At 45.2% G+C, this 60,948-nt stretch overlaps 4 protein-coding genes and 1 long non-coding RNA gene across 5 annotated transcripts in view; 4 read left to right on the top strand and 1 right to left on the bottom strand.

Annotated features, from left to right (window-relative positions):
• The first annotated feature begins 245 nt into the window (after window positions 1-245).
• LOC113011372 (protein disulfide-isomerase TMX3-like) lies at window positions 246-6,586 on the top strand. Its single transcript, XM_026150898.1, has 16 exons — window positions 246-393; window positions 914-962; window positions 1,048-1,090; window positions 1,790-1,913; window positions 2,016-2,061; window positions 2,269-2,349; window positions 2,448-2,547; window positions 2,653-2,730; window positions 3,500-3,566; window positions 4,851-4,949; window positions 5,193-5,250; window positions 5,617-5,670; window positions 5,774-5,830; window positions 5,903-6,032; window positions 6,108-6,176; window positions 6,252-6,586. The coding sequence occupies exons 1-16, from the start codon at window positions 360-362 to the stop codon at window positions 6,429-6,431; spliced, it is 1,269 nt and encodes a 422-aa protein (XP_026006683.1). The 5' UTR covers window positions 246-359; the 3' UTR covers window positions 6,432-6,586.
• A 4,655-nt stretch (window positions 6,587-11,241) lies between these two features.
• Window positions 11,242-20,326, top strand: cdyl (chromodomain protein, Y-like). Its single transcript, XM_026150164.1, has 7 exons — window positions 11,242-11,509; window positions 11,886-12,597; window positions 12,925-13,178; window positions 13,250-13,422; window positions 18,110-18,320; window positions 18,404-18,547; window positions 18,981-20,326. Exons 1-7 carry the CDS (start codon window positions 11,486-11,488, stop codon window positions 19,137-19,139), a joined length of 1,677 nt encoding a protein of 558 aa, XP_026005949.1. The 5' UTR covers window positions 11,242-11,485; the 3' UTR covers window positions 19,140-20,326.
• Window positions 20,327-22,729: 2,403 nt separating this feature from the next.
• On the top strand, window positions 22,730-23,457 carry LOC113011219 (uncharacterized). Its single transcript, XR_003270489.1, has 2 exons — window positions 22,730-23,213; window positions 23,294-23,457. It is a non-coding gene; the product is annotated as an uncharacterized LOC113011219 (long non-coding RNA).
• A 618-nt stretch (window positions 23,458-24,075) lies between these two features.
• rpp40 (ribonuclease P/MRP 40 subunit) lies at window positions 24,076-32,373 on the bottom strand. Its single transcript, XM_026150658.1, has 8 exons — window positions 32,196-32,373; window positions 29,219-29,363; window positions 28,793-28,861; window positions 26,505-26,600; window positions 24,964-25,086; window positions 24,722-24,887; window positions 24,506-24,640; window positions 24,076-24,428 (listed from the first exon to the last, which is right to left on the bottom strand). Exons 1-8 carry the CDS (start codon window positions 32,313-32,315, stop codon window positions 24,230-24,232), a joined length of 1,053 nt encoding a protein of 350 aa, XP_026006443.1. The 5' UTR covers window positions 32,316-32,373; the 3' UTR covers window positions 24,076-24,229.
• A 12,905-nt stretch (window positions 32,374-45,278) lies between these two features.
• riok1 (RIO kinase 1 (yeast)) overlaps window positions 45,279-60,948 on the top strand; it is a 15,723-nt gene continuing 53 nt past the window's right edge. The window contains exons 1-17 of the mRNA XM_026150018.1: window positions 45,279-45,444; window positions 46,022-46,187; window positions 54,046-54,151; window positions 54,489-54,558; window positions 54,643-54,685; window positions 54,856-54,948; window positions 55,025-55,137; window positions 56,839-56,919; window positions 57,129-57,215; window positions 58,449-58,586; window positions 58,659-58,762; window positions 58,861-58,967; window positions 59,056-59,121; window positions 59,199-59,315; window positions 59,393-59,446; window positions 59,636-59,746; window positions 60,755-60,948. The exon at window positions 60,755-60,948 is cut by the window's right edge and continues 53 nt beyond it. Of these exons, the coding sequence (XP_026005803.1) occupies window positions 45,392-45,444; window positions 46,022-46,187; window positions 54,046-54,151; window positions 54,489-54,558; window positions 54,643-54,685; window positions 54,856-54,948; window positions 55,025-55,137; window positions 56,839-56,919; window positions 57,129-57,215; window positions 58,449-58,586; window positions 58,659-58,762; window positions 58,861-58,967; window positions 59,056-59,121; window positions 59,199-59,315; window positions 59,393-59,446; window positions 59,636-59,746; window positions 60,755-60,865 (1,620 nt within the window). The 5' untranslated portion in view covers window positions 45,279-45,391 and the 3' untranslated portion in view covers window positions 60,866-60,948. The remainder of the gene's footprint in view (window positions 45,445-46,021; window positions 46,188-54,045; window positions 54,152-54,488; window positions 54,559-54,642; window positions 54,686-54,855; window positions 54,949-55,024; window positions 55,138-56,838; window positions 56,920-57,128; window positions 57,216-58,448; window positions 58,587-58,658; window positions 58,763-58,860; window positions 58,968-59,055; window positions 59,122-59,198; window positions 59,316-59,392; window positions 59,447-59,635; window positions 59,747-60,754) is intronic.

Here is a 60,948-nt window from a genome sequence, read left to right as displayed (position 1 = left end):
CTATCTAGATAGATAGATAGATAGATAGATAGATAGATAGATAGATAGATAGATAGATCAGAGCAGAAAACATTAAACCGCTTGTCCATTTTCTCCTCCTTTCTTCTTCATCACTTCCTTTTCTCCAAATCTCTTTCCTCTTCTGTCCTTCTTTCCTGTCTCCCTCTGGTGCAGTGGTGCCCCCTGCTGGTCTCCCCTGGCCTCCTGCAGCTTTAATGTCAGCTGTGCATTTGTTGTTGATGTGAAGCAGCTGTGAATAAAGTTTGAGTGGATTGAATGCAGCCTGCTAATCTGTAAGATTAGCAGTGTGTTCTGTGTTAGCAGATTAGTTCTGTGCTGTTAATCCAGTTTCAGCCATTATGGCGGACAGGAGGACCACAGTCCTGCTCTCAGGTACGTCCAAACTTTCTTCCTCTTTATCGTAGCTTCAGAGTGTGAGGAAAGGGCAGCTCGAGACTCGAGAACCTACAGATGGATTACAGTCAGATTACTGAGCTGTTAATCTGAAAACAGTCTGAATCTGTTTCTGGTTTCAGCTGAAATCAATTCAATTTTATTGATCTATATAGCTCCAAATCATAACAGCAGTCGCCTCAAGGTGCTTTATATTGTAAGGTAGACCCTACAATAACACATACAGTCCATTTTTAAGAATCAGCTTCCCCCTGAGCCGGCCCCAAATCATCTGATCACAGATTGATGTTTGTGAGATTAAACTTTAATCTGAAAGTTTTAATTGGAGGTATTGATACTCCACGTCTGATGGAGTCATGTGACTCAATGTATCAGGTGAACGAAGGCCTGAAGTATCAGAGCATGATCAGTGGGATCGGGGTCAAATGGCCTGGAGACTAAGTTAATGGACCTTTGTTTGTGTGTGTGTGTGTGTGTGTGTGTGTGTGTGTGTGGTCAGTGCTGCTGTTTGCGTCTGCGGCGGCGTTCGTGGAGGAGCTCGATGATTCGTGAGTTCAAACTGAATGTTGAATTTAACTGACTTTAGGTTGATGATCAGTAATCACTAATCAGGCTGATTGATCGTCTTTTCAGCTTCATGGAGACAAAAGGAGACGATGAAATCTGGCTCATCAAGGTACAGATGAGTTTACTCTGTGTAATGTGTGTACTTATTTTTATTTGTACTTATTAATAATAATACTAAACACTACGTGTCTGCAGCAGCAACACAGAATGCAGCAGCGTTAAAACACAACCGAACAAGAAGAACCAAGAACACGAAAAGCACTGCATGGTCTCGGCGGGGTGGGGGGTGATCAATGATCACTGATTAAGAGGTTGTACAGATTGGTAATTGTTTGCCCAGGGTAAAAAAAAATATGATCAGGATCAAGAACAAAGACTTAATCCAAGTTCAGTTCAAAGACAGTAGAAATCTGAGGCCACCTGAGCATACCTGCAGATTAAGTAACTGAGGGGAAACAGATGCAAGCTGAACAAGTCTGAGGATGGAGCCGAGCGGTACTCCACGTGATAAAGAACACGTCCGCACTGACTCTGTTTGATAAAAGCACAAAAAACACAGGTGACGTTCCACCTGCATCACAGTCGGGTCCAATCAGAGCAGAGCGATTACCTGATCCTACAGTCGGGTCCAATCAGAGCAGAGCGATTTTGCTTTGAAAGCAGAGAGAAATCTGATATTGGACGTTAGTAACATCCTCTGAGACTGTATTGCGGTTCATTTCAGAGTACTTGTCATGCAATTGTGTATCTTCTGAGTACTTCTTGAGTGTTTCTGAGTGTCGTCTGCCCCTGTCGTGTCTCGCTGCAGTTTTACGCCCCCTGGTGTACGTTCTGTAAACAACTGGATCCGGTTTGGCATCAGATTGGATCAGAATATAGGAGTCTCGGCTCTCCGGTCCACGTCGGCAAATCAGATGCAACTGCCAACACCGGTCAGTCACTGTAAAAATTAAAGCACTGATTTACCAGCAAATTGTTGTCTGTGACTGTCAAAATAAAAGCCCAGAGGTCAGATGTGTTCTCTCTGTCTGAAGGTTTGGCCAAAGAGTTTCGCGTCAGAACGTATCCAGCCATCCTTATGTAAGTCCTCACTGTGACGTCACACACACATCAGATCCACTGACTGAAACCGCAGCTCCAAACACCACAAGGTGTTTCATTTTACACCATCAGATGCACCTCAGTCAGGTGGTATAACAGGCAGAGATACACCATGGTCAGGTGTGACAGGTGTGACAGTGATGCAGGCATGCTGCAGATCTTTAACCAGCTGTTTCCTGTTTCCAGGTTAAAGAAGAATATAAAATATAATTATTCAGGCGTGAGAACCAAAGATGGAATAATGGACTTTGCTAATCGGATTGCTGGGTGAGTTTAGACAGCCGACACAAAATAAGGGAAAATGATGTTTAACATGACGGTGATGTCACAATGATATCACATTGGGAATCTGTCTTATTGCTCAGGCCGCTGGTTCGATCACTTAGTAGTGTGCAGCTCTTCCAGCACGCCATGAGCCGCCATGATGTCATGTTTGTTTATGTAGGAGCCACGTCACCGCTAAAGGTACACACACACACACACACACACACACACACACACACACACACACACACACACACACACACACACACACACACACACACACAACTGACCTGTGGTGTGTTTCAGGGAAACTACACGTCAGTCGCTGAGCAGCTGATTGTCCACACTTACTTCTTCTCAACCAGCAGAGACGTCCTACCGAAGGTCAGAAAACTCTTTCGTCTGTTGGTCAAACGTGTCCATCACCTGATCGAGCTGACCTTATCCACATGCTGAGACAAAACTTTTTAAAACACTTTAAAAATCCCCCCTATGTCCACAAGGTTTCAAAATGTGGTGGACATCCAGCAGCAGGTGTAATATTTTCCTGGAACGTCAGTGTGTTCCTTTAAAAAGACACGTTTATACTCATCATTCCCACCCTGGAGGAACATGTCTGCGTCCAAGTCTGTAGATAATCTGTGTCCGTAGATAATCTGTGTCCGTAGATAATCTGTGTCCGTAGATAATCTGTGTCCGTAGATAATCTGTGTCTGTAGATAATACGGAGCCCCGCAAGGGACATGGGAGAAAAAAAAATTACAATGAACTTTTGCGAGAGCTCTCAAAACTAACTCTAATAATCTGTGTCCGTAGATAATCTGTGTCCGTAGATAATCTGTGTCCGTAGATAATCTGTGTCCGTAGATAATCTGTGTCCGTAGATAATCTGCGTCTGTAGATAATCTGTAGATAATCTGCGTCTGTAGATAATCTGTAGATAATCTGCGTCTGTAGATAATCTGCGTCTGTAGATAATCTGCGTCCGAGTCTGTAGATAATCTGTAGATAATCTGCGTCTGTAGATAATCTGCGTCTGTAGATAATCTGCGTCCGTAGATAATCTGTGTCTGTAGATAATCTGTGTCTGTAGATAATCTGTGTCTGTAGATAATCTGCGTCCGAGTCTGTAGATAATCTGTCTTTATTTCAGGCGGTGTCTCTGTCCACTCTGCCTGCTGTGGTGGTATTTAAAGATGGGACTTACTTCACCTACAGCGGTGAGTTAATTTTGATGAACGGGCCAACAGAACTCTTTCTCGTGGAATATTAAATAACAGCAAAAAAGCTACAGCTCTGCACAAATGTCTTCAGCCACCAAAACTTGTTTTTACAAAAAAAATTGAAAATCGTGTTGTACAGCTACAACACAGTAACTTCACACAATAAAGTCAAAGGAGCTTGCAAAGAAAAGCGTCTGGACTTCTTTAAGTTGCTTGAAGACGTTTCACCTCTCATCCGAGAATTTTCTTCAGTTCTAAGGTCAAATGGTGGAGAGTCCCAGATTTAAACCTAGTGGGAGTTTCCCCCCAAAGAGGGACAAAAGGACCCCTGATGATCCTCTACCTGATCACATGAGCCGGGGTGTGGGTCACAATCAGCCAGGGTGAGAGGTGAAACGTCTTCAAGCAACTCAAAGAAGTCCAGACGCTTTTCTTTCCAAGCTCCTTAGACTACGATGACCTGGATGACTGAGAACCTTCACAGACATACTTCACACATTAAAACATACATGGTCCTGCACACACTTTAGCTCTGAACTGTAAATATTAACTATAAAAACAATGCAATTTTAAAATGAAGACAGCAAAGGGAAACAAGAATTGTTTAGTCAGTCCTGCCTGCTGAGTTCTGGACCAGATAGATAAAATAACACCAATATTTAATATTGTTGATGAGGGAACCGATATAACCTCCTCAGAGAAGCTATCAGGACCACAAACAAGAAGCTCAGTTTACCAGGACTGAGAACGAAGAAGTCTGAAGATCCATTAAAGTGTTCACTCAGGTTTAACAGAAATACAGCTGAGCATCACCAGCGTAGCAGAGCTGTGTCAGTGCTGAATCTCACTGTGCACCCAGCTGAAGGACACTGACTGATAGTAGGGAGAATCTGTAGGAGGAGTAATGTCAGCAGGAAGAAGTGCAGGTGTGTGACAATGAGATCCATCATGGAAGTCAGGTTAAACTAGGCTAAAAGGATCCAGGCTTGAACTTTGAACTGATCACAGTCATTGGAAGTTGTGGCAGTAAAAGCAGACTGAGGAATCCTTTGAAATAAGATGTCTCACATCTTGAGGAATCCTTTGAAATAAGATGTCTCACATCTTGTGTGGTTGATGTGGTTAGTAACTCCGTCATGTGCACATGGAGCTTTGTGGTTTGTATCTGCTGTCAGCTCTTCTGAGAAAACGCTTCTGTTACAAATCAGACTGACATGGGGAATTCATGCATTTGCTGTGTGCATTTCACCTGACTTAAACAAGCTGCTTACTGTCTTTCAGAGGAACGTGACGGGGACCTGAAGTTGTGGATTAACAGAGAACGATTCCCAAACTTCTCCCAGATCGACAGCTACACTCTGTATGCCATGGGAGAGACAGGTACCACAGAACACCTGAGTGCACTGTGATGTCATCAGGTACCTTCAGCCAAAGCACTGAGCAACTTTGACTTTGGAAACAGACCCATCTGTTCATGGAGTTTCCTGTCAGGGAGACGTTCACCTGAACAATAATGAAACTGGAAGCAGGCGGGTCTGTTTGGGACAAAGCACTGAAATGCCTGGATTTCACTCACTGGTTGCTGATTGGCTCAGGTGCAGTGACTCCGCCTCTGTCCTGCAGGTAAGCTGGTGCTGTTGGCGTTGGTGGAGGAGAAGCACCTGTGTGAAGAAAGTCTCAGGTAACCCCATCTGCTCTCTCTCTGTTCCCTCTGTGCAATATTCTGGTGGTTGTGCAGTTACTGTCCCATCCTTAGTGACCATAGCCCCTCCACCCTTATTTATTTATGATTTTATATTATTGTCCTTGTACACACCCCCTCAATGTTTCTGTAACTCATATACCATGAATATAGTGTACTTATATTACTTATATTGTTTTTTTCCTTTGTATGTTGTTTTCTTTACTTTTGCATCTTTGTGGTCTTGCATTCGAATTGTGCTGTGCAAGCAACTGCACAATGATAATAAAAAGTATCTAAGTACTCATCTTCAGGGTAAAATTTACCTGCAACTGTGCTCTGAAGCACTTCCTGTCACCTGTTCAGGTATAAGAGTCTGTTGGAAAGTGTGGCTGCAGAGCACAGAGAGATCTACAGCAGGTCAGACTTTTATTCTGAAAAGTACAGGAAACAGGGTGCGAACTCCGATCTCATTCCCTCTCTACCTTTCTCCGCCCACTCTTGTCTGACCCCGCCCCTTCAGGGAGATGTACTTCGGCTTCATGGCCGGCTCTGATTACATCAGCGGCCTGGTGATGGGGTGAGTTTTCACCTCTGACATCAGCTTCACTCCTCTGATTGGACGCCTCTGACTTGTCATTGTTTTCAACAGTGAGATCATTGTGCCCACATTCATCGTGGTGAATCTGTCCAATGATGGCTACTTCCTGCCCCCTGGCACTGTGCAAACGGAGCAGAACCTGCTGGACTTCCTGGACGGCGTGCTGAATGGCAGCATGCAGGTGAGTCAGGTGAGGCTCACCTCCAGACAGGAAGCAGCTGCTGGATTCTGAACATCTGTCTGCTCTTTGCCTTAGGGTCACGGAGGAAACGGCGCCCTTCAACGAGTCCGACGCCTCGTTTATGATACCAGAGTCACGCTGGCAGTAAGTCACATCATCATCATCATCATCATCCTGCTTCCTGTTTAATCAGTCTGACTGTATGTTTCTCGTACACAGCCCGTCTTCAGCCACGCGCCGCTGCTCGGCTGCTTTCTGGTCGCCTTTCCACTTACCATCGGCGCCTGCTTCTGCTACCTGTGCTTTAAGGCCCGCCCCACTGTGGTTGATGAAGATGGCACGCCACTGTTAGCGCCTCCGCTGGGAGGCCACAAAAAAAGCAAGAAGAAGTCAGACTGATGGCAAGGACTACCGAGAGGACCTGAGATCAATCCAGAATCACGGCCTAGCCGAGGACGTTTTCCTCTGATCTGTGACAACTCGGCCTGAATCCCACAGTCATCGATGGAAAAAGTTCTGTTAGAACAGCTGCAATAAAACAAAAGCAAAGAAAAGGTGTTCTATGAAAGTTTGTTTCATTCAGAGTGCAAACACAAACCAGCCTGTGTCCCGCTACAACACAGGTACGCACAGGAAGTACTCGGTGTTACAGGTTGGCGGTAAGATGGTGGGCACGTGTGTGTTTGTCGCCTCACCTTTACTCGCCCCGAATGTTGTTTTCTTTTGTTGAACGCATCCCCAGAACCAGAAGTCTGACATGCCGACCGAGAAAAGAAGACAAACCTGGTATAGCCTCTTCCACATGTGAACACGACTACACGGAGGTTGCAGGCAGCAGTAGCATCCAGTCCACAGCTCCTGCCTTGAAGCTTAAGAGCCATGACAAAGATCCGACTCTGCTCTTGTTGAGGCTATACAAAAGTTAACTACTAAGGTAGACCGTTTTGATGAACAGCTGAGAGGAACTCAGTTATCGCTAAGCTTTTTGAAATGAATGCTGCCGCAAAAGTAAAATTCAAGCACAGGAGAAAGAAGTATCCGGACTTATCAAGTAAAATGATTTGATGCTGAGGTCGGTTTTATCAGACTGCAGAACTCGAGAACACCAAACTGAGGTTTGTAGCATAAACCTATTCGCTGGAATGTTCAAGACTATTCAACTACACAGCAAAAAGCATTGAACACCGAGCAGGCGAAGTTTCGAGTTTCTCGTGCACGGGAGAGAACCGGACAAACGCCGTTCCTTCGCTTGACCCCAGTCGCTCTCGTCCGCTCCCTCGTAACACTGCTCTTTATTGAGGTCACATGAATATGCATAGGTTCATTAACATATGACGTCTACACACACACAAAGAGTACCGTGTGTGTGTGTGTGTGTGTGTGTGTGTGTGTGTGTGTGTGTGTGTGTGTGTGTGTGTGTGTGGTCAGAGTGTGACCCCATAAAGACTTCCCTAAACCTGCTGCTCATCTAAACAAAGGCACTTAGACTTAAACAGATATACGTGTGTTTGCTATACCATATATCAGAAGAGAAGATACGACCTTGCTCATGATCCAGAGGGGTGCGTGATCTATGCCAGAACACTCTGGAGAGGAGTGAACGCACCCCCCTCTTCATGCTACACAGTTGTTACAGACCTCCTAGGATGAGACAAACAATTATATACTTCTAAGCATATACAAATATATATTTCTAGGCATAAATGACAATCCAGCAATACAAATCTGACACAAACATTTCACTCTTCTGATCAGCCAAACGCTTCTCTACAGATAACTGCATGATGTTAAAGTTATTCCATGTCACTACGCTTCCTGTAAACTGTAATAACTTGTGTTTATTTAGCTTCATATCTAAGACAGAGACAGACTCCACCCTGGGCTGGGAAACCTTGAGCTCAGGTGTTAGATCCTCGGTGCTGCAGGTAAAAACATGAAGGAAACATGAGGCTGCCATGTTATATCAGGACGCCCCCTGTATGCAGAGGTGGGTAGTAACGAGTTACATTTACTCCGTTACATTTACTTGAGTACGTTTTTGAAAAAAATGTACTTTTAAAGTACCTTTTTTGCACGATACTTTTTACTTTTACTTGAGTACATTTATGAAGAAGAAACGGTACTTTTACTCTGCTACATTTGCAAAATTCAACTCGTTACTTTTTAAAAAAAATAATTAGTTTAACACATGCGGCCAGTGACGTTTCTGGTAACTTTTTTACCAATCAGATGTGGCCATGCAGTCACATGACCAATTTGAAACTGTGGCGGGCAGAGCGGCCCGAGCGTTTCAACGTAGCGGACACTAGTGATGGGATTTCCGGCTCTTTTTAGAGAACCGGCTCTTCAGGTTGTTTTGTTGCTTTAATTAATTAATTAATTATCAGCAACAATATAAAATTATGCACAAAAGGAATTAGTAATGTAAAAAAACATGGTTTTCTTTATGTATGTTTATATATAAATATTTATGGGGGCCCCTACAGACGAAGCACGTACAAACTCCAAAACACATTTCTAGTGTTAACTTCCAAAACAGAGCTACTAGATCACTCAAATTACACAATCGAATTCATATGTCTATTGTTTTTGTATTAATACACAAACACTTATTTATTTATATTTATATATATATATATATATATATATATTATTTCATATTCAAATAATTAAAAACAAAACTTCATTTACCTGTTACTACCACACACCCAATCCGATTGCTGGTACTTCCTGGCTTGCCTCTAGGTAACAAAAGCTCAACACGGCCCCTGGCATCCTGGAGCACTTCCGTTGCGTTTTAGTTTGTATGTGCTTTGTCTCTAGGGGCCACTGTAAATATACTTTTATTTATTCACTCCACATAAAATACACATAAAAAGAATGTAGCCTCGTGGGCAGTGTAGTCCAGCTGTAAGTAAGCTGTTAAGACTCGACTGTACACTGTGTTCGTGTTTCCTCTGAAACAATAAGTTCTGTTGGAGCAGCCTTTCATCACCTCTCTCTGTCTCTCGCTAGCAAAGTGACCCAGACAACAAAGTAAAGCTAGTGTTTGGCTACGAGCCCGACACGAACCCGACGTATCAGCCAGAGGTCCCTTTACTACGGTTCGGCGCCGCGGACCTGATTTATATACGCGCGGAATAGTTTTCTATACGAGATCGCTGCAAAAAGTGCAGCCTTACCTAATGTCCACATACTGTTACTCATTATATTAAGATTTAAACATCTAGTTGGTGTTGGTGTGGAGAGTAACCTTCAGTAATAGTAATAAATCACACAGCAATAGTTCATTCATGTAGTTGTAAAAAGCTTGATAATATATGAAGTAATCCAAAGTATTCAAAATAGTTACTCTCATTGAGTAACGTAACAGAATACGTTACAAAATACATTTTGGTTCAAGTTTCAAGGTTCTTTATTTGTCACATGCATAGTTATACAAGTATAACACACAGTGAAATGTAGCCTGACACGCTCCTCGACATGTGCAAAAAAATTGGGGGGGGGGTGTAGAGGAAAAACATTATATATATATATATATATATATATATATATATATATATATATATATATATATATATATATATATATATATACATACATATAGTATATACACTGGGTGAATGTGCAGTAGTAGCAGCAAGCAGGTGAATTCTGTACATTAATATGAATAGACATCTGACTATTTTACAGGATAGACAATATAAACATATTTAAAATTAAAGGAATTGAAATGTACATTGTGCCTTGGTTTAGTGTCTGGAAGAGTCCTGACTCAGTCAATTATAGATAATGTGAGAGGGCGGGTGTGTGTGTTTAGGGCACGGATGGCTTGGGGATAGAAGCTCCTCTTGAGTCTCTCTGTCCTTGCCCGGATGATGAGGAACCTTCTACCAGATTGCAGAAGTTGGAACAGTTTGTTGCCAGGATGGGACGGGTCCTTCAGTATCTGCTCTAGTCCGGCATCTCCTGGTGTAGGTGTCCTGAAGCGGGGGGAGAGCAATCCTGCAGCAGCGTTCTGCTGTACGGATCACTCTCTGGAGAGCTTTTTGGTCCTTCACACAGCTGTTCCCAAACCACGATGTCATGTTCTGTGTGAGGATGCTCTCCACAGCGCCTGTATAGAAAATCCTGAGGATCTTTGGAGAGACCCTGAACTTCCTCAGTTGTCGTAGGTGATACAGGCGCTGCCTAGCCTTTTTGGTCTGGACCTGAATGTGGGCAGCCCATGTCAGGTCTGAGGAGATGTGGACACCAAGATACTTGAAGGACTGCACCCTCTCCACTGGAGCTCCATTGATGATGATGGGCTTGTAGTCTCTGTGCTGACCCCTTCTGAAGTCCACCACCAGCTCCTTGGTCTTGCCGACGTTCAGCTGGAGGTGGTTGTCCTGGCACCACGATGCCAGATTCTTCACTTCATCCATGTAGGCCACCTCATCGTTGTTGGAGATGGCACCCAACACCACTGTGTCGTCAGCAAACTTCACAATGGTGTTGGAGCCGTGGGTGGCCACACAGTCTGAAGTGTAGAGGGAGTAGAGCAGCGGTGCATGTAATCTGTAGTGGAATACATTTTTAAAGTAACCTTCCCAACACTGGACATTACTAACGATCACTGATCATACAAGCACACTTTGATCAGTTCGTATAGATCATAATGTTGCGCTCATACAGCGTTCTGTGTTCTTCATGTGACGCTCAGGGTTCAGCTGTGAGTTTCACTGCTGCTGATAAAAGCTGTAAATAAATATATATACAGGTTCTGAATGAAAACAAAAAACACTTAGAATGGACATTTACATGATCTGCTCCGCTTTGGCTACTGCGATTATGTTTTCATGAATGGTCGGATGGACAACGAATTATGGGACGCCATTTTCTCCTCCCTTTTCATAAAGATGGTCCAGTGTCTCCTCTACTAAAGGAGGTCATAAAGGAAGCATTGAAGCTTCTTCCCCTAGTGTATGGACAACTGAAAACAGCTCTGACTATGGCTGCAAAACTAAGGAAAACTGACCTTTGGAATCCCAGAGTGGAAAAAAAAACGTGAAACACACACAGGAAGTACCAAATACTGCACTTCCTCTAGGGTCAGCAGAGGCCCCAGCTGGTTAAATTTTATAGCAGAAATAAACATGTTTCCATTTTTAATTATTTAAATTAGAAACAAATAAAAAGAAAATTACACATCAGTGCATAAAACTGCAATACGTCACTTCCTGTCGTGGTGGGGCTTTTATTTTGAAGGTCATGGTCAGAGTCAGAGCGGAAGCTTGTGAGACGCCACCGTGCTAACAGCTAACACCGGGGTATAGTTACCTGAGCCAACAGGAGCACACACACCTGCAGCTCCGCGCGGATCGACACTCACACATACACACACACCGTCCCTCATGTTGCTGCGCCCCTGAAGTAGCTTCTTGAAGCTGCCCGTGCACGCGGACATCTCCATGGCGACCGAGGAGCTCTACGAGGTAATGTGAGCTAATGCTAACATGCTAAGCGGCGGAGTTTATGAAGTTAGGAAAGTCGAACAAATTAGGCAGTTATCGACTGATCGAGTCCGAGGCAGACGGTTGGAGAGAAGTCCAGAGAAAAACTACAGCTAGTCGCTAGAGGGGCCGCACGTGAGCACAGTTAGCGCAATGGTAGCTGTCTGTTAGCCTTCCGGTCTCTCCCTGTAACTGTCCTCGCGAGCCTGCTGGGAGCTCACACTTGAAGTGGTCCGTGCCCTCCGGCGGAGGAAGTTTTGATCTGATTAGTGAACAATACCTGTAATACGTCACAATGTGACGTCACCAAAGTAGTGGCGTGATGCTTATTGTGGGCTCCGCCCTCTGTGTCCTCCAGGTGGAGCGGATTGTGGACCGGCGCAGGAACAGGAAAGGTCGGGTCGAGTACCTGGTCAGGTGGCGAGGGTACGGCGCTGAGGGCGACACCTGGGAGCCCGAGAGTCACCTGTCCACGTGCATGGCGTATGTCCACCAGTTCAACCGCCAGCACGCCGAGCGCCACAGAGACGGCGCCTTGCTGCGCTCCACACGCAGCACGCCTAACCTTCACTGGGGCCCCGTCCACAAAGCGCCCTGCAAGCCACATGCCTCTCGCGGCGACGTCGATGCGGACATCCGAAGCGGTTCGGGCGACCGTAACCAGGCGAGATCTACTCCGAGCCCAACTCAGTTGCTCCCTGCCAACCCGCCCCGCCCCCTACAGCAGCCGCTGCCGGCTGACAGCTTTGGGCTGATGTCGGCGTCTCCGGCCGGCCCCGCCCGCCGTAGCGTGGACTTGTCAAAAACAGGCATCAAGATCCTGGTCCCAAAGAGCCCAATGAATGGCCGCCCAGACGCCGAGGAGTCGCCCAGCGAGGCGGCACACAGCCTGGAGGCAGGCGAGGCTCAGCTGGTCCCACCAGAGGTCGCTCTGCTGGAGAAACCGCCGTCAGGGATCCAGCTGGGGCCTGGAGAGGAGCGAGCGCGCATGGGGACCCGACCCCGCAGTCAGAACCCACCGCCTCGAGCCCCCATCACACCAGCTGCCATGCGCTCGCTCAGTGGCAGAGGTGAGTCCCGCCCAGGGGGGGGGGGGGAAGCATGCTACTGATCAATCAGCCATTACCAAATGGTGTAATCAGTCAGCCGGACCACCAGATCGATCCTTAGACTGATTGATCGGTTACGAGGCGGCGTCACGCTCAGGTGAGAGCAGCTGTGTTTCTAACAGCCAGTAGGAGAGCTCCTTACAGCCTCAGCCTGATAGTGATATATGAGAACCATATTCATTTTACAGTAAACTCCGCCTCCTTCCTGGTGATTGGTCGTTGTCCCATGACCTGCTGTTTTGTCTGTGGACAGGAAGTGGGCGTTCTGATGTTCTGCATTCTCTCTAGGAAATTCGCCACTGATTGAGGGCGTCGCCGTTGGTGGGATGTCGGGTCTGCAGAGTGCTGTTGCCGGGGCGACCACGGTGACAGGGAAGCGGCGCCTGGAGGAGCGCTCAGCGTTCGATAAACGGCTTCGCTTCAGCGTGCGTCAGACGGAGAGTGCGTACCGTTACCGTGACATCGTGGTGAAGAAACAAGATGGCTTCACCCACATCTTGCTGTCCACCAAAAGCTCTGACAACAACACGCTCAACCCGGAGGTGAGGCCCCGCCCCTGCGGTCAGACTGCCCCCACATGCCCAGAAATTCACCTCTGTCTCGTCCCTGTCAGGTGATGAAGGAGATCCAGAGCGCCATGGCAACAGCGGCGTCGGACGACAGTAAGCTGGTGCTGCTCGGCGCCGTTGGCAGCGTTTTTTGCTGCGGACTGGACTTCCTGTACTTCATCAGACGCCTGACGGACGACAGGAAGAAGGAGAGCATCAAAATGGCCGAAACCATCAGGTAACACGCGGCAACGCTGAGCGGCGTCTAAGGCTGCAGCCGTTATACAGTAACGCCAACGTTTGCTTCGTTTAAACTCTGTAGCGCTCTGTCGTCGGCATGGAAACGTGGCCAAAACCAGACCTGCAGTAGAAACGTATCTGCGAGCAGCTTGAGGGTAAAAGCTATGACATCATTCAGTGGGCTGAATGATGTCATAGCTCGCGCCCGTGTTGTTGTCCAGTCCTCCTGGTTATATCGATTACAGAGCCGAGTGTTTGTGTGCGAGGCAGAAATGATCCGTCTGCAGGTTTCCTCTGACAACAGCCTCGTGTGTAAATACAGATGTTTTTACAGAAACGCAGTAGGCTGCCTTCCTTCATGGTCTCACGTAAAGCTGCAGCTCTTTAGGCCTTAACTGTGGCCCCACCCTCCTCTTCCCTCAGCCTGCCGGATATATTTGGACAACACTCTGTCCCAGTCATGGGTAGGGATGGGTACCGGTATCCGGTGCCATGATGGCACTGGTTCTGACATAAATGGTAGTGACCAGACCGAAAAGCAGCGCACATTTCGGTGCTTTATTTCGGTGCTTTTTTTTCCTGAGCTGTGATACACTTTAGATTCCAGCCAATCATTTTACGTTTCCGAGGATAGTAGGCGGGGCCAGGTACGTAAGTTCTTTTATGCAGAGCTACAGATAAAAAGGCCCAAGGCGAAGCGGTCAAAAGTCTGGCTGTACTTCACAGCAAAAGATGCAAACTCAGCAGCAACAAGTGCTTTAAGCTGATACTGTGATGCTGTCAAAGGAGGTAACACCTCGAATCTGATGAAACACCTGGCGACGCATAGCGTTTTGTTAAAAGCCGAGAAATGCGCCGTATTTGATAGCTTGCTGCGAGACCTCGCACCGAGTGCATCTACTGCGGGTGTGGTGCCTGTTATCAGACCCGGAGTTAGCAACATCCCCCACAAACCCGAAGAGGAGAGTCCTGGCCCCTAGCCCTGCCAGTGTAGCAGAAATGATGAGGATGATGATGCAGCAGCAGCCGTTCTTCTCTGCGTGAGTAGCTTAATGTTCGTGTGTAATTTACGTTGAGTAGGCTAACCACGTTATTACATTAATGCATGTAAGGTGAACTAGCAAACATCATCATAGCTACATGCGGCTGTCTTCTTGTTTGATGGCAGATACTCCCTTCACCCTGGCCAAAAAGGCTAAAATGACCAAAGAAAAAGTGGGAAACAGTTAAACATGAGAGGTTTTTGGACAAAGTTTGTGTTTTTTTTTCATTGTTTAAGCACTGCTTCCAGCCAAGAGTGATACCATATATGCCCCATAGCTGCAGAAAAGGCTAATATTGTTATCTTTTTACAAAAAAACAGCTGAACATGAGAGGTTTTTGGACAAAGTTTGTGTTCTCCATTCTTTAAGCACCGGTTCGAGCACCGTTTAAGCACCGGCACCGTTTCAAAAGTACCGGTTTGGCACCGGTATCAGATAAAACCTAAACGATACCCATCCCTAGTCGTGGGATTGTTTCCCACTCACTCCTGCCGCCGGGTTTGGAATAAATATAATAACTTGGGTGGTAGATTCATTCTGATGGATTGTTTGTGTGTTACTGTATCCTCTGTACTGGTGAATAATGGCACTCGAATAGTTCTGTAACTATTTCATCTTCTCTCCTGGTGTAATCGAGTACCTGTCTTATATTCATTTTGTAATTGACCAGAATAGCCAAACGCCTGCATCAGTACAGGCACTGAGTTAGCTGGTAGTCCCAAATAAATCAGAATGCCATCAGTATAGCAGGCTAATCAGTATTCCCCTGAATATTAATACTTTGTCTTAAATGTTGGGCCAATGGTTTGACTGAGAGCCTCCTTTATAACCGCTTTGCTTCACAAAAAATCGATTTTTCAGTATTTCCTGTTATTCAGGTTTTTTTTAAAACTAATATCCTCGACTGTTGTTTTCATTTTATGTTTTTTCTCCAATTGTTTGCAAACTAGGAGCTGGTTTCACAGAAGAGGGGCCTGTAAACTGAAGGCTCTGCCTCAGACTTGTAAATACTTAGATTTATATCTTCTAAAGCAGGGGTGGGGAACTCCAGGCCTCGAGGGCCGCTGTGCTGCACATTTAGATCTCACCCTGGGCCAACTCACCTGAACCACACGATGAGTTCGTTACCAGGCCTCTGGACAACTTTAGGACATGCTGAGGAGGTCATTTAAATCAGCTGTGTTGGATCAAGGACTAAAACCTGCAGGACACCGGCCCTCAGTTCAATTCAACTTTATTTACACAGCACCAAATCACAACAACAGTCGCCTCAAGGTGCTTTATATTGTAAGGCAGACCCTACAATAATACATAACCCTCGAGGAGTTGGACGCCTGTAATCCATCCATCGATGTTTGCTTAATTGAAGGATTGTTATAACAGAGTTATAACAGGATGAAGATGCGTTTGTCATGTTCCCTGTAGTTGAGCTGCTTTTCTTTCCTCATTTTACTTCATCGGGTTTGACAGACCATTAACATTAAAAGGAAGGACTGGTATCGTGCCAGTAGTAGACCCAGTATACACATGTAAACATTACAGCTGTATAAAACATGAACTCTTTAAATGATCAAGAAAAAGACATGTGCTGACCTCCAGCTGTGGGGCCTTCAGGGGCTCTCTCACCCTCCAATAGGAAGGGCCCTCTAATGGCGTCCAGCCAGTGGCCATTGTTCTAGCAGTGTTGGTGCTCAACTCTGTTTTACTGCCTTACTGCTCGGTCAGCTGCTAAACTCTGTTTGTGTCCAGCCGACATTCCTGCTGTTAGCGTTTAAAACTCAGGCTTTCCCCGAAAGGCTTGTTTTTCTGTCTGTGCGCCCTGGCAACCGCCGGCTACGCTCCAATCAAGTCTCCGAGCGTTTGAGCGTCGCTGGTTGAGTCATGGAGCACCATTCCCTCAAACCTCACCAAAACCTCATCTTTGCAAGCAGGGTTTGAAATCCTCTCTTTCCGCCCTGCCTTTGCTCCAACATGTTCCCTTTGTCGCGTTGAAACCTCGGGTGCATAATCACGTGCAGGTGTTTCAAGCCCACGTTCCTGCCAGGCTGCCGTGGTCGTGGCGATGGGCTCTTCCCACCTGTAGCTCAGTTGAGTCCAGCTCCAGTCTTTGTGGTAGTAAGCGATCCACTGACTCCAGCGTCGACGGAGGTTCCTCCTCTCGTCCTTCTTTAACCACAGCAAGCCTCTGCCTCGGGCTGTGCCACATGACCACAGTCTCCTGACATAAGACATCCCGATAACCATCTCTGTCCCTAAATGTGCTTTTCCTGTGAACCCCGGGTAGCTCGACATGTGCGGTGTTTCCAGCTGGGTGTCGAGTGTTCTGACTGCGTGAAACGATACATTTTTGAGTCTTTATTCCACGGCGTGCTGCGGGGAGGAGCCCGCTCTGACGTTTGAGTCTGAGGTTTACTTGGAGCGCCTGACGGCTCGTTTTTGCTTCTCGTCCGTAAACTCTGCATCCTCCTGAGAAGAGCTTTGTGGTGTTTGAGTCTGAGGTGGGCACCGGCTTGTGCCATAATGTGCATAGTCCAATTTTCTGGTCCGTGTCAGGCGTTTCATAACCAAACGGTTTCCCTGCTGCAGAGGCGGCCCCCCGTTTAGGACTGAGGTCCTGGGTTTGTGTGGACTGGTCCTTCTGTTTGGAGCTGCCTGGTTCTGCCTCGTCTTCCCTGGTCATGCTGGATTCTCAGCTCCCATGAAAACATTTCGCTGCAAACGGTAGATTTTATGACACCATGAAACAAACGGTAGTGTATAATATGACAGACGTTTTCATTCGGTCATGTGGCACCGCCCTATTTCTCCACGCTTGTCGTTATCCTCTGCGGCCGAGATCTGGTCTCGTAGCTCGTGTTTTATATACAGGTGCTGGTCATTAGAATATCATCAAAAAGTTGATTTATTTCACCAATTCCATCCAAATTTCATTTATAGCACGTTAAAAACAATACATGGCTGACAAAGCGCTGAACAACAGAAATATGGAAGGTACGATAAGAATAATAAACACGACAAATACCAATAATAATAACAAGCTGGGCTCTCGTCACACCTGCGCGGCGCCACAGACTGATCGAGCCACGCCGCGTTGCTGCGTCATTCAGGCAAAAGGAGCCCAGCTATGTATCGAGAGCTGCTCATGCTCAGACTGTTCAGTTGGCCACGATTCCTGAAAACACTTTGTTTGTATTGGTCTTCAGTAATATTCACGATAAGATGCTGAATCTGGGGTTTTCATTGGCTGAGAGAAGGAAACACCTGAAATATGTCAGTCTGTGTGGACTGGACGTAAACATCTTTCACTTTTTCAATGGAGTTGGTGAAATCAACTTTTTGATGATATTCTAATGTTATGACCAGCACCTGTATTTCCTGCTGCTCGTTCCTCTTGAAGCCCTCTTACCTGGAACGCCGGGGATGCGCTCTGCTGTGCCGCCATCCCACGGCAGTGCTGACGTCAGCTGTTAACAGTAATTAACATCTACACTGTCAGAGCAAAGAGAGTCATTGATAAACTGGAACCTTTTATTGTGAAAAGCCCATGTTTTTGTGCTTGTTTGTTCTGATTCCTCGATGGAATAATCGCTGCATCGGTGAGCTGGGCGCTTTGACCTCTGACCCTTGTGCCCTCTTTCTCAGGACCTTCATCAACACCTTCATCCAGTTCAGGAAACCCATCGTGGCGGCAGTGAACGGGCCGGCCGTTGGCCTCGGCGCCGCCATTCTGCCACTGTGTGATGTGGTGTGGGCCAATGAGAAGGCGTGGTTCCAAACACCGTACACAGCGTACGGCCAGACGCCCGACGCCTGCTCCTCCTTCTCCTTCCCTCGCATCATGGGGCTTGCTGCGGTCAGTCAGCTGCTTCCTGCACTGTTAAATGTCCTGCATGGTTTGCCTCGCAACTCCTCCTCACTTCCTGTGCTGTGTTTCAGGCAAACGAGCTGCTGCTCAGCGGTAGGAAGCTGACAGCTCAGGAGGCGTGTCTTAAAGGGCTGGTATCTCAGGTGCTGTGGCCGGGGACCTTCACACAGGAAGTGATGCTGCGGATTAAAGAGCTGGTCGCCGTTGACTCACTGGTCAGTTCCTATCTCTCTTTCTCACACACACACACACACACACACACACACACACACGTTTCCAAGGTTACTGTATTGATTCCTGATCAGATCTGGTCCTGATTATTTAAAGCCTCCAAACAGGTTATGTGGTGGGGCTAAGGTCAAAGGTCAGCACTGAAGCGTCTGCGGTGAAATGTCACAGTGATGCGTTTCACCCCGACGTCAGACGCTGACCCTCATCAGGTGGCCTAAAACTCAAGGTGGGCGGGGTCAGCCGTGGGCTTTTTAAAAAGGGGGCCAGGCTGGTGTGGTGGTGCACACCCACCCACAGGTGCTGTCCTCTGTGACTGATGTCACCTACACTCAGATCACAGATCAGTACACAAACTCATTGATCTACTTGCTCCAGTCACAGACTCTGTCCTTCGTGGTGTCACTTCCTGTCCTGCAGGTCCTGCGGGAGTCCAAGGCCCTAATGAGGAACACGAGTCGCAGTGCTCTGGAGCAAGCTAACGAGCGCGAGTGTGAAGCCCTGAAGAGGGTCTGGGGCTCCTCACAGGGAACTGACGCCATCTTGCAGTACCTGCAGAGGAGGACCGAGCTCTGCTAGGACCACAACTGGAACTGTGACCAGGACTTGGAGCGCTGACTGAAGCGTGGCGGATTCTGCGAAAGACGCCAACATGTCCGACTGAGGACGGTGCCTCCTCTGCTCTCTGTAAACTAGCCGCAGAAGGTTAGCTGGCTTGGATCCAACTCTGCTGACGGTCATCCTGTCATGGATCTCTATGCTCCTCCCACTGTACTGCGTGTTAAATGCTCTGTTTACCTCCTGTTTCTAAGCTCCGCCTCCTCATGACATCATGCCATCGGACTGGACAGAAAGATAATAAACATGGCAATCAGACTGTGAGGGCTATAGTTTGTGCATAATTACCCCCAACTTACCCCCGTGCCAGCTGTCAGCTCATGACGAAGGATTGGTTTTGTTTATTATGGTGCTAACCGATGTTAGCAGGCACTAAAAGAAGGTAAAGGTTGCAAATGGAAGCTAACAGGAGCACATGGATGCTAAAAAGTCCTAACAGGAGCTAACGTAGTCTAATAAAAGCTAATAGATGCTAACAGAAGCTAGCAGCATCTACAGAGCATGATAATGATCAGACATAGTTTATTTTCCAGTTAGCAGGAATCTGGCAAGGACAAAGTGATGCTTGTATTTGGCCTCAGTTGGCTCCTTGTGGAAGCCAGCCTGTGATGGGTGGGGTTACCCAGTGATGGGGAGAGCACGGAGACAAACTGGGCGTTTTAGGAAATTTTAAACGTTTCAGTTCAAACTTAAATTTAGCCTGACAGACCAAACTGAGGGCTCTCCACCCGCAGAAGCCTTACTGTCTTCCTCAGGGCTCAGCTTGGCTAACAGGTTCGCTGCTTCTAGCCTGTATGCTAATTAAAGCTAAGCTAACAGATTTCCTGCGGCCAGCTTTCATGCTAAGCTAAGCTAGGCTAACAGACTGATGGGACCTATATGTGGGACTGTCTCCTTACCTGAGGTTGTGTTTACCTGGGGTCATGCGGGGTCAGGGTTAACCCTAAATAAAGTGTTTCTGTCCCTGACTTTGACCCTGGGGTCAAGATGTTGTGTTGCAGCGCGCTCTTCTAGACTGTTTAGCCTGCAGGGGGCGCATACAGGTGCTACAGCGATGAATTGTGGGTAAATGGTGACCTCTGGCCGGTGGGCTGACTGTCTCAGGGTCTCCGTGTTTCTTTGCCAGAATAAACTCAGAATGTGTCACATGACGCTGTCTGGCTCTGTTTGTTACCTGAAATCAGCACAGACTGTAAACAGAGAGGGCCATGACCCTCAGCAGGGGTGCCTCTTCCATGAGAAAAGGACTTTTGACCTCAGTCAACTCACGGTGTGGTCCAAAAAGTCCATCCTTTTTTCTGTACTTATGGCATGTCTGAGCCTCCTTTCCTTGATCTAGGCAAAAATATCATTGAGGTCAAGGAAAGAAGGCTAGGAGAGTTGATAAGGAGTTAGGAAAGGATTGCTAAGAATCTGAACAACCTCCCAGCGTGGTGTTGGTCTGTTTCCTGAAGGCGCTTTAAAGAGGGCAGCCTCTGAGGAATACCAGTTACAAACAGTGTTAACGGTAAAAAGCTCAGAGACTTTCAGGAGAATAGTTATGTCACATTGTGTTTGTTCATAAACCTGCTGCTAATCAAACTGAGGCAGACTGACTGTGTCATTTAAAGGCTGCATGAGAATCCTCTGCAGGATGAACAGGTGAGTTTGCTGCACTGTGATGGGTTTACACACACACTCTTTGGCATCGAGCTAACACTACAGAAGAGGAGCAACGCTGTCAGCTCATTTCTATTAGCTGACACTTATCAGCTCAACAAACATGCAGTTTGTCTCACAGTGTGTTGCAGCTAAAGGTCCAGCTGCTGTATTTGACAGGGAGAGAAAAGACAAAGCTACGTTCACTCAGAGGTGGAGACAGATTAGAAGGACAGGAGAGGAAGAAGGACGCTCATTTAAAGCTCACATGGAAGTCCTCGTGGTTTTAAATCTGTCACATTGGCTGTATCCCAATTCAGGGTCTGCAGCCTTAACAGTCCACAAGGGCCGCGTACTCAAAGACCGCTAAGGCCGGAAGTGCGAGGCTTGTGAAATGGGATGGTCTAGCCTCCGTCGCTGCCCAGGTTGCCTAGCAACCATGATACTAACAGCTGGAAACGTTTCATACAGCTGTGTTTAACAGAAATGAAGGAGAACATCTTTTGTTCATTTGTTTGGGCCAGGAGTACCAAAAACAATTAAATAGCCCATTAAATAATTAAATGTTTAAGTAATGAATTAAAAAGGAAAGAAATAATGTAATATTTTAAATGAAATGAATGGGCATTTAATTCATAATATATGTATTTAATGAAATATTTAATTTATTTTGGCACTCCTGGTCCTCCATACTGACGAAGCGATTCATTGACCACCAAATGTATACCGTCTGGGAAGAAGACAAAGAGTGTGCTATCAGTGTGGAGGATGGAAATCAGCCAGGACAACTACAACTTAGGCAACACAATATACATGATATACATATATGTACACACGGTTCAGGGGAGGCTGACACACCTGAGCTCTGTCACCTGGTCATGGCTCCCTGATAAAAGCTGTGCTAGGACCTGAGCTAGCCGGTGTGTGTGCTACAAGCAGTGAAACAGTGCAAATAAAAACACGTGCGACTGCAAACACTGTTGGTGTCGCTCCATCAGCTCCAACACGTATCAAGCACAGAATAAACAGACTGAAGTTTGTATTCCATCTGTCATCATTGTGTTAATGTAGCACAGGGTTCAGCTAGCTGCACAGAAACCTCCAAAGAACTACTTTGTTACTCTGAGTACATTTCAGAGCCAGTACTTTTATACTTTTGAGTAAAGAAGTTGAATCTGTACTTTTATTGGAGTAATTTTTAACAGCAGTATTTGTACTTCTACTAAAGTACACAATGTCTGTACTTTTACCAGCTCTGCATGGCTAATTACTAAAGATCAGCTGCCTGAAGGATGAACGAGACGTAGGACGTGCGATTCGTAGGACTGGGGTCTGAAAGGATCAAAGTTCCTTCAGGTACTGTCTGAATATCAGGCACACAGCAGGATGGAGACTCACTGGCATCGCAGTCGACACTGCGCCGGTGTCATGGTACTTGGGTGATACTTGGGTTGCTGCCTTCTTATATATGTTCCCTGCTTGTAATGAAACATGCTGGTCGGTATTCTCTTCGTCCGCATGGTTACTTGTTGCTTTCTGTTCCATTTGCCTGAACTGAACTTGGTAAAAGAGCTTTTGTCCATTTAGCACCCTCGGCCTGGAACAAACTGCAGAAGGAAAATGACTGAATTCATTTCATTAAGTGATTTTAAATCTAAACTACGAATCCTTGAGGCCAAGTCCATAACATGCAACTGTTTCAATTAGATTGATTGTCATTTTAACTGACTTTTTATTTTATTTGAATTTTATTGAATTTTATTTTTATTTTATTTGTATTCTTTCACTTATTGTTGCATGTGTGTTGTTGCTGCCTGTGTTTGAGTCATTTCTGTAACTGTGAGACATCTGCTGCTGCCTATCTTGGCCAGGTCTCCCTTGAAAAAGAGGTTTTTAATCTCAATGGGATCTTCCTGGTTAAATAAAGGTTAATAAATAAATAAATAAATAATGGTCTGCGGTGGGTGGCTGGAATTTCCATAAGGCTCCTGAACTGACCTGGGATCCGCCCCTGGGCAGGGCCAACTCCAGCTCCTGCACACCTGGGGCCTATTGCAGGCAATCAAGCCAGAGGGATTTAAACCACACGTTGATGTTCATTCACTGCCAGTTCGTCATCAACACATGTTGGTAACAGGCCTTATACTTCAAGTTCTTGCTGTGATTTATCTTGTTAACACGACTCTCTTGTGCTGCAGTTGCTGTATTCATCTTGGCTCACGCTCCACCTCCGGACTCAGGATACCAAGCAATCATTCTGAAAATCTCTCTGTGCCTCACCTGCCTGCCCTCACACTCCATCTGAAGCCCCGGATCTCAGGCCAGCCTTTCCACGCCACTCAGCCTCCCCTGGATTCTCATCACCCCCCTCTCAACACTCCATGTCCCCTACTGCAAGTGAGAATTGCTACTCTTACAACTAGCCACTTCAGAGCTGCCTCCACCACCTCCCTAACTCCTCTATCTTCTCTCTTCAGTGTGACTGTTCCCTGCTCAGCTCCACTCCGCATCTCAGGCCTCATTCCCTCGCCCTAGCCACGTTCCCCAGGCCATGCCTCGTCAAACTCCACGTCTTATTGTTTTTTTTGTCTTTGCCACGTTTTCTTTTTTGCACTTAAACCTAATAAATTGTTACATCATCTGCTGTCTCTGCTCTGGGTTTCTGCACCTGAGTCCTGTTCAGTACAGGCCACTCGGCCCCGTGTAACGAGGTGTAACGGCCGGTGTAACGAGGGTCGCATTTAAGAGTTTGATGATCACGTGACTTTGTTTTCTGCCATGAGCAGAATGGAGGAACGACGCTGCTCGTGAGCACAGGCGGTGCTTCCGCCCAAGTTTGGCTGATTGCTTCTTTTGACCTGAACACATCCTCATGTTCTGATTCTGCGTTAGTAGTTTTGTATTGTGACTGTTATTTGGAGCTCCTACTGTCCTCGCCATCTGTCTCCGTGTTCTGTTATCCTGTGTCCTCAGCCACGTCCCCGTTTTATTCTCAGTCTGTCTCGTATGTTTCACGTTCAGTTGCGCTTTCCTCTCATTACTCTGAGGGTAAGCGGCGTTCCCAGCTGTTTTCCATTCTCTCGTCATCCTCTGCGAATATTGTCCGAGTCTCTCGCTGTTCCTTGCTACACAGCCGTTGTCATGGCGAACTTCTTTCTTACTTTTGTGGTGCATTGTTCAGTTGTGATGCGTTGTCAGCTACACAGGAAGTGGTCAATAACCTGTCGCCAAAGACTAATCAGAAACCCCCCAGACACAATGACATCAGACTGACTTTATTCAAGCACATTTTATCGACACGTTTCTCAGGGTCTCAGAGTGGGCGTGGCCTCAGCTCAGCTTATTTAATCAAAACGTTTCTACAACGAAACCAATCAGAGTAAATTCTGCCCGCGCACAGGTACGCAGGTGCGTCAGGGCGGGCAGACGTCATGTGCTCCCGTGGCGAGGTGGAGCTGGTAGGTGTGGTCGTGGAACATCATCAGCGTGTAGAAGTTCTCTCCGCCCCTCAGGAAGCCGTGCTCGTGGTTGCTCCAGGATACCGGACTGTCAGCAAACCCGCGAACCGTCATGGACACCCAGGACGCCAGCCGAGGCTGCTCCACGTAACGTCTGTGGGACAGGTGAGCACAGGTGAGTCAGAACAGTCTGACAGAGGGCAGAGGTCACAGAGTCTGACAGGTGATCACCTAAGCTCCTGCAGCAGACGGTGGATGTCGTGTGGCAGCAGCATCCCGCTCACGGACACGCTCAGAGCGTGGCGATGTATCGTGTTCGGTTCGGGACAGACAAACGACGACAGGAAGCTGCTGGACGAGTTCTCGCTGACACCACAGAAGAAGAACTGTCAACATTGAAAACGTGACACAGCAGCGATGATGTCATAGCCCATCAGGAGGTCTCACCAGCTGATGCCAGCGTCAACGGCTCCTAGCCACTCCAGGAAACTGTGAGGGTCACATGACCGGGGGGCGGGGCAGGAGAGGTCCGTCAAAACGCTGCAGTTGACCTCCGGTCTGTGCTGCGACCAATCACATCGAGACAGGAGGGGCTGAAGAGAGGCCCCGCCCCCTGAAGAACACAGAACTGTGAGCAGAGTATTGTGGGAAACACACGGCAGGCTAACCTTGGTGATGAGGTCACTCACCTGGATGATGTGATAACAGGAAGTCTGTCTGCAGCTGAAGGCGGGACTTAAGACCTGTGAGGAGCCTCAGGTAGCTCCGCCTACCAGGAGCCATGCTGCTGTCAGTTAGATCCACAGATACCACTGCAGCAGACAGAGTAATCAGATTACAGGTGAGCAGTAATGAAATTATATGCTAATCAATAATATGTAATAGGGCTGCTCAATTAATCGAATTTTAATCACGATTACGATCTGGGCTTTCAACGATCATTAAAAATGACTGAGCCGATTATTAGCCCCTCCCTCATTTATCCGCGACACCTTAAAGGCCGGTCCGTGAAAATATTGTCGGGCATAAACCGTCCGTGGCGCAAAAAAGGTTGGAGACCGCTGATTAAGAGGACCCGAGGGAAGCTCGGAAAGCTAAGCAGAAGTTATTTGGAAAAGTGAGGTAAAAAAAACTTCAGTGGTGTTGCACACTATGTTATATTATTTTTTAAAGTCATTGTTAACCCTTTAAAGCCGGTCAGAGCAGCACGCTCCGTTTTGTGTAACTATTTTTAAATCCCTGTAGAACCTGAACAGTGTAAGCTAGCGCAATAATTTGTTTTGCATATGAAACCGGAGGAGTTGTACTTACATCTGATGCCATCAGCTTGTCCTCGGTCACGGTTTCCTTCCACATAAAGCTTTGCAAAAACTGCATAAAAAGCGCTTGCAGGAACAAAAACATAATATTCCAGAAACACGCTTTGCCGATCCATCAGCTGTTCGTAACACTTCCCACAGTGAAACAGACGTCAGCGCGAACTGTCACATGTCCGCCATTTCCTGGCCGAAACCGGAAGTGACGTCATTTTCGCGGAAATTGTAGTTTTTTTACTCGTAGGCCTTAAAAGCCTATACTGGTGTTTTTATAAGTCATGTTTGACTTTTCTGAATAGTTGCTGGGATGCTTAGAACTCGAATTGCACTGCTGGAAATAGTTTATTTTGATGCACCTGCTGTTTTCTTTGCAAATTTGCATCATAGGATTGTTTTTTTGTTTTTCCTGCAGTATATAAAAATTAATGTATCTCCAAAATAAAACTATGAAGACACTCAAAATAAATTTCCTGTTGTTGTAAACTATTTTTTGCAACTTTTTTGTATTTAAAGTTTTGAGGGATAAACCTCTTAAATTTCTCCAAGTAGAAAAAAACCAAAAACGATTTTCAATTTTTTTGTAGTTTATTGCACTTTTTTGCAATTAATGTAATTACTATGGACTTAATGCAGACATATTATTAAAATATGGGCTGTAACAGTTGTATAGCAACTTGAAATGCTCCCACCAATGGCACTACAACATGTAAAAATATAATATAAGCTCTGGCGGACTTGGTTCTATAGTAGGTCTTAAGGGTTAAATAAATATCGTCAAATAATCGAGATCTCAATTACAGTGAAAATAATCGTGATTATCATTTTTGCCATAATCGAGCAGCCCTAATATGTAATGTAATCCGATTACAATATCGTTTCAGAGTAATGAGACTACAAACGGGAAGAGGACAGACCGAATCTGGTGGCAGTTCTGTGCTTGAATCTGGACGGTTTCCCCTCGAAGCCCAAAATCTCAAACGAGTCTTTATCCAGAGAGAGGGTCAGGTGACCTGCAGACACACGGCATACTTTAAGCAGGAAACAGGAAGTGATGTCACATCCCTGCAGCAGACAGTTTTCTGTGTCAACTAAAACATGCTGAGCTGATTACCATCAGTCAGTAATTGGATTACCATTTACAGGTTACTGATCGAGTCACACCTGTCGCTCCCTTTAGACCGCCACACTGCGATTCTGTGGTCACGGTGTTCTGGGAATCCATCCTACCTGACAAACCATCCTACCTGTTGTTTCTACGCAATGCTCAACACGAAATTCAGTGGCGAACCGTCCTACCTTTGTGAATACAAGCTACAAACATACTCTGATGGGTAAAATTATGTGCCAAACCGTCCTACCTTTGTGAATGTGATGTACAAGCATACTTTAACAGCTATAATTCAGTGGCGAACCATCTTACCTTTGTTAATAAGAGCTAGAAACATACTCTGACGGGTATAAATACGTGTAAAACCATGCTACCTTTATGAATGTGAGCTACAAGCATACTCTGATGGGCAAAGTTAAGTGGCAAACCGTCATACCTACTTACATTTGTGCTGGAATTACTGTGTGACAGCAGAAATGTGCATAAACTACTTACGGTAGGACGTTTTGCCAAAGTAGGACGTTTTGTCAGAACAACGGCTTTATGGCGGTACGCACTAACAGAACAATACAGCAACTTCCTTTAAAAGGCGGAGTCAGGCACCTGCCGAGGTCACAGGTTACAGAAAAAGCAACGTGTTGTCATTGAGTCGGAGGAAAGGCCAGATTAAAGATGGCGGCTCATTAAAATGTAATCCATTTTTGTTTTGCTCGCTGCCATGTTGTCATTGCATCACCGATTACATCACCAGGATGTTAGAGGACGGCGCCCTGGCTCTAAATCAGCAGTCACGCTAATTACTCAGGAAAATGGCAGCAGGTGACGGCGACAGGTGACCAATGACAGCTCTCGAGCCAGTGAGGAGGCGGAGTCAGAACACTCTTATATCTGGTCTTTGTCTGAAAATGACCAAAGACCAGGAGAACGACAGAACTTTGGAGAGCTGCAGTTCAATCGTCGGCTCACTGAGCGGCTCCTCCACAACAGGAGGGAGTACAGCAAACGGTGACGGCGGCTGAAGGTGGAGGTGCTGATGGATGCCTGGACTCCTGGTTGTGCTTCAGTAAGAAACTGTTTATGATGGAGTAACGTGTGTGAGAAAGTGTTAAACCATCGTACAGTGCTGGATGATTGGTGTGCTCGGCCCGCCTCGCAGCGTGCAGCTACGTCTCTGCTAACAGGGCGGTGTGGGAGGGCTTTATCACCCAACGAGGAACAAACCCATCAAAGACGGTGGCGCACTCCGCCTCTCCTGCACACCGCCCTCCACAAACCCGAACACGAACCGCACCACCTGCCAAGCGACCAATCTGCCGCCATCAGGGAAACCTGAAACCTGCATCAGTCAGCGGGCAGATGAGACTCCATCTTCATCTCACCAGCGAGATCTTTCACTGGCCAATCAGCACGCAGCATTCCTGTGAGCAGTTCTGTCACATATCATGGAGTCCAGAAGGTCAGAGGTTCTCGTCAAATCAGGATCAACTACAATCTCCTGCAGATCTCCGCGGCTGAGAGGAGGGGGGTCTTTCATCAAACATCTGTTCTTCTGAACCGTTACAGAGGTGGGCGGAGCAATCCTGTTTGGAAGTTCATCCTGCTCCCTGACGACTCTGCAGCTTTCTTCAGCAGCTTCTTGTAGTACAGCTGTTGTAACCGTAGCGATACGCACAGATCCAACAAGCCAATCAGTGATTTCAAATCTTTATGTTATGACATCACATGGCTGACAGACACCGTGTGATTTAAAAACGCCACAGCATCCCGCCTCCACGCTCGAAAACACTTTGTTCCAGCTCTGCTCAGGTTCTCCTCTGGATCTTCCTGTCGCCACAAAGATGTGAAAAACCTGCCGCTTCGGTCTGATGTCACTTCCTGTAACGCTCCGCCTTCGCAGACAGACATTTACGAATGTAAAGACGAAGTTTGTCGTTTTCCTGGAGGAACCATTTCTGCGACGCCTCTGAACGAGGAGCATGTGTCCGCGTGAGCGTGCCCACTGTCTCAGTTTACCGTTTCGCCCCGTGACGATGACGTTCACTGTTAATGGGAGTGTTGGAAATAAAGGTTGGTTTACAAAAAAAGAAACGTTACCGTTTGGCATCAGTGCGACGCAGGTATCTTCATCGATGCGAGTCCTGTAGGACAGACCGAACACGGCACCTGAAATACAGACAGTCACGCAGTGAGGGCGTGGACAGGTGAGGGCGTGGACAGGTGAGGGCGTGGACAGGTGAGGGCGTGGACAGGTGAGGGCCTGTGTATGCGAGTCTGTTGCTATGGGTAGATATAAATTAGAGTTCAGAGCTGAAACTCAGAGACGGACGTCACAATAACTTGGTGACGATGACGTGATTCATATTTCTGCTCCTCTGGATTAACATGGAGCCTGTGCTCTTTATTCACCCGTTGCCATGGCAAAATTACAGAACTGACTCTGATCAGCTGTTTGGGAACCTTAGAGGCTTCTTTTCAAACTCTCTTCCTGGAATGGAGCTCAGGTGCGCACAGGTGTGTTACCGTGGTACACGGCCGTCTCCAGGAAGTGTCGGTCCAACAGCTCGTACACCGGCAGCTTCCTGATCAGGTAGAAGCTGCTGAAGTTGTTCAACACGGAGTCCAGGTGAGAGGGGGCGGAGCTACACTCAGGAAGCAGCACAGACACCTGCACAGTTGAAACAGCTGATGGTTAAAATCAAATATTTCAATTCATTCAGATTTTTTGTACTCAAAGCAGAAACGATGAGTGTAGCAGCGCAGTGTCAGGCACACACGGTTGGATTGAAACATGTTTCCTCACCTCACCCAGCCCTGACCTCAGGTGACCTCAGAGTCAGCCGGGTTTCTGTACTCTGAAGATGCTTCACTTACTGCTACCTGGGGTTTATCACCATTGTCAGGTTTATATTATTGGATTGTCAATTATGCTTAGAAATATCTAATCATACATGCTTAGTTTTATAATCAACGTCATGTTGGTAGAGGTTTGATCCTCAGGAGTCTGCAAAGACTTTGTGTGCGTGTTCTGGCATTCACACTCACATCCTGGGGTCATGGGAAGAGGTCGTATCTTCTCTCGTTGATATATGGTGTAGCAAACACATCTATGTCTGTTTTAGGCGAAGTGCCTTTTGTTTAGATGAACTGCTGGACTTCCAGACCAGCAGGTTTAGGGAAGTCGTTTATGGGGTCACACTCTGACACACACGCGCACACACAATCAATCAATCAATCAATCAATCAATCAATCAATCAGTCTTTATTTATAAAGCACTTTTCATACAAAAAATGTAGCACAGAGTGCTTTACATAGTTAAAAGCAGCCCACCCCACCCTCCAACTCACTCCCCACACTCTCATTAACATAAATGATGTGAATACACACATACCACCCACACCCACACACACACACACACACACACACACACACGCGCACACTTAAAGAGTAAAAATTGGGCTGGGGTCGCATGAGCCAAGTGAGGAAACACTATAACAGGGAGCCGTCTGCACCGGGAGCCGGTCACAGACTGCAGCCTCCAGGCTGGGCACACAGCAGGAGGGAGGCCAAGGAGCCCCCCAGCCAGGCTGAGAGGACCCCCAGAGACCCAGCAGCCAGTCGATCACAGCCCCGGTGCAGAGAGCGCCCTCTGAGGAAACACTCGAGATATGACACAATACGATATATACAGGGTAAAACGATAAAATAAATAAGAACAGGATATAATATAAATATAAATAGAGTAAGAAGATTAAAAAATGGATAAGAATAAAATCAAGAAATATTAGGTAAAGCCTAAATTAATAATAGAATAACAGGATAGAATAAATAAGCATAAAATAAATAAACGCTAAGTAAAAGCTAAATTAAAAAGGTGGGTCTTGAGCCTGTTCTTAAAAACATGTACGTTCTCTGCGGCCCTGAGCTCCTCCGGCAGGCTGTTCCACAGACGAGGACCATACCACTGAAACGCTGCCTCTCCGTGAGTATGTGTCCTGACTTTAGGGACAATCAAAACGCCAGCACCAGAGGACCTCAGGGTCTGCGAGGGTTCGTATGGTACTCTTTGTGTTACGAGGTAGAGGACGAGAGCGACTGGGGTCAAGCGAAGCATTTGTCGTGGTTCTCTCCCTCATGCATGAGTAACACGAAGAACTTTGCCTACTCGTGTCTTGCTTTGCTGTGTAGTAGGATTGTCTTGAACGTTCCTGCAAATAGGTTTATGCTACAAACCTATCAACCATGGTAAGTGATGCTGTACGCAGGGGTACTCCAGGAAGCAGGTTGGTTAATTGGTTTAGTTTGATTATTGTGACATCGACTCATTGAATCAGTTTTAAATGTATTTTGATTCTCAGCTTAAAGCTCACAAAACTACTTCAACACCAGCAAACAGCAGGTACACGCATTCCACACAAAGACGTAAACACAGAGCGTGGATCGTTCACAGATTCTGCAGGTTTCCTCACGCTGAGCTAAACTGACTGAACCAGCAGCCAAAGAAGATCCAAAGTACGCTTCAAACATCCTCATTCATCCCCTCGGACTTCCTGCACAGCTCTCTCCCTCTCAGTGTGCTCACAGACCACCCGAGCTGCTCCCACAGGTGCTGGGTGGGGTTGAGGTCAGGACTGCAGATCCATAGTCTCCACTCAAAAATCAGTTTCTGTTTCAGAGCTCCTCACAGCACAGAAACAGCTTTAGTGACGGATACAAATCATTTGACCTTTCCCAGGACGTTCCAAGCACCGTTTAAGCACCGTTTCAAAAGTACCGGTTTGGCACCGGTATCAGATAAAACCTAAAAGATACCACACACACACACACACACACACACACACACAGGACCACTCCACCCGTACACTGAGGCCTGCCACACACACACACACACACACACACACACACACACACACTGAGCCCTGCTACACACACACACACACACACACACACACACACACACACTGAGCCCTGCTACACACACACACACACACACACACACACACACACACACACACACTGAGCCCTGCTACACACACACACACACACACACACACACACACACACACTGAGCCCTGCTACACACACACACACACACACACACACACACACACACACACACACTGAGCCCTGCTACACACACACACACACACACACACACACACACACACACACTGAGCCCTGCTACACACACACACACACACACACACACACACACACACACACACACACACACACACACACTGAGCCCTGCTACACACACACACACACACACACACACACACACACACACACACACACACACACACACTGAGCCCTGCTACACACACACACACACACACACACACACACACACACACACACACACACTCTGAGCCCTGCTCTACCCGTGACTGCTCTCCTTGCACTCCATCAAATGAACATGAAGCCGTCCGCGAGCCCACCGCTGTGAAGCTAACGGCTCGGAGGTGAAAGGTCAGAGGTGAATGGTGAGAGCGTCACCTGGTGGTTGAAGTGCAACTGCTGCACCTGCGCGCTGATCCGGTTCTTCGGGTCCAAGAAGCTGGAGCTCTCCGAGACCAACAGAGTCCGCGGAGTCCGGTCCAGCTCCGAGGACGTCATTTTCTTCGGCTGCGAGTTAACTGCACGTGTTTCCGGCCGCGGCTTTTCAGCTTAGAAGTTTCCGGTAGCGAACCGGAAATGTTCGTTGATTTTATTTTGGAGGATATTCCGGTGTTCAGACTTTTTTTTTTAATGAACTTTATTTATAAACAACAGTATAACATACAAGGCACCATTATTAATTCAAATATCCTCGGCTGAGCGCTACAACGAGAAAAGAAAACAATAAACACAAAGCCAAAAAGAGTTGACAAAAAACGAAAGAACAGTCATTGAAGGAAACCAAAGGCACAAATAATATGAACAAAAAAGGGCAATCATGATCATTAAATAGGGAGGCTTCTTTTGAACATGGATTAAACTTATTAAATAATACAACACGTTTATGAGCTTTCTTGTTATTCACAAGTTTCTCAGCCATCTGTTTATACATGGTTTAGCTTCAAAGTATCTGCATTTGTGAATAAATTTTTTTCCCAGTAACAAAACCGTCCTAATCATCAAGTCAAAATCTGCATTCTCAGCAAGTATTCCAGATTTTATTACCGTCACCGTCAAATGTGGTAACTGAATTCTCCTGGACTGTAGCCAGCTCCACATGTCAGTCCAGAAGGAGTGCACTGATTCACAGTAGAAAAACAAGTGATCCAGACTTTCAACATCATCTTCACAAAATGCGCAGGCGTTCACGTCTAACTTAAATTTCTGTCTTAAGAATTCATTGGTTGGATAAACCTCATTAATGATTTTAAAGTGAATCTCTTTAACTTTAGGGGAAAGAGGAAGTGAGATATACTTTTTTCTTATCGCCTTAACCTCCATGGTCTCAAATTCTTTATGAATATAATTTCTTTTAACTGGATTAGGGCAAACTTCATTTATCAAAATATTCCTGATCACCTTGTTTGTAAACCTGCTGTCACCAAATTCAACTCCAGCTATGCAGAGCTGCCTCAGTCAAGGAGAAATTTTAGAGTGCACAATATCTTCTTTTATCTTTGATCTCAAAGGGACTGGGATGGCTTTCATCAGGGATTTATATCTCTTAGCAGTACATCTTACATCAAATTTGTCACAAAACGTCTCATGTTTTAATAAGACCCCATTCTCATCCATAAAATGAGCTACAGCCCAAATCCCTTTAGATCTTCATTCAAGGTTCAAGGTATAGTATATACATTGGGTGAATGTGCAGTAGTAGCAGCAAGCAGGTGAATTCTCTACATTAATAAGAATAGACATCTCACTATTTTACAGAATAGACATCCATGCATTCGCTTCCGCTTATCCTTTTCAGGGTCGCGGGGGGCGCTGGAGCCTATCCCAGCTGTCATAGGGCGAGAGGCGGGGTACACCCTGGACAGGTCGCCAGTCTGTCGCAGGGCTAACACACAGGGACAGACAACCATTCACACTCACATTCACACTCACATTCACACCTAGTGACAATTTGGATTATCCAATTAACCTATCCCCACAAGCTGCATGTCTTTGGACGGTGGGAGGAAGCCGGAGTACCCGGAGAGAACCCACGCAAACACGGGGAGAACATGCAAACTCCACACAGAAAGACCCCGGCCTGATGGTGGAATTGAACTCAGGACCTTCTTGTTGTGCGGCAACAGTGCTAACCACCGTGCCACCGTGCACGGTGGCACAGAATAGACAATATAAACATATTTAAAATTAAAGGAATTCATCCACGTACACAGATTTCCTACACAAACGGATATACCTGTTGTTCCATATAGGGGTGTTGTGAGGAGTAAAGTTATGTTTATAGATTAATGTCCAGTCGAGAAGGACCTGCTGATGGAAAGCTGAGAGTTTAACAGGTAACGAACTGCAATCAAGGTCACAACGTAACAAAAAGTCTATTCCACCCATTTTGCCAAAAATCACACTGGGAATAATGTTCCAAAAGGAATTTTTGTTCCTAATGAAAGATCTTAACCATTTCAATTTTAGTACACCATTCATAACATCAAAGTCAATGGCATTAGCCCCACCCTCTTCATAATTCTTAATCATATCATTTTTCTTTATATAATGACATTTGTTCCTCCATATGAACCTAAAATTAAGATTATTTATAGCTTGAATTAGTTTTGGAGATGTGGGCAGAGAAAAGGCTGGATAGATGAGTCTGGACAGACTGTCCATTTTGGTTAGCAAAATTCTCCCAAACAGACTTATGTCCCTCTGCAGCCACCTGTTTAAAATAGACTTACACTTTTCTGTATTGGCACAGATATTCTTATTTTCTGTTGATGTCTTATCCCCAGATACTTCACCTCTTTTTTTATCTGTATATTATTTATTGCTTGCAGGGGACACTCATGCAGAGCTAGTATCTCACATTTATTAATATTCAGCTGTAGGCCAGAAGCTTTGGAGAAGTGGTTGATCGCCTGTAAGGCTGAAGGAATCTGGTCCTCATTTCTTAGAAACAGGGTGGTATCATCTGCCAGCTGACTGATTATTATCTGTTCACCCATCACAGTTAACCCCTCAATGTGACTGTTTTTAATCAAAATAGACAACAGCTCAGCAACCATGATGAACAGAAGTGGTGAGCTGCTACATCCCTGCCGTATCCCTCTATTAACCTCAAACCTTGAACATGTACCATGTTCTAGCAAAACAGAGCTGTTGATGTCATTATATAGCATCTCTATAACATTATAAATTCCTCTTCAAAACCAAAAGACTGCAGAGTTTTTAATATGAACGGATGTTCAACTGAGTCAAATGCTTTGTAAAAATCCAAGAACAGGATGTATCCTCTCTCTTGGATTAATTCACTGTACTCAAGGAGATCCAAAACCAGCCTAATATTGTTATGAATTAGTCTTCCTTTCAAAAAACCTGATTGTGTTTCACTGATAATGTTTGAAATGCCTTTCTTTAGCCTCTCAGCTACAGCTCCAGACAGGATCTTATAGTCAGTGTTTAGTAAGGTGATGGGTCTTAAATTGTCTAAAATTCTTTTATCCTTGCCCGATTTAGGGATCAGGGTTATCAACCCTTGTTTCATGCTCGGCATCAGTTCTTTCTTCTCTATCGATTCCTTTAATGCATCAAACAATAAAGTTCTTAGGTCCTTCCAGAAGAAATGATAAGAATTAGTAGTGAGTCCATCTGTCCCTGGGGACTTGTTTAATGCCATTTTCATGACCACCAAATCCAGTTCCTCAATTTTAAGCTCTGAATCACACAGATCTTTGAACGGCTTGTCAATACATGGGATGAGATCATGAATCTTATCAAAGAAACTATCAGAATCAGCTGCTGAATATTCTGAGGAGTACAATTTGGAATAAAAAGTGAAGACTTCCTTTTCAATCTTTCTGAAATCTTTACATTCAGTCCCATTTATCAACAAGCTTGAGATTAGATTTCTCTGCTGTCTACACTTTTCCAGCTTACTAAAATATGATGAGTTCTTTTCACCTGCCTCAATCCATTTGGCTCTGATCTTATAAAGGCACCCTGGGCTTTCTCTAGGTAAGGCGATCGTGGCTCAAGAGTTGGGAGTTCGTCTTGTAATCGGAAGGTTGCCGGTTCGAGCCCCGGCTTGGACAGTCTCGGTCGTTGTGTCCTTGGGCGAGACACTTCACCCGTTGCCTACTGGTGGTGGTCAGAGGGCCCGGTGGCGCCAGTGTCCGGCAGACTCGCCTCTGTCAGTGCGCCCCAGGGTGGCTGTGGCTACAATGTAGCTGCCATCACCAGTGTGTGGATGTGTGTGTGAATGGGTGGATGACTGGATATGTAAAGCGCTTTGGGGTCCTTAGGGACGAGTAAAGCGCTATATAAATACAGGCCATTTACCATAAAGATCGTCTAATTTAGTTTGTAACTCCATCAATTTATTCTTCTCTTACATGTTTAGTTTTTCTGTACTACAGCACTGAGTTATTTCACGAAGTAAATTACTTTCATATTCCCGTTTTCCCTGTTCAGTTCTTTGCAGAATTTTATAGTGAATTCTCTGATTTTGAATTTAACAAATTCCCATTTCTGTATATTACCCACTACTGAGTCATCATTTTTTATATCTGTAATTGTATGTCTAATTTTATCACAATACTCGTCCTTATTTAAAAGGCTGGCATTAAATTTCCAATATCCCCTGCTACTACGTCTCATCCTTGTTGGTGCTTTGGAGATTTTAGATTGTGAAGTACACCTCAAAATTTAATCGCTCACTAACCAATAATCAATTCTTGACCTGCTTCCTCCATTAGGTTTAAACCATGAATAACTCTTAACTCCAGGATTCAAACTTCTCCAAATGTCTGTAAAATTATTATCACTAGAGACGTTCTCAATAATGTTATTCTGTTGCCTCCTTCCTAAGCGAGGAGGCCATCTGTCCATCCACTCATCTGGTGTCATGTTCCAGTCTCCTCCTACTAGGATGTAATCTGTGGGGTACATAACTTTAAACTCTGAAATAACTTCTGTTAGATTTTCCAATAGACTTTTATTTTGACCCTCGTTATTATGTCCATAAAGATTCATGACAATTAGAAATATACCTTTGCACTTCAAAACTACAGTCAACCAATGGCCCTCTCTATCAGCTTTGTAAGTTATGATCTCGCCTGGGAACTTATTAAAACAAATCGCCACACCTCCAGATCTGTGAGATCCACGACTGAAAACAATCTTTCTCCCCGCTGGCTGTTCTCACTATTCAATTCAATTTTCAATTCAATTTTATTTATACAGCGCCAAATCCCAACAGCAGTGGCCTCAAGGATGACAAACCATCCTACTTTGGCAAAACGTCCTACCGTAAGTAGTTTATGCACATTTCTACTGTCACAGAGCAATTCCAGCACGAATTTAAGTAGGTATGATGGAGTGCCTCTCAACGTTACCCTTCAGAGTATGATTGTAGCCCATATTCATGAAGCCAGGATGGTTTGCCACTTCATTTTACCCGATAAAGTATGCTTGTAGGTAACATTCACAAAGGTAGCATGGTTTGGCACTTAATTTTACCCGTCAGAGAATTTTTCTAGCTGTTATTCACAAAGGTAGGATGGTTCGCCTCTCAATTTCGTGTTGTACGCATGCGCAGAAACAACGGGTAGGATGATTTGTCAGGTAGGATGGATTCCCAGAACACCACTTCCTCTGGAAAAACGGGACACATTACATCAGAAAAAGTGTATTGATGAATGACTATGAACACGGTGGTCTCAATGTTTTGGATTTTACTACTCTAAACAATACATTTAAGATTAATTGGGCGAAACATATCCCTAAAAATCAGGTCTCCATCTGGAATTGTATTCCTCACTACATTTTCTCTAAGTTTGGGGGTCTAAGTTTTGTCTTAGGTTGTGATTGTAATATAGATAAGCTTCCAGAAAACCTGTCGAAGTTTCACAAACAAGTTCTATTAGCTTGGTCCCTTATATATAAACACAACTTTACACCCCATACGTGTCCAATTTGGAATAACAGGAACATAGTGTATAAAAATAAATCATTATTTTTTTCTAGGTGGGTTGAGAAACGGATTGTTTTAGTGAATCAGCTGTTTAATCCTAATGGGCAGCTCATGTCTTATTCAGAATTTTTAAACACTTATAAATTTCCAGCCACATCCAAAGAATATGTCGTATTATTTGATGCAATACCTACGGGTATTATAATGCTTTTTAAAGGTATTCAACCTTGCATATCATCTGTTTCTCTCCCCAACCCTTTAGATTCACACATAGGAAGAATCTGTCTAACAAACCACAGTAAAAGTAATAAGAATATTCGTGCTTTGTTCCAGACAGAATCTCTAACTATCCCACATGTGGTCTCTTACTGGGATTCCTTTGTCAGTGACATTAACTGGAAAAGAGTATGGACAATTCCTAACAAGTATCTGGTAACGAATAAAGTGAAGGAAGTCTCATTTAAAACACTGCATAAATGTTATCCTGCTAATCATTACATGACGAAGTTCAAAAGGGACATAAATGTGAACTGTGGATTTTGTGGAAGCCATCCTGAGACTGTGCAGCACCTCTTCTGGATCTGTTCATGCGCTGGAACATTTTGGAAAGACTTCAGTAGATTCATTGCTGGACATCTCTACAAAGACTTTACTGTGAAACGGGAAAATGTTGTATTTTGTTTCTTTTGAAGGCAAAAAAAAGAAGAAGTTTACTTTATAATAAACTTGTTAGTTATCTTAGCTAAATTTTATTTTCACAAATGCAAATACAGTAACAAAAAACCTAATTTTAAACATTACTATAATGATGTTTTATGTTACATAAAATTGATTCGTGGATCACTTAACAAAAAGGCTGTGAAAACTATTACTGTTTGTAGTAATTACAAATTATTTTTTTTTTATAATTCAAGTATTTATTAGATTTTGCATTTTATGACAGCAAATACAGAGATGCAACAACCAAAAGCAAGAAGCAAACAAACAAAAACAAACAAGATAAATAACTAAAATAAATAAATAAATTTTTAAAAAAAACACAACGAAACAAAACAAAACAAGTGAGGTTTTAACATATGTTGTATTAAGCTCAAATGTCCAAGTCAGGTAGACATGTAGGTGCAAAAATTGTCCCACTGTTCCAGCGCAGCTTCCGTCACATGGTGTATTTTTCCCAGCATCTTTTCGCACGCAACATTCCCAATCATTCTGTCTTTCCACATTTTAAGCGTTGGAATATGAGAGTCCTTCCAGTGTTCCAAAATGACACGGGCACATGTTACCAATGCAGTACTTCACAGGGACGTGCAGAGGGGGGGGGCTAGAGGGCAGGGACGTGCAGAGGGGGGGGCTAGAGGGGCTTGAGCACCCGCCCCTTTCCTGATGAGTGCCCAAAGTGCCCTTTTGTTGAGGCAACTTTTAAATTTTTTTTATTTATTTATTTATTTTTTATGTGTGTGTGCGTGCGGAGTCCTGTCTGTGCCCCTCAACAATAATATTTAACTATTAATCACAGTTTTGCTAAATAAAAGGATCTGGCTTGCATCAGTCACATGATCACATTTAACCAATGATCGCCCTCGACGGCAGAACGCGCTGGTTACGAGCCGGGAACGAGCTCACAAAGAGCACGCGCATTTTTTGCGGTCCGGAGCTGCAGGAGAAACACAAGTTAACTCAGAGACACAGACTGATGCGACACAACCAGTAAGTAGGTGTACAGCGCACACTGTAGTGTGTAGCACACAGGAGTATCAGCTTATTACGTACACGTTGGTAAGCTGTCTTGTGGCAGCTGACGAACTGAAACAAACGAGCGTGCTGTGTGTGCAACAGCGCGACAAACATTACCTGTCCTTTTATTAACTGCACAGGTAGTGCTGGTCACAGCTGCTGGCTACCTGTGTAAGGCTGTCATGGGTCTGTAGCTCTGTCACCGTTTCAGGGAACATATTTAGTTTTAAAGTAAGTTTCCGGGCTTTTCCTGCCTTTCTGGAGGGATTATATTTCACTAAAAACGATCTAATATGCATGTCCACATAATTATGCATTATTATAATTATAATATATTTAAAAACACACGCTGTATTTTAAAGAACATACATTAAGAAGCAGATTATATTAGATTTATATTTTAAATAAGACAAAAGTTGGATTTTACAGCAGTAAAATGATTGTATCTCTACAGTTTAAACATGTAATAAGCTTTGCCCCTGCACAGAGTGGATAATGAAACAAATGGAATAATCATAAATACATTATTTCATATTTATTACTTCCCCCTCCTCATTGCTTTATTATTGTAGCTCTAGTAATGAATAATAATGTAAGGATGCCCATAGTATATACAGTATTCTGAAGAAGGTCTAAAATGTCACTGTGTGCACCTGCATGTGTGTGTTTTATGTATATGGATTATTTTAAATTATTACTCGTGATATAACATTGTGCAGACATGGCTGGTAAGGACATGAGGAGGAAACAGCAGGAGCTGTGTGAGGCTACTAAAGGCAGGGCTATAACATTTTTCTGTCATCATTTTATTATAGATTAAGTGCTGGAGTTGTTAGGTGTGGATAATTAAATTATAGTTTATTGCAATAGCAAGTTGTGCCTTGTTCTCAGATAGACAGCAAGTGGAGAGTGATATATGAAATGATGGAAGGAAGAAGAGAAGCAAAGAGTGATTCACAGGCAGAGCCTAAATTATTTCTCACAGTTTTTGTTGCCTTATGGTTCCAAGCGCTGTCACCAATCTTTGCATTTTGTTATTATCTCATGACACTTGTTTAATCAGCTCCCATCTCTCCTGTGGACTTTTTAATGTCTACAGTCTCAGATCAACACAGCCCTGCCCTTCCCATATTAGATTCTTGATGAATGTGTGTTGTTGTTATTCAGCATGGTTCAATGTGCCCCTTTTTAACTTTGAGCACCCGCCCCTTTAAACCTCTCTGCACGGCCCTGGTACTTAACACTCTAAACTGGTGTTTACTTAATTGCGGCACCTCTCCTTTGTCTCCTAGTAAACATAATTTAGGTGATCTGGGTAGGTTACAAAGTGTCCACCCCTGCAAATAATTCAGTACAGTGTTCCAAACTGGAAAAACCAGCGGGCATTCCCAGAGGGCATGTATCAGAGTACCTTTGGCTTTTTGGCATTTCCAACACAAGTCATCTCTACCAATCCCCATTCTATACAGCCTTGAAGGAGTATAATAGTATCTGTTAAGAATTTTGTATTGAATAAATTTTCCCCTGGCTTCCCTAATGTATAATCCATTGTTCGACAATATAGAATCCCATGTATCTTCATCCATTGTACGCCCTAGATCCCTTTCGCATACTTTTTTCAGGCTCTTATTTATATTGTTTTTAATCCATGGGCAAATATTATACCATTTCGCAGCTGTGCACAGAAATGGGGGTAGTAGCATGAAATTCTCTATCGAGTTACTTTCACATGTTATTGTAACTCCTCCTTTTAAACAGTTTCTTATTTGCAAATACTTCCAGAAATGACTGTTACCCTCTAAACAAAACTTTTTTTTAATATCCTCATACGACATGAAAACACCCCCTTCAAATAGGTCACTAACAGTTCTGATACCTCTTCTCAGCCATTGTGTCCAATAAACAGTCTGCTTACCAATTTTAATTTTAGGGTTATACCACAAGGAGGCATACTTCTGTACATATGGCACAAGTTTATATTTCTTATGCACCTCCAACCACACCATTTTCGAAAATTTCAAAATAGGGTTTTGCGTCTTACCGTGATTATTCACTTTTTGTGATAAAATATCAATTGGTGTGAATGGAGATGCAAGCTCTTGTTCTATTAAAATCCAGTCTATATTATTTTTCCCTGCCCAATGTTTGCCTAATCTAGCCATTTCAAAAGAGATACTATAATACTCTATATTGGGCAGGGCTAGTCCCCCTTCTTTCTTAGATTGGGACAGTCGATTTATGTTAATACGGGGTTTACCACCCTTCCAAAGAAAATCTTTTATTATATTATTGTAGCTTTGCAACATCCGTCGCGGGATACACATAGGCAGCATTCCTGTATAATAGTTGATGAGCGGTGCCACAACCATTTTAACTGTGTTCACTTTCCCCACAATGTCAAATTTAGTTTACTCCATTTACCCAAGTTTTTATTGATCTTGTTTAATAATTTTCCCGTACTGTTAGCCATAATATCCTCAATATTGGGGTCCAATTCAATTCCAAGATATTTCATTCCCTTGTCCACCCACTTAAAGTTAAAGCCCGATATTAAGTTATGACTGCAAGCCTGGGAAACTGGTATCGCCTCTGATTTATGCCAATTAATTTTGTACCCCGAAAACATTGAGTATGTATTAATCACCTCTAATAGTTTTGTGATAGAATTAGTTGGGTCTTGGTTTAATATCAGCACATCATCTGCATACAGGAATAATTTGTGTTCTCTGCCTCCCCCAAATACACCTTTAATCTCTGCATTTTCTCTGATTTGAATAGCTAATGGCTCTAAAAATATTATAAATAGCAATGGGCTTAAATTGCATCCTTGACGTGTTGATCTGGAAATACTAAAAAAAGGAGAAAGTACCCCATTTGTAAATACAGCTGCCTCTGGACCAGAATACATGGTTCTAATCCATCTGCAAAAATTGTCACCTATTCCAAACTTTTCCAGGGCTGTGAACAGAAAGTTCCACTCCACCCTATCAAAAGCTTTCTGTGCATCTAAAGATATAGCCAATACAGGATTTGTGTTATTTCTATTCAGCCACAGCAGGTGTAGTAATCTCCTCATATTATCAGAAGCAGATCTATTCTTGATAAACCCTACTTGATCTTGATGAATAATTTGTGGTATTACAACCTCCAACCTTGTTGCTAAAACTTTGGATAGAATTTTGCAATCCACATTGATTAAACTTATTGGTCTGTAATTACCTGGATCAGTTAAATCCTTGTCGCCTTTTGGAATTAGTGATATTACTGCCTGATTAAAACTTGCAGGGAGTCGTCCAAATTCAAAGGCTTCATGTAATACTTCAGTTAGAAAAGGACATATCAAATCTATAAATTTATGGTAAAATTCTGCTGGGAATCCATCTATTCCTGGTGACTTCCCAGCTTTCATTGCACAGATAGCTTCTTTTACTTCTACCTCAGTTAGTGGAGTTTCCAATTTGTCCCTACCCTCTTGTGAGATTTTTGGTATTTTCATTTTATCAAAGTATGGACTCAGCAGATCCATACTTACTTTGTTATCGGACGTGTATAAATCTTGATAAAATATTTTTAAAATTGTGTTAATCTCTGAAGAAGATGTAACTAATTTATCATCCTTTTTAACTGCCGTAATAACATTCTGATTGTCCATTTGCTTAAGTTGTCTGGCTAATAGCCTGCCTGTCTTTTCACCATTCTCATAGAAATTAGTTTTAAGACGAAAGAGGGCATACTCTGCTTTTTTGTTATAAATTTTATGAAGATCATATTTAAGCTGGCAAATCTCTTTAAATTTATTATCATCAAATTTTCCTGCTAACTGTTTTTCCAATTTACTTATATTTTCCTCCAAAGTTTTTATCTTTTCCTTATCTTCTCTATTTTTCTTAGAACTATAGCCTATGCACTTTCCACGAATAAATGCCTTCAAAGCATCCCATACAATAGCCAGCCTGTCCGTAGATCCAACATTCACCTCTAAAAAATATCTTATATCCTCTTTTAGGGTTGATACAAATTTTTCGTCCTGCAATATGCTTGAGTTTAGTCTCCACCTACCCGTTCTGTTCTTTTCGACATTTAGATTTATGTGCAATTCTACTGGTGCGTGATCTGTTAAAGCAATCACACCAATGTCACAGTTTACTACTAAATTGACACATGATTTAGAAATCAAAAAATAATCTATTTGGGAATATGTCTTATGCGAATGAGAGTAAAAGGTGTATTCTCTTTCCATAGGGTGAACAAGCCTCCAAATATCTACCACACTGAGATCTTCTTTTAAAGCATCTATCGCTGTCCCAGTTCTAGTACTTGAAGTTGCATTAATGGCACTTCTATCAATATATTCATCCATCACATTATTAAAGTCTCCACCTAACAAGATCTGGCCCTTCATGTTCCCTAGCATCTTGTTAACCTCATCCATAAAATTAGGTTCATCCCTATTTGGGGCGTAAATATTGCACAGAACAACCTGAACTCCATTAATGAGAGCCTGCAGAGCCAACACTCGCCCGTCTTCATCCCGGCTTTCCTTCAATAATACAAAGTTTAGTCTTTTATTAATGAGTACCATGACACCACGACTCTTGCTTGATCTTGAGTTATGAAATACTTTCCCAACCCAATCCCTTTTTAATTTCAATGCTTCATTTTCATTCGCAAAATGCGTCTCCTGGATGTATGCAATATCAGCATTATGAGACTTGAGGTAGCTAAGCACTTTTTTTCTTTTGACTGGTGTGCCACAGCCATTTATATTCCATGACACAATATTAACGTCCACATTCCCCATGACTATGCCATGTTAAGGTATCTATAAGCCTTATATCTTCCAACCCATAACCATTTAACCTGTGCTGATAACCCTGCTTGAACCAGAACATAAGTTTAAACAAGAACAGTACCTCACCTATAGAATCTCTACCAAAAAAATAAAAAACAACGAACATAAAAAAAGAAATAGCGCCGTCCAAAAAAGGAACATGACAGCGCAAAAGCCCCGTGGGCAAAACTGTCTCTGGTCCGTGATGGTCCCGTGGACAGTGAACTGCTGTCCTCCTGCTGTCCCGTCGACACCCCAGGGAGCCCGCCCCCGTCTTATGAAACTATTAACGATGCGCTCCCATGCACGTAATTTAGCTTATTAACCCCTTACTCCACCACTTCCTGAAAGTTCTCACGCACGAATTTCTGGGGAGAAAAGCTTCCTCTGCGCCGCTCGCTCCGCGGTCATATCTTCATAAAATGACAAACGACAGTTCTCCCACAGTATTCCTTTCTTCTGTTTAGCGGTCATGATAACTTTTTGTCGTGCAGTGTAACGGAGAAATCTCAACAGCACGATTCGAGGTGACTGACCAGGTCCCAGGCGTGGTCTCGTACTTCTGTGGCATCTTTCCAGCTCATATTCCTCCCCTCGTAGACCTAGGCCATCCGCGAGTATCTTCATCACATAATCATTTATGCTGCCACCACTTTCCAGACCCTCTTCCAGACCGATAAGCCGAACATTCAGTAATTACAAATTATTGAATGTATGTAATTCTTTGTATTACACCCCCTGGCATATGTTAATTTTGTTCTGGTTGTATACATGTTCTGTATACTGTTTCTTAATAAAGTTTAATAATTGAAAAAAAAAAAAAAAAGGATTCCCAGAACACCTGTTGTTGGGTGAAAGCTAGATTACCGCGTGTGTGTGTTTGAGAGTGGGATCGGTAGATGTGATGTGACGTCATCCTCTGAGCCGCGCCGCTCTCCGTAGTCACGTGGTCGAACACGGAAGTGGCGTAAACACGAGGAGCGGCGCAGCACAGTCGGTCCAGAAGGTTCAGCGCTCACCTGTGCACGTGTAAGAGGCTTTGATGTCATGGCGGAGTCGGCGTGTGTACCTGGGCAGTTTGATGACGCGGAGGAGGACAGGTGAGTTCGTTTGTTTGTTTTGATAATGCGCTGTAAACAGTGAGGCTGTACCTGGCTAAATCACCATGGTAACGCGTCACCACTCCATAGCAGGATTCAGTCTTATCCAGGTAAGCTCAGGTGTAGCCTGGGTTTCAGCAGCTGATGCTCTGATGCTTTCATGTGTGAGCTTTTTTGTCGCGGTTACTGACGCACCTTACACACACACACACTCAGTGTAAGTCTCCATGGCCGTACTGTTGGTGTTTCAGTCCCATACAGAAACCAGCCTCTCACCATCAGGGCTTCTTGTTTCAGGCCAATATTTGCAGGTAAAATTCATTAATATTTACTACATAAATACAATCGACAGGCTTCAGGGCACAAGAACAGAACCACAACTTTAACCCACAGAGGAGCTCTGATAGCTTCACAGAGGGGACCAGTTCACAGCTCGGGCCTCTGCCTTCCTGACCATCGGGGCACCAGGGCTGCCTCCTCTTTCATCATTACATCTTGTTTGCTGTATGAGTAACTTTCGCAGAGATTTCAGCAGCTCTGACTGTGTTTTTGTTGTTTGTTTGTTTTTGTTCTGCAGCGTCAAATCAGTGGAGCTGACTCGCATCAGTGATGCACTGCCTTCATCAGAGCAGCAGGATTTCAGTGAGGAGGAGGAGGATGAGGATGATGATGAGGATGAGTGGGCCTGGAGCTCAGCAGCAGATCTGGCCAAAAGATATAACCAGGCAGCGGGTGGCTTTCAGGTAAGACAGGAAGTGAGTAGAGGTGGAAGAACCAACAGCCTTCCAGGTGTAAAAGGAGATCAGCTGATGATGTATGTGTTGAACGCCTGATTATGCAACAGAGGAGCTAACAGAGGAGCTAACAGAGGAGCTAACAGAGGAGCTAACACAGGAGCTAACAGGGACTAATAGAAGGACTAACAGAGGGACTAACAGAGGAGCTAACAGGGACTAATAGAGTGGCTAACAGAGGGACTAACAGAGGAGCTAACAGGGACTAATAGAAGGACTAACAGAGGGACTAACAGAGGAGCTAACAGGGACTAATAGAAGGACTAACAGAGGGACTAACAGAGGAGCTAACAGGGACTAATAGAAGGACTAACAGAGGGGCTAACAGAGGGACTAACAGAGGAGCTAACAGGGACTAATAGAAGGACTAACAGAGGGGCTAACAGGGACTAACAAAGGAGCTAACAGGGACTAATAGAAGTACTAACAGAGGGACTAACAGAGGAGCTAACAGGGACTAATAGAAGGACTAACAGAGGGGCTAACAGAGGGACTAACAGAGGGGCTAACAGAGGAGCTAACAGAAGGACTAACAGAGGAGCTAACAGGGACTAATAGAAGGACTAACAGAGGGGCTAACAGAGGAGCTAACAGGGACTAATAGAAGGACTAACAGAGGAGCTAACAGGGACTAATAGAAGGACTAACAGAGGAGCTAACAGGGACTAATAGAAGGACTAACAGAGGAGCTAACAGGGACTAATAGAAGGACTAACAGAGGAGCTAACAGGGACTAATAGAAGGACTAACAGAGGGGCTAACAGAGGAGCTAACAGGGACTAACAGAGTGACTAACAGAAGAGCTAACAGGGACTAACAGAGTGGCTAACAGAGGGACTAACAGAGGAGCTAACAGGGACTAATAGCAGGACTAACAGAGGAGCTAACAGGGACTAACAGAGTGGCTAACAGAGGGACTAACAGAGGAGCTAACAGGGACTAATAGCAGGACTAACAGAGGGGCTAACAGTGGAGCTAACAGGGACTAACAGAGTGACTAACAGAGGAGCTAACAGGGACTAACAGAGTGGCTAACAGAGGGACTAACAGAGGAGCTAACAGAGGAGCTAACAGGGACTAACAGAGTGGCTAACAGAGGGACTAACAGAGGAGCTAACAGGGACTAATAGCAGGACTAACACAGGGGCTAACAGAGGAGCTAACTGAGGAGATGAGTAGTTCCTTGGAGGACTGTTTCTGTGCAAAGCTAACTGAACCTTGCGTTATATTAACATAATTATAAAATGATAGATAGATGGGAATACAAATATGTCTGTGAAGGTTCTCATGGGAATACAAACTTTAGTCTATCTTTGTTTATACAGCTTGAATCAGAATAAAAAGCATAGAAATAAAAACAAGTCTCTATTTCCTGTTGCCTACATTGTAGAGGGGGACTTTGTTTCCAAACAGGAATATGTGTACAGTCAGAGGTTAATGTGGATTCAGCAGGTGGAGGAACCTTTAAATCAGCTGTCATGTCTCAGTGTAGGGGAAAGACTGAAAGTCATTTCCACTGAGAGCTCCAGTAGTTTCTTAGTGTGCAGGCTGTGATCAGCTGACCTGCTGCTCTCTGTGGATGTACACACCTGGATTCATCCAGATTTGAGCAAATGTAAAATTCATATTGTTGAGTCGGGGTTCTTTCCATTTTAATTCATTACTTAAACATTTAATTATTTAATGGGCTATTTAATTATTTTTGGTACTCCTGGCCCTCCATACCTTGGTATAAGCTAACTGTGAGCATGAACCCACAGCCGCTGTGCAGCAGTCACACACTCTACTGTAAACCCATCAGTGCAGCGAACTCACCTGTTCATCCTGCAGAGGATTCTCATGCAGCCTTTAAATGACAGTCTGCCTCAGTTTGATTAGTAGCAGGTTTATGAACAAACACAATGTGACAGATTTAAAACCACGAGGACTTCCATGTGAGCTTTAAATGAGCGTCCTTCTTCCTCTCCTGTCCTTCTTTCTAATCTGTCTCCATCTCTGAGTGAAGTAGCTTTCTGTCTTTTCTCTCCCTGTCAAATACAGCAGCTGGACCTTTAGCTGCAACACACTGTGAGACAAACTGCATGTTTGTTGAGCTGATAAGTGTCAGCTAATAGAAATGAGCTGACAGCGTTGCTCCTCTTCTGTAGTGTTAGCTCGATGCCAAAGAGTGTGTGTGTGTGTGTGTGTGTGTGTGTGTGTGTGTGTGTGTGTGTGTGTGTGTGTGTGTGTGAAATCAAATCACTTTTATTGTCACATCACATGTGCAGGTACATTGGTACAGCACATGTGAGTGAAATTCTTGTGTGCGAGCTTCACAAGCAACAGAGTTGTGCAAAATACAAGAATGGCTACATCTGAGACTAATAAATATATGTACAATATATAATAGTGTATGCATTTCTGGATGTGTATACTAAATATTTTTCTACGTGTGTGTGTGTGTGTGTGTGTGTGTGTGTGTGTGTACACATATTTTACAAATTAAATAGAGTCAACAATAAATAAAATATATAAAATAAAATATACAGAGTTGAATATGTGCAAAACAGTGGCATTACTGTACAGTATGGAGTGCATAATGTTGAAGTTCCAGTAGTGAAGCTGAGGTGTCTATGACGTGTTCAGCAGTCTGATGGCCTGGTGGAAAAAGCTGTCTCTCAGTCTGCTGGTACGGGACCGGATGCTGCAGAACCTCCTTCCTGATGGAAGCAGTCTGAACAGTTTATGGCTGGGGTGACTGGAGTCCTTGATGATCCTCCCCGCTTTCCTCAGGCACCGCTTCCTGTAGATGTCTTGGAGGGAGGGAAGCTCACCTCCAATTATCCGTTCAGAGCACCGCACTACTCGCTGGAGAGCTTTGCGGTTGTAGGCGGTGCTGTTGCCATACCAGGTGGTGATGCATCCAGTGAGGATGCTCTCAATGGCACAGTGATAGAAGGTCCTGAGGATGCGGGGGCTCATGCCGAATCTTTTCAGTCTCCTGAGAAAGAAGAGGCGCTGCTGCGCCTTCTTCACTGTTTTGTTTGTGTGTACTGACCACGTAAGATCCTCAGCCAGATGTACACCAAGGAACCGGAAGCTGCTCACTCTCTCCACAGCAGCGCCGTTGATGGTGATGGGGGTGTGTACTTCTCTGCACCTCCGGAAGTCCACTATCAACTCCTTTGTCTTTGCGACGTTGAGGGTGAGATGGTTGTCTTGACACCAGTGGGTCAGGGCGCTGACCTCCTCCCTGTAAGCCGTCTCATCACCGTTGGTGATAAGACCCACCACTGTAGTGTCGTCCGCAAACTTCACAATGATGTTGGAGCTGTTAGTGGCTGTGCAGTCGTAGGTGTAGAGTGAGTACAGGAGAGGGCTCAGTACACACCCCTGTGGAGCACCAGTGTTCATCTCGTCCACACATCACTCACTCACTTGGACACTAGAAAGGGGAATTATGTTGAAATGCTCTTCATAGACTACAGCTCTGCATTTAACACCATAATTCCCTCCACACTCACCACCAAGCTGGAGCATCTGGGACTCAGCTCATCTATGTGTCAGTGGGTCTCCAACTTCCTAACTGGCAGACCACAGGCAGTAAGGATGGGCGGACATGTCTCAGCCTCCACCACTCTCAGCACTGGAGCCCCCCAGGGGTGTGTTCTGAGCCCCCTGCTGTACTCTTTGTACACATATGACTGTGTGGCCACTACCAGCTCCACCACCATCATCAAGTTTGCTGACGACACCGTCGTGGTGGGCCTGATCTCTGATAACAACGAGACGGCCTACCTGAAGGAGATTAGGAATCTGGAGAACTGGTGCCAGAGGAACAACCTCCTTCTAAACGTCAGTAAGACAAAGGAGCTGATAGTGGACTTCAGCACTAAGCAGGAGAGGAACTACCAGACCCCCGTCACCAACGAGTGCCCAGTGGAGAGAGTGGACAGCTTCAAATACCTCGGAGTTCACATCATGCAGGACCTGTCATGGTCCTGTCACATCAACACCGTGGTGAAAAAGGCCCGACAGCGTCTCTACCACCTCAGACGCTTGAGAGACTTCCAACTGCCCTCCAAGGTGCTCAGGAACTTTTACTCGTGCACCATAGAGAGCATCCTGACGGGAAACATCTCAACCTGGTTCGGGAACAGCACCATGCAGGACAGACGAGCTCTACAGAGGGTTGTGCGGTCAGCTGAGCGCACCATCCGCTCCGAGCTCCCTGACCTGCACTCAATCTACAGCAGGCGGTGCTGGACCAAGGCCAGGAAGATGGTGAAGGACCTCAGCCATCCCAACAACAGACTGTTCTCTCTGCTGAGGTCAGGAAAGCGATTCCGCTCCCTGAAGACCAACACAGAGAGACTGAGGAGGAGCTTCTTCCCTCAGGCGATACGGTCTCTCAATCACACCACCACACAGTACTGACCCACACATATGGTTCTTACACACACACTGGACTTTCTGGACTTTGGTTTTGCACAACACTGGACACTATATTCTTCATTTCCAGTTAATACTTGTACAGCTGCTGTTATTGTGTATATATTTATTTAGATTTCTTCATACATTCTTATATAGTTCTATATTGTGTATTGTGTATTTTGTTGTACAGTTATTTTATTTTCAACTTTAATTTATATATTTTATCTTATTCTTCCCAGTTAAATTTACCCTTCATTCTAATTTGTGTTGTACAGTTATTTCATTTTTAACCTTAATTTATATTTTATTCCTTCCTAGTTAAATTTACCCTTTTTAATTTTTCATATTTATTTCCTATCTTATTCATAGCCTTTTCCTTTTTTGTTTTCTTTAGGTCACGAGCAGTTGTCCAAGCATTTCACTACATATCGTACTGTGTATGACTGTGTACGTGACAAATAAAATTTGAATTTGAATTTGGGGGATGAGGTGATGCTGCCCAGTCTGACCACTTGGCGTCTGTCAGACAGGAAGCTAAGGATCCAGCTGCAGAGGGAGCTGCTCAGTCCTAGATCCTGCAGTTTCCTGTCCAGCTTCGAGGGAACGATGGTATTGAATGCTGAGCTGTAATCTACAAACAGCATCCTCACATACGTGTCTCTCTTCTCCAGGTGTGACAGGGCAGTGTGTAGTGTCAGGGCTATGGCATCATCAGTGGACCTGTTGTGGCGGTATGCAAACTGTAGAGGGTCCAGTGAGTCGGGTAGTGCAGAGCAGATGAAGTCCCTGACCAGCTTCTCGAAGCATTTGCTCACGATGGGGGTCAGGGCTACAGGTCGCCAGTCGTTCAATGAGGAGATGGTGGAGGATTTGGGTACAGGGACGATGGTGGCCATTTTGAAGCAGGCTGGGACTACAGACAGAGAGAGGGAAAGGTTGAAGATGTGCGTGAACACTCCAGCCAGCTGAGCCGCGCATGACTTGAGGACGCGGCCGGGAATCCCGTCCGGACCAGTAGCTTTGCGTGCGTTCACCTTCCTGAAGCACCTCCGCACATCCTCCTCAGACACAGTGTGCGCACTGACGTCATCCGCGGTGCGCACACTGTCCGGTCTCATGGTGTTCGCTGTGTCGAATCTAGCGTAGAATACGTTTAGATCCTCACACAGAGAGGCCGTGGTCTGCGGTGTGCTGGTTTTCCCTCTAAAGTCTGTGATCGTGTTTAGTCCCTGCCACATACTCCGAGGGTTGTCAAACTGTTGCTCCACCCTGTCCCTGTACTCACGTTTGGCTGCTTTGATCGTCTTCCGGAGTTGGTAATGTGCGTGTTTGTAGTCCGATGTGTTCGCGGAGGCAAAGGCGGTGCTCTGTGCCGCGCGAACATCTCCGTTAATCCAGGGTTTTTGATTTGGGAAGGATTTGACTGTTCTGGATGGGACGACATCTTCCACGCATTTCCTGATAAATCCACAGACTGAGTCTGTGTACTCGTTAATGTCCCTAGCAGCCACGTGAAACATTTCCCAGTCCGCGTGATCAAAACAGTCCCGCAGCGCAGACTCCGATTGGTCCGTCCAACAGTGCACCGCCCTCCGGGTTGGAGCTTCCTGTTTCAGCTTCTGCCTGTAGGTGGGCAGGAGCAGGATGGAGCGGTGATCTGATTGGCCGAATGGGGCGCGGGGGAGGGCTTTGTACGCATCCCGGAAAGAGGTGTAACAGTGGTCGAGTAGCCGATCTCCACGAGTGTTAAAATGGATGTGTTGGTGGAGTTTGGGTGAGACTTTCTTCAGGTTTCCCTTATTAAAGTCTCCGGCTGTGATAAACGCTGCCTCTGGGTGTGCGGTTTCCTCGCTGCTGATCGCGCTGTACAGTTCCCTGAGTGCACGGTCAGTGTCGGCTTGTGGGGGAATGTAAACAGCCGTAATAATCACTGCTGTAAATTCCCTCGGTAGCCAGAATGGCCGGCACTTAATCATCAGGTACTCCAGGTCCGGTGAGCAGAAGGATTTGACCGGGTGCACGTTCGCATAATCACACCAGCTGTTGTTGATCATGAAACACACACCACCGCCTCTGCTTTTCCCAGTAAGATCCTGTGACCTGTCCGCGCGATGCACAGAGAACCCCGGCAGTTGTATTGCGGAGTCCGGTACCTTGTCCGATAGCCAGGTTTCTGTGAGGCAGATCACGCAGCAGTCCCGCATCTCTCGCTGGAATGAGATCCGTGCCCGAAGCTCGCACAGCTTGTTCTCCAGAGACTGCATATTAGCCAGTAATAAACTGGGTAACGGTGGTCTGTTAGTGCGCCGTCTCAGTCGAACCAGAACGCCAGATCTTCTCCCTCTGCGTCGGCGTTTGCGGCCTCCAGGGCCAGAGAACAAAGGCGTCTCAGGTGAGATGAATGGGGGGTCTGCAAACGGAGCGTCCGTGTTGCAAAACTTGAACTCCGGAAAGTTATAAGAAAGACCGTCTTTTATGTCCAGTAAGGTTTGTCGGTCGTACACAAGGAGACATGTGCTAGTCGCGAAAAAATGAAGGAAAAGTAAAATTAAACACAGAAGAAAGCCGTTGCTTGGGGGAGCTCGCGACGAGGCTGCCATACTCGGCGCCATCTTGTTCTTGTATCTCAAATTCAAATTCAAATTTTATTTGTCACGTACACAGTCATACACAGTACGATATGTAGTGAAATGCTTGGACAACTGCTCGTGACCTAAAGAAAACAAAAAAGGAAAAGGCTATGAATAAGATAGGAAATAAATATGAAAAATTAAAAAGGGTAAATTTAACTAGGAAGGAATAAAATATAAATTAAGGTTAAAAATGAAATAACTGTACAACACAAATTAGAATGAAGGGTAAATTTAACTGGGAGAATAAGATAAAATATATAAATTAAAGTTAAATAAAATAACTGTACAACAAAATACACAATATAAGATAAGATAAGATAAGATAGAACTTTATTAATCCCTCAGGTGGGTTCCTCTGGGAAATTCGATTTCCAAAAAAGCACAGCACCGATAGAAGTTACAGAGTTATACACACACACACATATATATAAATACAGAGACAATATAAATAAAATATACGAAGGGGATAAATAGAATAAATAGGAATAAAAATAAAAATAAAAATACAAGTGAAATATAGAACTATATAAAAATGTATGAAGAAATATAAATAAATATATACACAATAACAGCAGCGTGATTTAAGTAATGAAGTGAAACAAAGTCCAGAAAGTCCAGTGTGTGTGTAAGAACCATATGTGTGGGTCAGTACTGTGTGGTGGTGTGATTGAGAGACCGTATCGCCTGCGGGAAGAAGCTCCTCCTCAGTCTCTCTGTGTGTGTGTGTGAGACGTTATAACCTGAGTTATTTTTGTGCACAGAGTCTCCGACTGCAGTCCAACAGACAGAATCCGTCCAATAAGAAGCTGCCGTCATCAACGCCATCTGACAAAGCTCTGAGGAAATATGAACACAAGATCAACCTGGGTAAGAAACACACACACAAAATGCAGATTTTGGTCCTCACAAAGATGGCTAGACAGGAACATACTCACACACAGCTTTTTAGTTTCGTGAAGCTCTTAAACGACATCGATGTGGCATTTCATCCGCCTTTCAGAGCGACCTGTCTGCTCACAGCTGATTGTCAGTATTGATTGTATTGATTGATCACCTGCACCCAACGGCCTGCTATAAGCCGCTGTGGAGGTCTGGAGCCAGTGAAGCATCATCGAGTCTGCGTCTCTGGTCCAACGTCGGTGTAGGCTTTGTAGTTATGATCAGGAATCGATTGAATCGACTGATCGTCTTTGTTTTCCGGCAGACAAACTGAACTACGCAGACTCAGTGATCAATAAAGTGACAACGATGCAGAAACAGAGAGAAGCCGACACGTGAGTGTGAGAGCAGCTGATGATGCTGCCATCAGCCGTGGTGTTCCTGCTGTGACTCACATCCTGATTGGCTTCTCTCCACAGGTACAGAGTGAGGGACAAATCAGATCGAGCCACAGTGGAACAGGTGAGTTCCTGTAGCGGCTCTGGCCTACAATCTAGAGCACCTCGAGGCGACTGTTGTTGTGATGCGATGCTACCACTTTTACTGAGTTCTTTAGGAAAGAAATGCCAGGAGGTGAAAGATAATCAATAAGGTGAAGATCAATAAGCAGCTGATGCTTTCTTCTTCTTCAGGTGTTAGACCCTCGAACTCGAATGATTCTCTTTAAGATGCTGAGTCGAGGAATTATCTCCGAGATCAACGGCTGCATCAGCACCGGGAAGGAGGTCAGACCATTCACTAATCGCTCGATCAATGCGCTGAACAGTTACACGTGCGCTGATCAATACTCGTCCCTCTCAGGCAAACGTTTATCACGCCAGCACAGCAGCCGGGGACAGCAGAGCCATCAAGATCTACAAGACGTCCATCCTGCTGTTCAAAGACCGCGATAAGTACGTCAGCGGGGAGTTCAGGTGAGTCCGGCACCACAGAAGAAGAGCGCTCAGGTACACCACGAGCACTTCCTGTTGCCTCCAGGTACAGCAGGAGACTCCTTCAGGAACAGTTTGTCCTGTTGGACAAACTGGCAGGTCCTGATGGAATACATGGAAAGGTTCTCAGAGCATGTGCTGACGAACTGACCGGAGTCTTCACTAAAATCTTCAACCTTTCCTTGTCATCAAACACCGTCCCGCCCTGCCTCAAAACCTCCACCATCATCCCCATCGCCAAGAAGACAGCTGTGGCCAGCCCAAATGACTACAGGCCTGTTGCACTTACGCCTGTAGTGATGAAGTGCTTTGAGAGACTGGTCTGTCAGCACATCAGGGCCGGTCTGCCTCCCACTCTGGACCCCCACCAATTTGCCTACAGGACAAATCGATCCACCGAGGACGCTATCACCATAGCGCTCCACACTGCGCTGAGTCACCTGGAGCACCGAGGAAGCTATGTGAGAATGCTCTTTCTGGACTTCAGCTCAGCATTCAATCATATCATCCCGGAGATCCTGGTCCAGAAACTGTCTCACCTGGGACTCTCCACCCCCATCTGCCTCTGGATCAAGGACTTCCTGACAAATAGACCACAGTCTGTCAGACTCGGCCCCCACCGGTCCAGCACCATCACACTCAGCACCGGGTCTCCACAAGGATGTGTTTTGAGTCCCCTCCTGTTTACGCTCTACACATCCGACTGCTCCCCTACCCATCTCTCAAACACCATCATAAAGTTCGCGGATGACACCACAGTGGTTGGACTCATCTCAAGGGGGGATGAGTCGGACTACAGAGATGAGGTCAACAGACTGAGTGGTGTTCAGTTAACAACCTCCAACTGAACACCACAAAAACTAAAGAACTTATCTTGGACTTCAGGAAGGGCAGAGCAGACCCGGCCCCACTTTACATTCACGGGAGCTGTGTGGAGAGGGTACACTCCATGAGGTTTCTGGGCGTGCAGATATCTGACGACCTCTCCTGGACTGCAAATACTACAGCGGTGGTTAAAAAGGCCCAGCAGCGTCTCCACTTTCTGAGAGTGCTCAGGAGGAACAACCTGGAGGAGAGGCTGCTGGTGACATTTTACAGAGCCACCATAGAGAGCATCCTAACGTACGGCATAACAACATGGTATGCAGGGTGCTCAGCTGCAGACAGGAAAGTACTGCAGAGGGTCATCAACACAGCCCAGAAGATCACCGGCTGCTCTCTGCCCAGCCTGGAGGTCACTGCAAACTCTCGGTACCTCAGCAGAGCTGGCAATAAAGGACCACTCTCACCCCAGCAACCAACTGTTTGAACTATTACCGTCAGGCCGACGGCACAGGTCACATAAAACCAGGACAAACAGATTCAGGGATAGCTTCTTTCCCAGAGCTATCACCGTAGTAAATAAGCACAAAAACAATTGAACCTATTCCATACCGTCACTGTCATTATATTATGCTGCTATTCATACTGTCATTATATTAATGCTGCTATCCTGTATATATTGTACAAACTATTGTTTGAGTACTTACGATTGTTTTTTTGTACTTTTTATATTTTACATTTATATTTATTATTGAAACTTGCACCAAGGGAGTGGCACTCCAATTTCGTTGTACTCTGTACAATGACAATAAAGGCTATTCTATTCTATTCTATTCTATTCTATTCTATTCTATTCTGCAGGTTCCGTCATGGGTACTGTAAAGGAAACCCCCGGAAGATGGTGAGAACATGGGCAGAGAAGGAGATGAGGAACCTCATCAGGTCAGAACCTTTGTAACCACACCCAGAACCAAACAGAACTGGTTCTGACTGGTAGAACCCAGTAAAGCCTGTGTCAAGCGTTAGAGATGCTCTTACTGATAACATGGACGCGCTCTGATTGCATAACCTGTTAAAAACATGGAACCTGTCCCGTTGTCAGAACTTGTTCGGATTGCTAGAACCCAGTAGAACTCGTGTGTGTGTTTCAGGCTGCAGACGGCGGGAATCCCGAGCCCAGAACCTCTCCTCCTCAGAAGCCACGTTCTGCTGATGGGGTTCATTGGAAAAGACAACGTGTAAGTATCGGTCCGATTAATAATCGATCACATCAGCAGAGTCTTACGCTGACTTTAAGGTGATTTTACAGGTTTTTTTGACACTTTTTATTTATTTAGGAACATTTTTATGCAACAAGATAAAATAGAAAAAGAAAAAACAGAAACAGTATGAGGTCATGGGAAGATAACATACACCCGTACATACATCTGCACATCCACACATACATACGTCAGCAAGTCTGCATTACTAATTCTATGCATCAAAGGGTGCTGCCACAAGCTGTAAAGTCCAGCCATTTTCTCCACCGTCTCCTTCCCAAATCTCCCTGCAGTCGCAGAGTGAAAGTCATACATTCCATCAATTTGACGTCTTCCACTATAGAGGTAAAAAGTGTTACAGTGGGAGGATCTCTACAGAGCCAGCGTTTTGTTATGGCCTTCCTCGCAGAAGCCAAGAGAACTTTCAGAAGGTAAACATCATCTGCAGCTAAATCGTCTGTAAAATATCCCAGATACAATGAGGTAAATGTACAAGACATGTGGAATCCCAACACCTCTGTAATTATCTTTATAACTTCCATCCAGAAGGGTCGTATGAGTGGGCAGGACCAGAATACATGACCGTAATCAGCCACGTCTTCCCCACAACTCCTCCAGCAAAACGCAGGTGTAGCACTGAATTTAGACTTCTGTTTAGGCGTTATGAAATAGCGTATAATGTTCTTCCAGCAGAAGTCCCGCCACATGTTGGAGTTAGTTGTGGTAAACTGTGTCTCCCAGATCTGTGCCCACCCATCTTCTGTAATCACAATGTCCATTTCTTTTTCCCATTTCTGCTTTATGTAAATCGTTGAGTGCCCTTTGAGCTTAGTCAGACATTTATACGGTTTACTTATCAAGGCTCTGTTACTCCCAGAGTCATAAGCATCAATGAAAATATTAACAATCGAGAAGTCTCCACGGACACAGCTCTTCAGTCTTTTGCCAATATAGTCACGGAGTTGCAAGTATCAAAAAAAGTCTTGTTTCTCGAGGTCGTAAGTCTTGCATAGGGTATCAAAAGCCATAATTTTAGATTCTACAATAACCAAACACCCAGCAGTGATTCCATGCCACACCCATGGTTCAAATCTACTATCGTGGGAAGCAGGTAAAAAATCAGGGTCATACGCTGGCCACCTCAGAAGTTTTATCTCTTCCTGGAGTTGTGTTCTCCTTTATTCATCGCTGTCTCTTTCATTCATGGGACAGTCCAGCCCCTCTGCTGAAGAACGCCTCACTTTCGGAGTCGAAGGCTCGGGAGCTCTACCTGCAGGTCATACAGAACATGAGGAAGATGTTTCAGGAGGCTCGACTCGTCCACGCCGACCTCAGCGAGTTCAACATGCTGTGAGTTGACTCTTTCAAAGTAAACTTCCTGTGGACCCTTCGGTGTGTTTGATGTATTTCGGCTGTCTGCAGGTATCACAACGGAGATGCTTACATCATCGATGTGTCGCAGTCGGTGGAGCACGATCATCCTCACGCCCTGGAGTTCCTGCGGAAGGACTGCAGCAACATCAATGGTGAGAGGGGTTCTTTCAGAATAACAGGTGAAAGTGAAGAGCAGGTTCTTCTGAAGATGTCGTGCTCTGGCCTCTGACTGCGCTGTCTTCTTTCCCAGAGTTCTTTGTGAAGCACGGCGTGGCTGTGATGACAGTCAGGGAGCTCTTTGACTTCATCACTGACCCGTCCATCACCAGCCAGAACATTGACCAGTACCTGGACAAGGTGCTAACAGCTGCACGGGTCATGTTTTTGCAAGAACGTGCAGAACTTGTTTGATTGACACTTATCGCACTTCTCTCTGATTGTTCAGGCGATGGTGATTGCAGCTGAGAGGACGTCGGAGGAGCGATCGAGTCAGGATGGTGTGGACGAGGAGGTGATGCCTCACAGCTGCTTACACTGATGAGTTTGCCCTTTCTGAGCCAGTCTCACTTCTGACCTCTGACCCCTCAGGTGTTTAAAAAGGCCTACATCCCCCGTACTCTGACTGAGGTGAGTCATTACGAGCGTGACGTCGACCTGGTGAGGACGCAGGAGGAAGAGTCGGCCATCAGTGGACAGAATGACAATGTAAGACCACGAACTCGATGATGCTGATGATGGTGATGATGATGCCGATGATGATGAAGGTATTTTGTGTCTCTCAGATCCTGTATCAGACGCTGACAGGGCTGAAGAAGGACCTCTCTGGAGTTCAGACGGTACGTCACACGTCAGGCGGCCCTTAGCGTAGCGTGGGCGTGGAGTATTTTAGGAGGAAGGTCTTGCTCTGTGGCCGCCATCTTAAAACCCCTCTAGGCAGTTAAACAGCTCCACAGCGAGGAGAGCTGATCAGATCCTGAAAGGGCCTCAACAGCTCAGGTGATCTCACCTGTCTGGTGTCTCCTCAGGTTCCCGCTCTCCTGGAGGACGACTGCTCCTCCTCACAGGAAGAGGAGGAAGAAGAGGAGGAAGAAGAGGAGGAGGAGCAGCAAAGTGAGGATGCTCAGATGGACAGAAAGGTGAAGCAGCAGCAGCGGTGTTCGGGGTTTATCTGTTTGTGCAGCTGGCTCTTCTGTTCGACAGAAGGAAGGTTAGAATTAGCTAAGACAGCTGGGGCGAGTGTTTCGCCGTCAGGTGCAGCTGACTGTGGGGTGTGTCGACACCCTGCTGGGTGGGCGGAGGTTTGCACACCCAAGATTGTGAAAGCGACAACTCGAGATTGAGACGATGTCCACCAAAAATGTCTAACGAGTTTGAAGTGACTGTGAATTCAAGGTCAGAGGCCAGTTTTCTGATGTCACCTGGGATTTTACAAACGATACCGGAGCTGAACGTACCAGCAGGCTAGGAGGGGTTGCTCCGCCCACTGCCAGCAAGGTTAAACTGCTGACAGCCTGAAGGTCTGCGGCGCCTCCGTTTGTCAGAGAGAGGCTGAGCGTGTTTACGGGTCCAGCACTGATCAATGGCAGATGATGATCAGTTTTTGCTTCAGGGCTTCGTTTGAACTCGTAGCGCTCTGTGATCGTCATGGAAACATGACTAAAAATAGACCTGCAGTAGAAGCGTGTCTATGAGTGGCGTGTGACAAGCCCACAAACACACTGATGACACGGCAGCAGCAGTGATGTCATCATTTAATGAGTCTGTCTACACACGGTGAAGAGCAAAGAGGCGGAGCTTAAATGGCACGTAAATACAATCAAAGGGTGTTTCTGAGAAGTGTGAGTCTTCTTCTCCTCTTCAGTGTTTGCCTCCTGCGTGTGGAGCAGCCAACGCTTTGTGGCACATGTACAAACACAAGGCCGATTACAGGCGTAGCTGGAGGAGTAAATAACAAACGCACATACAGAGCTACATACAGGAAGCAGCAGGAGCAGGTTACTGCTCAGAAAACATGGTTCAAACCGTCTTTCTGAGCACTGGGAACTGTCATGTTATTAAGAAGAAGATGGCTGCTGCAGCAGGTCAGAGGTCAAAGTGTTGTGCGCGTCGTTCCTGACGTCACGTCTCGCCATGTTTCCTTTCAGGAGAGGAAGAAGATGGTGAAGGAGGCTCAGCGAGAGAAACGTCGAACCAAAGTACCCAAGCACGTGAAGAAGAGGAAGGAGAAGGTGGCCAAGACGAAGAAGGGCAGATGATGAGTGCCTCCTGCCTCAACCTCCACCTAACAGCCAATCACCAGCGAGCAGAGCTGAGAGCTGCTGCTAGTGAACTTTATGAA

The sequence above is a fragment of the Astatotilapia calliptera genome, chromosome 18 (assembly GCF_900246225.1).
Source record: "Astatotilapia calliptera chromosome 18, fAstCal1.2, whole genome shotgun sequence".
Taxonomy (NCBI): domain Eukaryota; kingdom Metazoa; phylum Chordata; class Actinopteri; order Cichliformes; family Cichlidae; genus Astatotilapia; species Astatotilapia calliptera.
The sequence above is the reverse complement of the archived record's forward strand: the minus strand, read 5'-3'. Positions and strand labels throughout refer to the sequence as shown.

What these genes read in the sequence shown, in the direction of transcription:
- LOC113011372 (XM_026150898.1), top strand. Translation starts at nt 360, where the DNA reads ATGGCGGACAGGAGGACCACAGTCCTGCTCTCAG. An exon ending in GACCACAGTCCTGCTCTCAG is followed by an intron (nt 394 to 913) that starts GTACGTCCAAAC and finishes GTGTGTGGTCAG; the next exon opens with TGCTGCTGTTTGCGTCTGCG. An exon ending in TTTGCTAATCGGATTGCTGG is followed by an intron (nt 2,350 to 2,447) that starts GTGAGTTTAGAC and finishes CTTATTGCTCAG; the next exon opens with GCCGCTGGTTCGATCACTTA.
- cdyl (XM_026150164.1), top strand. Translation starts at nt 11,486, where the DNA reads ATGGCGACCGAGGAGCTCTACGAG. An exon ending in ACAACACGCTCAACCCGGAG is followed by an intron (nt 13,179 to 13,249) that starts GTGAGGCCCCGC and finishes CGTCCCTGTCAG; the next exon opens with GTGATGAAGGAGATCCAGAG. An exon ending in GCATCATGGGGCTTGCTGCG is followed by an intron (nt 18,321 to 18,403) that starts GTCAGTCAGCTG and finishes GCTGTGTTTCAG; the next exon opens with GCAAACGAGCTGCTGCTCAG.
- rpp40 (XM_026150658.1), bottom strand. Translation starts at nt 32,315, where the DNA reads ATGACGTCCTCGGAGCTGGACCGGACTCCGCGGACTCTGTTGGTCTCG. An exon ending in AGTTGCACTTCAACCACCAG is followed by an intron (nt 29,364 to 32,195) that starts GTGACGCTCTCA and finishes TCAACTGTGCAG; the next exon opens with GTGTCTGTGCTGCTTCCTGA. An exon ending in CCTGTTATCACATCATCCAG is followed by an intron (nt 24,888 to 24,963) that starts GTGAGTGACCTC and finishes TGTGTTCTTCAG; the next exon opens with GGGGCGGGGCCTCTCTTCAG.